The 72089-nt window shown below is 37.4% G+C and overlaps 2 protein-coding genes and 1 long non-coding RNA gene across 20 annotated transcripts; 2 read left to right on the top strand and 1 right to left on the bottom strand.

Moving 5' to 3' along the window:
* The first annotated feature begins 22565 nt into the window (after positions 1-22565).
* Positions 22566-30035, top strand: LOC132631585 (uncharacterized). The gene is made up of 7 exons (XM_060347197.1): positions 22566-22761; positions 22863-22950; positions 24112-24170; positions 24270-24409; positions 25101-25311; positions 27246-27417; positions 29531-30035. The coding sequence occupies exons 1-6, from the start codon at positions 22759-22761 to the stop codon at positions 27414-27416; spliced, it is 672 nt and encodes a 223-aa protein (XP_060203180.1). The 5' UTR covers positions 22566-22758; the 3' UTR covers position 27417; positions 29531-30035.
* Positions 30036-57474: 27439 nt separating this feature from the next.
* On the top strand, positions 57475-58286 carry LOC132631584 (uncharacterized). The gene is made up of 3 exons (XR_009578906.1): positions 57475-57695; positions 57764-57832; positions 57913-58286. It is a non-coding gene; the product is annotated as an uncharacterized LOC132631584 (long non-coding RNA).
* A 2418-nt stretch (positions 58287-60704) lies between these two features.
* Positions 60705-71800, bottom strand: LOC132631582 (uncharacterized). Of its 18 annotated transcripts, XM_060347177.1 has the most exons (17): positions 71484-71621; positions 70754-70812; positions 70159-70221; positions 65530-65685; positions 65105-65402; positions 64909-64999; positions 64336-64413; positions 64128-64251; positions 63895-64052; positions 63672-63795; positions 63269-63588; positions 63137-63183; positions 62793-62885; positions 62435-62519; positions 62101-62173; positions 61484-61563; positions 60705-60937 (listed from the first exon to the last, which is right to left on the bottom strand). In XM_060347177.1, the coding sequence occupies exons 1-11, from the start codon at positions 71488-71490 to the stop codon at positions 63307-63309; spliced, it is 1440 nt and encodes a 479-aa protein (XP_060203160.1). In that variant the 5' UTR covers positions 71491-71621; the 3' UTR covers positions 60705-60937; positions 61484-61563; positions 62101-62173; positions 62435-62519; positions 62793-62885; positions 63137-63183; positions 63269-63306. The 18 variants fall into 18 exon arrangements, with proteins under 18 accessions (XP_060203160.1, XP_060203167.1, XP_060203159.1 ...); XM_060347184.1 differs by lacking the exons at positions 62101-62173; positions 71484-71621 and adding an exon at positions 71696-71800 and having other exon boundaries at positions 70159-70583; XM_060347176.1 differs by lacking the exon at positions 62101-62173.
* Positions 71801-72089: the final 289 nt, after the last annotated feature.

Raw genomic sequence — 72089 nt, 5'->3', positions numbered from 1 at the left:
TAAGTTACTAGTTTGTCTTTCGTCATTTACCACTTTCACAACTACCCCCTCTTGACTTAGAATCACTAAAACTCTTGATACTCAACTTAAATAAAAAGGTAGAAATCATTTACATACCTTGAGGCGTCAAGAATCCCAAGAATCACTTCACTTTAACTCCCTAAGCTCCACAACTTGAAGAAACCCTAAAAGCAACCTTTCTTCTTTACCATCTCGGGTTTACGGGGTTCAGGTCTTGTCAAATCTTCACTAATGTGATGGAAAATATTAGGAGAGAATGTATTAGGGTTTTTCTGATTTTTGGAAGGAGGAAAATATGAAATGAAGTCGTGACCCACATATTTATACTTGGAGAATTAATTGCATCAGTGGTCCGGTTCGACGAGCGGGTCGACGACCCGTCGACGTGCTCATCAACCTGCGTCTATAGAATGCAGGACTGCGGAGCCCTGCCGACGCTGCACAACGACGGCCCGTCAACAAGTTCGACGACCCGTCGATTTTGACTGATGTCTGCAGACTTTTCCAATTTAGTTCAGATCGCGTCGATTCGATTCGTTCAACTTCTAATCCTGTAAATCACCAGGAATACCTGCTGGTACCATTGCACACGGGGTAGGATACTTTATATCTCCAAAACTCGGGCTCGGGTCTCAATTCCCAAGGCCTACCCATCTAGGAAATCATAAGTTCTACCACTACGAAAACGAGGGGTGTAACAGAATGTGGGTATTATTATCTTACGGCTTATGTGAGATATGAATCTCTCACCTTTTTTATTATGTGCTCTCATCACTCTAGATTCTCGTTTAAGGATGAAAAGGAGCTAAATTTAGCCCTAAATTTAGCCTTTACCTTTATAATAGTGTTGCTTATTATGTGTGCATATTATATTCATATTTTCATATGGTATCTCATGCATATTACACTTGAGGATACATATGGTGATGTCTAATGGGAATGGTTCCGGTGAGAATGGTTCCGGGCAGAGTGATGCAGATAATACCCGAAATTGGGCTAAGTACAGATATTGGCTGAGAACACAAGGGAAACGGTTCGGGGTGGTGTATCGACCTCGCGATTCCTCTAAGGGTCACGCATCCCTATTAAAGGAGCATGTGTATAAAACTTTCGGAATTTCAAATAAATTTCAAAAGATAAATCGTTTTAATCATTCCTTAGAAGCTGAATCTTTATTATTTGAAGAAGTATGAAATAGGTCAATCTCTCCTATTGAGTCACGTGAAGATGCGGAATCAAAAAAAACTCATTTATTCGTCTTATTATATATATATATTCAGGGGCAAACCCATGTACTAACTTTTTGTGCTCGAGCACCCATTATCCGTGGCGGATAATCTATGTAGACATTATAGAAAGAATTTAAATTTTAGTATAAAATAATAAATAGCACCCAAGAAACAATAAAAGATATTTGTGCTTTGGTTAAAATGTTGTAGGTTTTAGGTTAAGCCATGGAGGAGCCAAGTTCAAATCCCACTCAAAGCAAGAGTTCGGAACCTAAATGACCCAAAAAAAAGAGAAAAGTGAACCAAAATACCCCAAGAAAAAAAAAGTGATACCAAAGTACCCTTAACAATTACTGCGTTTTTTTTTTTTTTGGTTAATTACTTTTTTTCTTTTAAATTTTCATATTTTTCCCGTACTTTAGCCATAGATTAGTCATGCTTTGAGACTCCGCAACTTCATTATTTTATATAGAACCCATTTTTTTGTGCAATTAATAATGTAGACTCAGTACATCAAGGATACGTAAAACTTCGGGTCTTCGTTTTAGTGGTTGAAAAGTGCTCGAAGTAAGTTTTTGTTTGAAAACTTGTTATCATTAGCTTTAAGTTTTTTATTTTTAAGGGTTTAGAGTTAAGCTTGTTATTTTTTAGTTAATGCGTAACTTTATTCGAATATGTTGCGATTTTTTTATAATTAATTTAGGATGTCACACGAGTTAGTTATAAATAATAACAAAGAGTAAAATAAGATTTATCATTAAGAAATAGATACGCAAAAAATATAATATTTACTTAATTTATTTATTAATTGTTTATTCTATGCTAATTTGTTAATTAGAAAATTAATCTCTTATTATTTGTTAAATATGTAATTTCTAATTTATTTATTCAAATTGTTTATCATATGTTAATTGTTAATGTGCTAAGTATTTATCTAATTTATGTGTTAATTATTTAATTAATGATTAATTAGTTAGTTAATATTATTTCTCGGAAAATGAATTAGTTCGTTATTACTTTAATTGTAGTTAGAAGAATAATTAGTTAGCAATTGTTAATTATGAATTAGTTAGTTAATAAATAACATAATTTTTACAAGCATAAAATGAATAACGAATGATAAACTAAATCCCGTCGGTACACAGGTTTGATTTTTAACAAATGTTAATGTATTCAATATAATTATTTTTTTAATTATATTGATAGGACATCGCTCCAGCTTCAGCCTCTCAGCATCCCGTCCATGAGACTACTTCAGATTCTGCACCAGACCCACCTCAAGGGCTCTTTCAAGAGCCTACTCATGCACCCGTCGATACACAGGTTTGATTTTTAACAAACGTTAATGTATTCAATATAAATTAAAATTAGTACTAATTTTTATATGTTTTTTCACGTTCATCCTTCGTCGCCTGCAATCCCGTATCCCGATGAGGATGATTATGTTGCGGTCCCGTCTCCTGATGAGGATGAGCCCATCCAATCGAACGTTCTGAGCGTACCAGCAGTACGAGATCCAAAGAAAAAGCATTTTATTGTCAAGAGAGCAAAGAAGGGAACGGGGACGATGACGAGGGTGGTGGGGATCGTACATGTCTTAGGCCTCAAGGTATTCTAAAGTTTATTACATATGGGACCGATTGACGATTGTCTATATGTAATAAGTTGTATAGTTTAAGTAAACATTAAGTATATCTTTTGCGAATCTATTTCTTAATGATAAATCTTATTTTACTCTTTGTTATCGTATATAACTAACTCGTATGACATCCTAAATTAATTATAAAAAATCGCAACATATTCAAAATAAAGTTACGCATTAACTAAAAAAAACACGCTTAAATCTAAACCCTAAAAAATAAAAAACTTAAAGCTAATGATAACAAGTTTTCAAACAAAAACTTACTTTGAGCACTTTTCAACCACTAAAACGACGACCAGAAGTTTTGCGTATCCTTGATGTATTAAGCCTACATTATTAATCGCACAAAATAAATCGGGTTCTATATAAAATATTGAAGTTCTGGAGTCTCAAAGCATGATTAATCTATGGCCAAAGTACGGAAAAAGTACGAAAATTTAAAAGAAAGAGAGTAATTAACCCAAAAAAAAATAGAATAACGCAGTAAATTACTGCGTTAAGGGTACTTTGGCACACTTTTTTTTCTTGGGATATTTTGGTTCACTTGCTCTTTTTTTGGGTTATTTAGGTTCCGGACTCCTCAAAGCAATATATTTTTTGTTGATTTTAAGGTGAGCACCCAAGACTATTGAATCCTAGGTCCGCCACTGTATATATTAATATGTTAGACAACCAGTGATAAATGACCTTTGCATATCATATTATATCATTTCATTAATTCTCTGTTATTTGATTTAGTTGGAAGACTAGTTAAAATATGATTATCTGACTTGACTGATTACTTGGATATTGGTTGAACGATGTAGATTACTTATCTTTTACTTATCGGATAATGATTATGCCCTTTTGAGCTAATAGTTGCTAAGTGTGGGAGTAAGCATTCGAAAGACCGATCCTCATTACTGCTTTAGTTTAGGGTCGGTCAACGATGCTGCTGAGTACACGTTGTTTTTCCATACTCATTCTACACTTGCTGCACCATTTGTGTGTAGAGTCTGTCTCTAGTACCAGCAGAGTGATGTTTTAGCATGCCTTAATAATATATGTATCATATTAATTCATTCAAGGCATGCTCAATAATTACATTTAACAGTCAACTAATCACATAAGATTACAAATAATAACTCAAGTACCCTAACATGACACCAGTATTCGCAAAGGCGCTCATCACCTCGCATATACGGTACCCCTTACCCTTAATCCATTTCAAAAGTTACTTAATTGGGAAAACATTCCTCATTAGAAGTCAATGTCTTAACTTATCTTAATCTGACGCTTTTCAATCGCCTTAGACAACCTTCTCTTTCCTTAGAGCCTCCAAGAGCTCCCAATTTATTCAAAAATACACTCAATGGTGACCACATCCATATCTCAATATAAAAATACCGAGTCAAAAGACAATATAAAGTCAAATCCGAGCCTCGGGGTCAACATCGAAAATTGATTCCAAAACTAGGTTACCCATTACCTAAAGGTTACTAACCTAAAATTTCAACTCAATCTAATCCCACTTCGACCTTCAAATCGGCAATTAATAGCCTCTTAACTTAGGGCACGAAATCCACTTTAACCCATCGCGACATCAACAGGTATGCCTGCAATCGCGAAGTGTGGCCATGTGGGCACCTTGCGTGACCGCAAAGGCCTCCATGCGGTCGTGAAGCTCTAGAACTCAAGCTTGCGCGAACGCGAAGCACAAAACCTATTGCACCATGAAAAAAAAAATTGATGCAACTGAAATGGAAATTAGCACCTGAAACTCACCCGAGCCCGTCGGGTTGCAATCCGAACATGCATACAAGTCCAAACCACCTCCCAAATCTGTAGGAACTCTCATATCACCAATTTGAGCCCGCCTTATCACTTTTTTGACCATGATCAACTCTTATTTTTTGAAGTTACTAGTTTTAGTTTAATAGTTTTGAATCACTCCCAATCCCCTTAGAACTCAACCAAACTATCCAAATAAGTCCTAAATCATCATAGAAATATATAGGAACCTTCAAATTACGAGTGTGACTCTATTAACCCAATGTTGACTTTGATCAACTCTTAATTTTCCAACTCTAGTTTTGATTTTTGTTTCTCCGAAATGCACAACAGTTCTCCGAGACTCGTGCCACCTATATCCACAAGTCATAAAATGCAAAATGAACCTATGGGAATTATCATTTAGGGAAAAGGATTCTAGAACTCAAAACAACTAAATGAATCGTTATGTGTTGTCAGAAATAGTTTGCTGATATTATCATTAAATATGAGTCAATGTTGACAGTAAAGATAAAAAATAAAGGTGAAAATTATGTGGCAAGTGCAGGAAATTTTCGCTAAGTTTAGTACTATGTGAATAAGGAAATTATACTTTCCCGCATTGCGATAGAGAAGGTAATATTCCTATAGACTACTAGCTAATCTTGGAGATTCGAGGAGGGACATTATACTCTTCACACAAGCTATTCATTGTCTGTAAATGCAAAATCTTCTATGAAGAATGACAAAGAGGGTACCGGTTTTAGATTCAAGATAAAAAAACAAAACACTCAGATGAATATTTTATAGTATGTACATGTTATTATAAACTGTACTCAGTTTTCCAACACTTTCACAAAGACAATGATGAGTGCTTACACGTCCATGCTGCAGAAAACACTCAAATGTACTCCACCCTCATGACATCATTAACTCTTTTATCCCTATCTTTACAATGGAGGCCAAATTTTGCTGGCTTGAGTAATGTTATACTTTTGAAATATCGATCCTCTCAAGGAATTGGTTAATCCCCCAAATAAATCTTCATTCCCTCAAGGCCATGATTCATTTAGAGTGTGTCATAAATTCATGATTTGTCTGGGAACCATCTCCTAGCTTGTGAAATTTGGAGGTTCCATGAACAATTGATGCAATATTAATTTCAATAGTACCCACTAGTGTAGAATTTGCTTCAGTGATACTAAAAAACATCAAGGAATGATTTTAATATTTGTGCAATCGTAATATGTGTGCTGCCTTCAACAGTTGTAGCAGTGGTACATTCTTCAGGCACTTTCCATGCATCATTTGTTGTTTGTCTTCTTTAACAAGTTCAACAAAGATGAAATTTGGAGGAAACATGTTGAATTCTAATTTGCTATTGTTAAATTAGTCACTACACATATCAAAATCTTCATGTGTTTCACTATGACATCTCACTCTTGAGCAACCAACTAAACAAGAATTGCAATTAGGGCTGAACACAAAAAACCGAACCAAGCCGGAAAAAAAAATCGACATTTATTTGGTTTGGTTTTAAAATTTAAAAACCGACTATATTTGGTTTGGTTTTGGTTTCAAGTATAAAAAAACCGAAAAAACCGAACCAAACCGACTTTATATATACATATTTTAAAAATTATATTTGTATATATATGTGTGCGTATTTTAATTTTTTTATGGAAAAATTACAATTTATATTATGTTTTTATACTCTTCGACCATGCTTTTGAAAAAAAATTACTGGCATATTTCCATGTTTATAGCAAGCTCTGGAAAGGAGTATTATATTTATAGACCAGTGAGTCACTAGTACTGTTAGCTGCTTTAGCATGTTTCCATAGTAAAGATGTGGCAAGTTTTTATTTTTACAAAGGTAATAACTATTAAAGACGTGGCAAGCTTTTGTGGCAATATCTAGTTTTCTATTTCAGATGAGTTTGGTTTTAGATAGTGACTACATTGTATTTTAGAAACCCGACAAAAATCGGAAAAACAGATAAAAATGGACAAAAATCGAATAGTAAAAACCAATATAGTTTGGTTTGGTTTGATTTGACAATTTGAATAACCGACTTAATTGGTTTGGTTATTTTTTAAATAAAAACCGATCCAAACCGAATCGTGAGCACCCCTAATTGCAATGATACAAAAAGATGATTCTTAAAATTTTACCCCATAATTATGCCACTTATTTTCCATATTCCGCCAAATCATTTGAATTTCAGTTGTGTTGGTCTGGACATCCTCTAAAGAACCAGAAATACACTCACAACTTCATGACATCATAAATCTCTGGTATAGCAGAAAATCATCTTTCTCCGAGAAATAACAATTTTGTGAGGTATTTTTCAAACAATGTGACTGCATAGTGCATCTCTTTATATTCAGAGTAAACACCAAGCATCGAATTACTAAAGGTGATAGTAAGAACATTTGGACTACGATCAAATGGAAATCAATGCAAAATACTTAGATGTAGCATCATACAGATGTCGCACTCGCAGTGTAACACTCCGTGAATCCGGGTTAGGTGTGAATATATTAAATGAGAATTTTTGTGACATTTTAGGCATATAAAGTCCTATCATGATGAGTTTGGATGGAAATAGCTGATTTAAGATCAAGAACAAGTAGTGAAGCTCGTAAAGTTCTCAAACTCGTCTAAATTTCGGTAAGTCTGACTTCTAGGACAGTTTTGTGACAATCCGCTGAGAATTTGGAAAAACTTCCTCAATGAAAGTTGTAGCTCTTTGAAATATCTTTCCAATGATATATTATAGAGCTCAAATGGATATGTGAGTAAATATTTATTACCATTTTACTAAATTGCATTAGGCTGCAACGCAATCTGCGTTTCGCAGGTGTTGTATGCGGCGCAACCTACGTTTTGTAGGTTGCACCCCAAAAATTATGTTTTACTGTTAGCATTTGTATTCGGTCTGCGTCCAGCAGGTCACACCTGCATTTCGCAGGTCGTGTCGCAGGTCCTGTTCAGTTATAAAACAAATTGTGAAATTTTCAAAAATTATTCATCCCACTTCGTTTTGGACGACTTTTTGAGATGAAATAACCCTAAAGCTTCCCCAAAACATCTAAGGTAAGTTCTTGATAAATTTCCATCATTGCTACATCAATCTAACATCAAATCACAACTCATTGACACTAGTTCATCTTCCCAAACCCTAAATTCTTGAAAACTAAAGGAAAGAAGAAGAGAGGGACGTGTGGGATTCCATCAAAAGGTAAGACTTCTAAATTTTATGAGATTATTATTGAAGTTGAACTAGTATGGAGTAAACTAAGAGGTTAGAATCCACCAATGATTCCCATATAATTCAAGAACAAGATTTTGGGCTTAGAAAAACCCTAGTTTTAGAAATTCCAAGAAAACTTAAAGAAACGATTAAAGTTCTAACCTTTATCATCTAAACCTATTGTAGAGTGATGGTTGAACCTTGGAAATTCTATTGGTACCATTTTAGCAGGATTAGAGGTATGTCTTTTTTTTTAACATAATGTTTTTTCAAACGTTTAAGGTGTTGTTTGGCAAGGTTTGTGTGCGTGAGGGACAAGCCTGCATTAAGCCTTTAGGTGTATTTTATATATATATATATATATATATATATATATATATATATATATATATATATATATATATATATATATATATATATATATGAATACATGATTCTCCCTTATTGAAGGTTGATTGGAATTGAAATATAAAGCATTAATCTTTGAACATGGATTACCCCATAGGATGCTTAAACTTGGTTTCGGAAAGCTTGGATATTTCATGTGGTTTGCCCTATGAACGGGTTTCGTTGAATTGAAATTGAATAATGATTTGAACTTGATTTCTAAATTAGTTAATTATATTGGTATACCCTATTAACGGGATGATGAACACAATTCATAATGAACAATTCGTCTATCATGATATGATTTGAGACACGGCTTCTATGCCATTATTTATAATTCGGCTATTATGCCATGATTATATTGTTTGTGTTTCAACTAGCTACTCGGGAGGAAGGGTAGTCATTATGGATCCTAGTGGTGTTATCCTAGCCATTAGGGAGGAAGAGTGGTCATCGAGGGTTCGCAACCCCGGTGTGGTATTTGCCTAGCTATTCTGGAGGAAGAGTAGCCATTAGGGTTGATAACCCCGATGTGGTGCTTCTATGCAGTTTAGGGAACCTTAAATGGTCATCCCTTCGTTATATTTATCTGGGCATGTATTGGATTATGTTATAATTTGGTTGCCTATGAGTGGCTTATTGATGATGTTGAATCCATATTTGAAAAGGCTGAAATGTGATAAACGACATGGTGAGTTGAAGCTGATTTATTTCTTCTTAAATGATTTCTATTAATGGTTTCATTAAGTTGATGAGTTACTCTATCCTTGGGTTTCAAACTGCCTTTATTGACATTATTTTACCGATCCTTATTATATTATTTTGTTATATTAACTATTGTCTCGGAGACACTCACTGAGTACTCAGTACTCAGACATACCATTAATGTTTTTGCTGGTGTGTTAAGTAACATTGAGGAGCAGGTTCGTGATACGCATGCGGATTAGGAGAACTTGATGCCTTCCAGATTTATTGGTGAGCCCACATGTGTTACATCCGGCATTTTTGCATATTCAAAAAATTCGAGATAACTTGGCTTGTAATGAATGAGGCCATATTTGGACCTTACTTGGTATGAATGTGTCGGCTAAGAATACATTGGTGTGGAATTACGAAAGGCGGCCGAGGGCAAAATAGGAATTTTGGAAATTGGTTTCGAAAATTACAAAATTTAGCCAACAATTGGGCTCAAAAAAAATGAAAATAAGGCCCAATTTGAGATAGGGTGGCCGGCCAAGAGGCCTTTGGCCCAAGCCCACCAATTAGTCATGTGACTAATTATATTAAGAGATAAGGCTTCAAGAAACTTCAAGAAAATTCAAGCAAAAACAAGAACAAAAAAAGAGAGGGGCAATCGGCCAAAGAGGAAGAGAAAGAGAAAAAGAAAAGAAAAATTCTTGAAGCTAAATTCTTGGTTCAAAAATCCAATTTATTGTGGGATTATTACTAAGTGCAAGATTCTCTACAAAGTGATATAAGTATCTTGGCAAGAAAGTGACTTGGTGGCAAGTGAAGAACTTGAAGGAAAGGTAAGAATTTTATGCTTTTGTTATGTTATGGGAGGTGTATGTATGATGTAGTAAGTGGAAATGAATGAAAAGCATGAAAATTTTGTGTGTTGGGATTGTAGGCATGTTGGCTGTATGTATGTATACATATTGCATATCTATGATGACTTGAATTCATGTTGGAATCTAGTTGTAGTTATAGTAGAAATTGTATTGGAAGTGAAAGTTGAATGAATTAGTGAAAGTTGGAAATTTTAATGTATGGCCGTGTGGTGCTATGTGTAGGATGGAAGATGAATTAAATTTCTTTAGTATGTTAAGTGTGTTATTGTGAAGTGAATGAAAGGATAATGGTTCTTGTTGTTATGGAAAAATGGTTGTTAAGTTGTTGTAGGAAAACATGCAAGTTTATTGTAACTTATGTAAATATGGAAATGGAAATAGTAAGAGGCAAATTATGATTGTCATTGATGAAGTTGGAAGATAGAAATATGTCACGAACATATATGCTAAAGATTGGAAGTTGTGGGTAAAATATGACTTTGGTAGTAAGCTTGTATATTGTGTATACCTTGTGAATATTTTGTGAAAATGGTATGATATGCCTCCGAAGTATGTTGTAAGTGATGAATATGAAAATGGTAAGATTGATTTGGAAATGTAAGGTCGGGATGAAAGATGTCATGTTATGTCGGAAAGATGGCTAGTAATGCCATATTGCATATTTTGTAATACTTGTTGTTGTTATTGATGTTGTTGCTGGGTTGCTGTGTTGATATATTAAGCCGAGCTAAGTCTCGGGGATGTTATATATATAGGGGAAATGCTGCCGAAATTTCGGTAGGCAAGTATGTAATAAAATTTGGATTCTTAAAGGCTTGAATTTGACAATTGGTAAACATGACCATTTGTAGATTCTGGACGGAATTGAAAGTGAAGCTAAGCGAGCAGAAGGCGCAATTGAGGTATGTAAAGCCTTCCCCTTTATTCTTAGGCATGTTCTGAATGTAATAGGCTCGGCCGCGAGCCTTGAATACGACTCCGTTCCTCGGAATTCGAGATGGAAATCCGCTCCAATTCCTTCAGTACGATTGAAACCTTTTCCTTATAACATGCCTTTAAAGAGAACTTTTGTACGAAACTTTTCTAAACGGAGTCGGAATACTTCCAAATGATTATGGATGACCTCATAAGGTCTATTATCAGTAATTTACGTATGTCGCCTCGGGTTGGTCCGAGGTGGGCCCACGGAGTCCCGATACCTCTTGTATGACCTAAATTGCCTTATTCATGTCCGTTTTTTTTTCAAAAGTAACATCTGGACTATTATTCTGATCATGATATGACTATTTTTATATAAATCCTACGAAATGGTTTTGATATCTGGAAATCTGATTTCGACAATAATCTGTCGTGCCTTCCCAAGTAGGATATAGGCGCGTATTATGAACACTATCTGAATACTCTGATTTGACTCGCCATATGGCCTACCTCAATTTGATTGGGTCTGTATAATGATCTGTATGTATGTGGTTTCTCATTAATCAGTTCGTGCATGTGCTACGATTCCTTTCACCGGATCCCGGGCCGGTTTATATCGTGCGGATGGGCCGCCGAGTCCCTTTGTCGGGGGTCGGGTCCCATGTATGAATCCCGAAGTATGATGTGTCCGGTTCCGGGGTACTGTGGTATATGTCCGTCCCCGGTTACCGTGTATATGAATTACGAAGTATGATGTGTCCGGTTTCCCGGCGTGTGATCTGTCCCCGGGGTTACCGTGGTTATGATATGATGTGTTATGTAATGGAGATGTTCGAAGATATGAAATCTTCTGAAATACGATGTGCTGTGGCACCAAAGGCAGGAGTGGCGACCACGTTTCTGTACCCTATGTATGATACTGTTTGTCCGTCTGGATTCTGATTCTGTCTGTCCGTATGGATTCTGATTCTGTCTGTCTGTATGACTTATGATTCTGTTTGTCCGTTCGGATTATGATTCTGTCCGGTATACTTCCGTCTGTCTGTCTGAATTATGACTCTGTCCGGTATACCTCTGTCTATCTGTTGGATTATGATTATGTTCGCTATATTTCTGTGCTTCTAATTCAGACTATGATTATGTTGTTATATTTTCGCTTTACATACTCGGTACATTTTTCGTACTGACCCCCGGTTCTTCGGGGGCTGTGTTACATGCCCGCAGGTACAGACACACCCGGTGATACGCCGCCAGTCTAGGGCACCGATTCTGCTATTTTGGAGAGCTCCTTTGGTCCGGAGCGTGTACTTTTGGTATATATCTTCTGACATCTGTATATTCTGTACGTATGGTAATTCTGGGTACGGCAGGGCCCTGTCCCGTCATATGATTTTGTATGTCTGTTAGATGCCTATAGATATGTATGTGGGTTACGGGTTGCTATGATTCGGGTAGGTACGTACGTTTTCGTGACTCTGTCCGTTATGTTGGCCTCATCGGCTTATATGTAATTTCAGTATGTTCGGGTATGTGTATGTTATAGCGCGCGCGGCATTTGTATTGGCTTAAGTCTGTGTACGGCTAGTGTGAATTATCTGTCTGGTATGTCGATTCTGTCAGGTAGGTACGGATGGGTATCCAGTTAGGATACCAGTCGCGGCCCACGGGGTTGGGTCGTGACAACATGCTTGTTCGTGGGTCACCCTCTATCTTAGTTATTGCTTTTTTTTTTCCGAGCTGCGTCCTGAAGTTTAGACTATTCGAAGGGTGGCAAATGGGTGGGTTTGGTTGGATTTGATTTGGTTGAAAATGGTTTGAACAAAAACGAGTTGGGTTTCAAACTACTCATACTTCATGTGGGTAAATATGGGTTGGGTGATAAATGGGTGGATTGGTTAGGGGTTAACCCATATTATACAAGTGTAATATTATTTCAAGTGTAAAATTTGGAGGGAGGGACGGGGGGGGGGGCATGGAGGGGGTGGGGCGGAGGGTAAGAATTTTTTTCCATTTTTTATAAATTTGTATAAAAGTAAAAATATTTTTTGGGGAGGGGGGGCATGGCGGGGCGGGTGGTGGGGTAAGGGTTGGGGTGGGAGGTAAGAAAGAAATTTCTCATTTTTGAAACGAGTTGTTATTGGGTCTAGTGTGTTCTTATATAGATACTCATATTTTACCCATATTTGCCCATATTTTTATGGGTTAAAAAGAGACTTGAAGCCCATATTTACCCACATGAATTATGAGTGACCTAACTCACTAAAATGTGGGTAAAATGAGCTAATTTTCTAAATATGGGCTCAAATTGCCACCTTTAGACTATTCATTTATTGATCTTAGAAGCTCCATAGATAGACATTATCATTGTGGGTAGTGTTGAAGTCATTGTTTGACTCATTGAGTATTGCTACGTTCTTATGACGTTACATCTATATTAGACTTCTTGTTTGATTTCATAGTCGTGATCATGATTTTATTTAAGATATTTATAATTGTTTGGATTAATTAATAAAAGATTATTAAATAGGGACCTGTTGTTATCAATTCATAAGGTGCTTCCGGTGTTGTTTATAGCATCGGATGCCTGTTATATCCAGGGTCAGGTTTGGGCGCGTGACAAGTTTGGTATCAGAGCCTAGGTTTAGATGTGTCCTAGGAGATGTCTGTGTTTGTGGAGCTGTGTCTAGTGAAGTCTTCCTTGTGCAGCCTGGTCACCTGCATGATCGAAAGACTACCAGGGCATTTATAGGTGTTTCTCATTCTTCTTTATTCTAGATTGTGCTATAGAGCTTGAACTTCTCTTAGGATCGTTTTGCGTGTTCGTTATTTCGTGCCTCGCAGAAATGGCTTTAACTCGTGCGGGAGCTGCTAACCAAGGGAGTAATAGTGCTTCTGATTCATCATCTGGCGGACGAGCCGCTAGAATCATTAACCGTACCACTGCTGAGAATAATGGTGCTTTTTTTTATTTATTGCTCCCCCGATTCCAAAATAAGTGTTCACTTAGCCTCCCATTAAGAAAACACTAGCTTCTAGGATGATAGGTATTTTAACTAAACTATCCTTAATTAATAAAACTCTTGCATATTTATTGCCTTGAGTAAATAAAGATAAATCTAAAAAAAAAAAAATTAATTACTTCTTGATTATGTAAGTGAACACCTATTTTAACCAAAATAAATTAGCTACTCGGACACTTTTATTTTGAACGGGAGAGAGTATTTATTTTTTAAAGTAGTGTCATTTGGCCCGTGTCAAACCGATGTTAAAAATTTAATTTGTAGATATTTTTTAAAAAAATTCTGTTCTTGCTTCTTTATTTTTGTAACATTAATTTTGACACTTTCAAAAGATTTTAGAAAATATATTTTTTAGTTGTATTATATTTTTAAAAAAAATCAAACAATAGAAAACTCTTCTAATTAATATTTTACTTAAATCTTTTGAGATTAAAGTCTCCAATGATCTAAATTGAGCTTTCCTTATGTTATATCAATTTCATTTGGTTTTTTGAATTGAACCCATATCGGCTAACTTATTTTTTACCAAAAGATATTATAGTATTCAATTAATGTCAAAAATATTTAATGCGAAAATATTGTGGTATAAGAAATCAACAAAGTTAACTTATAATAATAAATATAAATAGTTAAAAGCCTTTATATTACAAGATATCTCTGTAGAACTTCTTTCAAATTAAATCACAAAAGGGAAATACTGAAAAGTCAATAAAATTAAATTGTTCTTACGTTAGGCTTTCTTTTTCCTTCCAAAAGATGCATGCTAAAAAATTATATATATATATATATATATATATTAATTTAATGACCCTTTTTATGAAATCATCAGTGTAATAACTTTTTCATGTTGAACTTAACTATTTTGTCCTAAATTATAGAAAATATTTATTATCCGGTATTTAAAAAAATATTTTAATATTAAAAATAAATAAAAAATATACTTTTTGCAATTGTCTAGTATTGTTACGAAGATCAAATTGTATTTTCTTTAACTACAGTATTTTTTCAAACATCTTTAGAATATAGATAAAAATAATATTTTATAGTTCCTCTTCTAATATAGTAAGCTAAAGTTAACTTATAATAGTAAATATAAATAGTTAAAAGCCTTTATATTACAAGATATTTCTGTAGAACTTCTTTCAAATTAAATCACAAAAGGGAAATATTGAAAAATCAATAAAATTAAATTGTTCTTACGTTAGGCTTTTTTTTTTCCTTCCAAAAGATGCATGCTAAAAAATTATATATATATATATATATATATATATTAATTTAATGACCCTTTTTATGAAATCATCATTGTAATAACTTTTTATGTTGAACTTAACTATTTTGTCCTAAATTATAGAAAATATTTATAATCCGGTATTTAAAAAAATATTTTAATATTAAAAATAAGTAAAAAATATACTTTTTGCAATTGTCTAGTATTGTTACGAAGATCAAATTGTATTTTCTTTAACTACAGTATTTTTTCAAACATCTTTAGAATATAGATAAAAATAATATTTTATAGTTCCTCTTCTAATATAGTAAGCTATTAGATATGTTTTATCTTAAAAGTGTGTGCATGTAATATTTGATTAATTAGTACCGTACTTTGAAGTTCATTTTTCGATTAAGACGTAAGGACTATAATTTACGTTATACATTTTTAAAGTATTTAACATTAATATAGTTTATATGTATTTATTCCTTTAATTTAAAACTAAATTCTACCTTAAGTGAAATCTTTGTTAATTACTTATTTTGCCAGCATGTACGACACAAAATTACAAGAGAAAATAAAACAGTTTTGCGTCTAACCAGACGAATAAAAATTGAATATAGCAAATGATAATTAGTAAACAACATCAACAAATACAAAATAGTATTTCTTGACTCTTGACTTTAAATTCTTGACTTTAAATTCTTGCCTTTATTCCTTTAGCTTATAGTGCTATCTTTCTTGTCATAGTAACCTGACTTGCATATAGTCTCTTGATAACTGTGCTTTAGTATTGATTCTTGTTTGTTTTAGATAGATCTTTGATTTGCTTTTATTCCCCTTAGTGGCTATAGTGAGTGATGGTAGGCTAGGGTCATGTTCTCGGTCGGGGGCTAGGGTTAAAGGGGGTAAGTGGGGTCAGGGAGCGTCTAGGTTGAGGGTAGGGTCCTGGAACATTGGGACTTTGACAGGGAAGTCTATAGAGCTAGTTAAGATTCTTAAGGAGAGGAAGATTAATATAGCTTGCATCCAGGAGACCAAATGGGTAAGATCTAAAGCTAAGGATGTGGATGGGTATAAGTTATGGTTCTCGGGTAAGTCAATGTATAGGAATGGGGTAGGTATTTTAGTAGATAGCGAGCTAAGGGATCAGGCCGTAGAGGTTAGGAGGGTAAATGACCGGATGATGGCGGTTTAGTTGTGGAAGGGTTTACCTTGAACATTATTAGTGCTTACGCGCCACAAGCGGGCTTGGACAAGGAGGAGAAGAGGCGCTTCTGGGAGGATTTGGATGAAGTGGTGGGAGGTATACCGCCCACCGAGAAGTTATTCATAGGGGGAGATTTCAATGGACACATCGGCTCAACCTCGGGGCGTTATGATGATGAACATGGAGGTTTCGGCCTCGGAGTCAGGAATGGAGGAGGAGTCTCACTTCTGGATTTCGCTAAAGCCTTTGGATTGGTAGTAGCCAACTCACATTTCCCGAAGAGGGAGCAGCACTTGGTAACCTTTCGTAGTTCGACGGCTGCGACGCAGATAGACTTTTTGCTCCTTAGAAAAGAGGATAAAGGTCTTTGTAAAGACTGTAAGTTCATTCCGGGTGAGAACCTTACGACCCAACATAAGCTTTTAGTGATGGATTTGGGGATTACGAGGAAGAAGAGGAAGAGGGTCACGGATGACCTGCCAAGGATCAGGTGGGGGAGTCTGACTTTGTCGAGTGCCCAGGCGATGGGGGAGAAGTTGATGGATATGGGGGCTTGGGAGAGTAGGGGGGACGCGAGCAGTATGTGGGATAGGACGGCGAGCTGCATTAGGGAAACGGCTAGAGATGTCCTGGGAGCCTCGAGAGGTCGCCGTGGTAGGCGACGTAGGGACTGGTGGTGGAATGGAGAAGTCTAGGGAAAGGTGGAAGCAAAGAAAGTGGCGTACGCGAGGTTGGTAGACAGCAAAGATGAGGAGGAGAAGCGGAAAAATAGGGAAACGTATAAGATTGCGAGAAAGGAAGCAAAGTTGGCAGTTTCGGCGGCAAAAACGGCAGCTTTCGAACGTCTATATGCAGAACTAGAGGACAAAGGTAGGGATAAGAAGTTGTTCAGGCTAGCCAAGGTGAGGGAGAGAAAGGCACGGGACTTGGATCGAGTAAAGTGCGTCAAGGACGAGGATGGCAAAGTATTGGTAGAAGGAGCTCTCATTAGACGGAGATGGCAGTCATACTTCTATAAACTCTTGAACGAGGAAGGTGAGAGAGACATTGTGTTGGGAGATTTGGAGTACTCTGAGAGGCGCCGCGACTTTGGGTATTGTAGGAGTATAAAGGTGGAGGAGGTTAAGGGTGATGTTTGCAGGATGCGCAGGGGAAGAGCTACCGGTCCTAACGAGATCCCTGGGGAGTTTTGGAAGAGTGCGGGCAGGGCAGGTTTGGAGTGGTTGACTGGATTGTTTAATGTTATTTTTAAGACGGCGAAGATGCCTGAGGAATGGAGGTGGAGTATGATGGTCCCTTTTTATAAGAACAAAGGTGATATTCAAAGTTGCAACAACTATAGAGGGATCAAGCTGATAAGCCACACTATGAAGGTGTGGGAAAGGGTGGTGGAGATGAGGGTGAGAAGAGGCGTGCCCATATCAGAGAACCAGTTCGGATTCATGCCGGGGCGCTCGACTACAGAAGCCATCCATCTTGTGAGGAGACTGGTGGAGCAGTATAGGGAGAGGAAGAAGGACCCGCACATGGTTTTCATCGACCTAGAAAAGGCTTACGACAAAGTGCCAAGAGAGGTTTTATGGAGATGCTTGGAGGCCAAAGGTGTACCTGTAGCGTACACTAGGGCGATCAAGGACATGTATGAGGGAGCCAAGTGTTATAGCCCGTATCTTGTACATTTGGAAATCCCAAAGTCGTCGTGGGAAGTTAAGGACGAGATCATTTTCAAAAGTTATTTTAATAGACGAGTTGGTTATAAATATTATTTATGAATATTATTGCATGGAAATATTGAGAAAGTTTAAGGGTAAAAAGGGGAATTCGCAAAGTGGTCAATGGAAATAATGTGGAAGCTTAGGGGCAAAATGGTAATTTTACAAAGTTCAAAGAAAACAATCCATGAAGGAGCCATGTTGGCCGTGCATTATATGCCTTTATTTTAAGTATTGGGGGCTATTTGTAAATTCTAAAAATGTGGGGGTCAAAGCTTCTTCAAGAAGACAATTAGTCTTCTTTGACTAAGCTTAAGGAAAAATCAAGAAAATGGGAGAAATTTCTAGAGAGGGGCATGTGCCCCTCACATGATTGGACACACTCACACACACATATATATATATATATATATATATATATATATATATATATATATATATATATATATATATATATATATATATATATATATATATATATATATATATATATATATGTTGTCTTCTAATTCAAGACAAGTTCATGAAACTTCAAGAAAGAAAAAGAAATGGAGAGCAAAGAGAAGGGCAAATTCGGCCAAGCCATGGAAATTCAAGCCATAGAAATATTGCTCCAAAAATTATTTTCTTGTGGTATCTCCACTAATTCAAGGGTCCTCTACAACGTGGCATAATTGTTTCGGAAGATAAGTCATCCGTTTCGTCGTTCCCGCATTCGAGGCAAGTTGAGAAGTTGAAGAAGAAAGGTGAGTTTTAACCTTGTTTTATGTGTTATGAAGGGTTTATATGTGTTGTAGTATGCTAAGATGGAAGAAAGTCATGATAGAAATCAAGTTGAAGTTGAGGCCGTGTAAGTGGTGTTGGGTCGTGTGTGTATGTTGTGATGAAAGTTTTGAATTAATGTTAATTAGTATGTTTTGAATATTGTAGTGTGAGGAAAAGAATGAAAATCATCCTTAGGTGTGTGTTGAAAAATGAACAAATTGTCGTTAGCATTTTAGTTGCCGTCGTTATGGATTCTATGATGAGAAGTGTAAGTTTAATGACTCAAAATAATGTTATGTTGGTTGTGGGATGATTTGGAAATTTATGTGAATTTTATGTAATTTTTGTATTTAGGAGAATTGTATTGTTAAGGTGTGGGGTAATGGTGTAAGTTATGAATTTGGAAGAGAAGAATGTGTTTGGTGCAGTTCTCGGGTTTGGAGGCAATTTCGGGTGAGTTGGAGCCTTGTTTGAGTTGTTTGAAATATTGTGTGAATTGAATTTGATATTGAAGTTGAAATATAAATGTTGGTATTGTTATTGATAATTTGGCCGGGTTGAATTCCCGGAATGTTGACAATTGGCCGAGTTGAATTCTCGGGTGTGTTGTTGTTGATTTGGGGCCGAGCCATATTCTCGGGGTTGGTATATTTACAGGGGAGGTGCTGCCAAAATTCCGGCAGAATATAAGTGAATGTGTTTGAAAGGTTAAGGCAAGTATATGATAATGAAACTAATGAATGGATGAATTCTCTTGCATGTAGACAAACAAGTTGGATGCATAAGCGTAGCTGGTAAGGTGCGGCACAGGTATGTAAGGCTTACCCTTTCTTTCTTTTGGCATGTCTTAGAGCCAAGTAAGGTGTGATATTGATATATGGGGGCTATTCCATTCTGTGATTCGAGTCTGTTTATGATTTGTATGTCCTCCCTAGTTTAAGTATCTAATAATCCTGATAGGCGGATTCTGACTTAGGTGTTCTGACATCCGTATTTTGACATAAGTATTCTGGTTTGAGAATTCTGACATAAACATTCTGATGTAAGTATATGGCATAAGCGTTCTGGTATGAAAAGTTCTGATACAAATAAGTACTCTGAAGTAAGTATTCTGACATAAATACGCTGAGATAAGTATTCTGACATAATCCTTCTGATATAAGTAATCTGTTACGAATATCCGGATAGTACGTTAGGTTAATCCCTTGAGTCTTGATTATGTGCATTTAGTTTCTCACTTTCTGCTCGTGCATAGAGTCTGTTTCCTTCACCGAGTCCCGGGTCGGTTTATATCGTGCGCGCGGTTTCCGAGTTCCTCGCTTGAGGGCCGGGCGCCGTATATGAATTCTGAAGTATGATGTGTTACGAAGTATGATGTGTTCTGGTTCGCTGAACCACATATGATCTGCTACTATGATATGATATGATGATTGTGTGTCGGAGATTAGAGCAATACTTCTGGAGTTAGATGTGTGTGGCGCCGAGAGCAGGGCGGCGCCACGTTTTCCCCGGGTCCTGCAAGGGACTGGATACCGTTCTTGGCATGCATGGTCTGTATTTCCAGTAAGTTGTTTCTATCACTTTGCATATCGTACATAAGTTCTGTACATCTGTATCTGATTATGACTCCATCTGTTATACTTCTGTACCTTTGATTCTGATTATGATTCTGCTTACTGTATTCTTGCCTTACATACTCAGTACATATTCCGTACTGACCCCCTTTCTTCGGGGGCTGCGTTTCATGCCACGCAGGTACACCCAGATGAGCGGAAGACTTGGCTAGGAGGTTTCAGCGGGATTGGCGAGCTCCACTTCCCATCGAAGTGTCGCCGAGTCTGAGTATGCATAAATTGTGCTTTCTGATTTGTGTTAGAGACTTTGCAGACAGAGTCGTGGGTACGAAGAGTCAGTTCGTAAGCAGCTCATATGTCCACATATTCTGTTTGGTTTGGTCCGAGATCTGTGTCTTAGGCGGCCCTGTTTGCTATGGTGGCCTAATGTGGCCTATATGTTCGTAAATGTACGTATGATCAGGCGATGTACATTCCGCCTGCTTACAGGATTTGATATGATATGTTTGATATGTTTGATACACGTGGCCGCTTAGGACGATGTCTGTCCTCTGTTTCTGTTGAAAGTCCTATTATATGCTTCATATGATTTGATCTGTAAATTGGAAATAATATGTATGAAATGAGAGTCTGAGGGTTCGCTCGGCTCCGTATGTGGGGTCGGGTGCCCATCACACCCTAGTAAATTCGGGGTGTGACACCAAGACCAGGGTAAGGATAGTGGGAGGAGACTCGGAGTACTTCCCAGTGGAGATGGGGTTGCACCAAGGATCAGCTCTTAGCCCATTTTTATTTGCTCTAGTGATGGATTGTCTGACGCGGCGAATTCAAGGTGAGGTGCCATGGTGTATGTTATTTGCGGATGACATAGTCTTGATCGACGAGACACGCAGCGGAGTGAACGCTAAGCTGGAGGTCTGGAGACAAACTCTGGAGTCTAAAGGGTTCAAGTTGAGTAAGACCAAGACAGAGTACATGAAATGCAAGTTCAGTGACGTGACACATGAGTCTGGCGTGGAAGTGAGGCTTGGTACTCAGGTCATCCCAAAGAAAAGAAGTTTCAAATATCTCGGGTCTATTATATAAGAAAATGGGGATATTGATGATGATGTCTCACATCGTATTGGCGCAGGGTGGATGAAATGGAGGCTTGCTCCAGGAGTGCTGTGTGATAAGAAGGTGCCACTAAAACTTAAAGGCAGGTTCTACAAAGTGGTTGTGAGACCGACCTTGTTGTACGGGGCAGAGTGTTGGGCAGTCAAGAGCTCTCATGTCCAAAAGATGAAAGTTGCGGAAATGAGAATGCTGCGATGGATGTGTGGGCACACCAGGCGAGATAGGATTAGGAATGAAGATATCCGGGATTAGGTTGGAGTAGCATCAGTGGAGGACAAGATGAGGGAAGCGAGACTGAGATGGTTTGGGCATGTGAGGAGGAGAGGCAGAGACGCTCCAGTGCGGAGGTGTGAGAGGTTAGCTATGGATGGTTTCAGAAAAGGTCGGGGTAGGCCGCAAAAGTATTGGGGAGAGGTGCTGAGACAGGACATGGTGCAGGTTAAGCTTATCTTAAGATAGAATTTGAATGACAGGATATTTCTTTATGTGTCTATAATAAATTTCTAAGGAAAAATATTTTTTAAAACAAGTTTAATAATAAAAACTCAAATATATATGAGTATGCTTTGTGGGGTTCACTATAACCTTTTCCATGATATCATTATTTCTAGTGGCATAAAAACAAAATTCCTAAAGTTCCCAAAATTTACCAAAATGTGTGAGGATTCACAAAGTCATAAAACCTTCAATTAGGGTAAAGATATAAAATAAATTCATGTGTGGACTACAAAAAGTTGGTATTATAAAATTCCATGTGGAGTTGTCTCAAAAAATTGAATGAGAGCAAAAAATGAAAAATGAAAATATGCAAAGAAAAGTCAATTGGAGAAGCCACATGTAAGCATCTTATTAGAGTTTGAGGATGTAAGGACTATAAAAAATCACTATCTAGTACTCCCTCTGTTTCAATTTATATGAATCTATTTCCTTTTTAGTTCGTACCAAAATGAATGACTTCTTTCCTAATTTGAAAACAAATTCACTTTATGAAATGATTTATAGCCACACAAAATATTCAAGACTTTTTTGAACCACAAGTTTAAAAAATTTTCATTCTTTTTTAAATGTCGTGTCCAGTCAAATGAGTTCACATAAATTGAACGGAGAGAGTAGTAATTTTGGGTTTTTAAGTCGAAAATTGGGGCAATCTAGATTATCGAGCTTCATTTAACAAGTTGTAATCGTGGCCCTTAGATTTGAGTCGGTTATTTCCCTTTGCCCTTTTATTCATTTCAGCTGAACGAATCCTCACATATCTCACTCTACAAGTACTAAAAGTAGAAACAACCAAAAGTATTGCTCCATCCAGACCTTCATTTCGAACTTTCTTTAAGGCGGGACAATCGAAAAATCCTTCAATTTGAGGAATTCAGAAGAATGGTGCTATTTTTGCTCTGTGGTGTTTTTTAAACGTCTTCAATAGGGTGTTAATTTCTTAGGGTTTATGAATTTTGATGTTGTTTTTGTTTCAAATTTGGCAGGATAAATCTAATGAAGAACTGGAACCTCTATTTGATTACAGACGTGTTCAGCCCTTCAATACTCCCTTTAATCTTGTCTGCCTTGACGGTCAGCTCAGCTCCCTTTTGTTTTTAATTATAACACACGCACATACATTTATGAATATGTATATATACTCTCTCTGTCCCAATTGATGTGGCACAGTTCGGATTTCGAGCGTCAAATAGTTTAATTTTGACTGTGAATTCGGGCATAGAATCTTCAAGTTTTTTTTTTTAAAAAAAATTACATATTTGGAAACTACTTAAAAAGTATTATAAGTCACAATGATCGACAAATCAAAATATTTAAAGCATATATGAAAACATTACGGTCAAAGGAAAACTTGTTTGAATCTCGAAATCCGAAAGTTGCCACGGAGGGAGTATGTGTTATGTATATACCAATGTGTGTCAGATGTAATTGCTGTTTTATGTGCATATATAGTAGGCTTAATTTATAGGTAGCCCCTTAAACGTGCCGGCAGATTTCATTTTAGACACTCAAACTACAACCTGTTCCAATTGAGTACCTGAACACATGATAAGTTGTTCCAATTAGACGCTTTTGGAAAAAAAATTGTGTTCGTTATTATTAGTCTATTAGGTAGTTAAGTTAACCACATAATATATGTCATCTCCTTTAATTATATGTATCAACCTCAATTAGAAAATGTATGTGGTTTTACAGCTTATTGAGGCGAATCATATAACTTAAGGAGATGACATATTTTATGTGATTAACTCAACTACCTAATAGACTCTTGAGTCTTGAGAACACGCGCAAAAAAAAAAAAAAAAGAAAAAAAAAATATATATATAATATTGAACCGAAAGTGTTTCATTGGAACACTTTATCATGTGTTTAGGTGCTCAATTGGAACAGCTCGTAGTTCGAGTGTCTAATTGAAATTTGCCTGCAAGTTTAAAGAGCTGCCTATGTATTAAGCCTATATAGTATAAACCTTGGCTTAGCTTTAACATTGGCAATTTTTCCCCGTGCTTTGTTATAACATGCTGTGGTCCCAATGACCTTAGGAGGTTGTCTTTTTTTTTTTTTTTTTTTTGTCATGGATAAGTTCTCCCTCGCTGTCCTATTCATAAGATATGCTGATTTAAGATAGTTTGATTCATGAAAGTCGGGTGAGAGAGCATTATTAATGTATGTATGTATCTGCTTGATATTGTTCCTTCTTAAGAATTTTGTCATATTTCTTTTGATCGTCAACAGATGATAGTCCAGACTCGTCTCCAGTCATCTCAAAGAAACGGAAAATGACCGATACTGCTGTAAACTTCTCTTCTTTAATGTTTTGTAAAATGTAAATTGTCGTTTTCTCAATTTGTTAATTTGATCTTACTTTATATCGTTATTGGACTTGGAAATAGGTCGAAAAGAAAGAAGACAAAAAGGTAGCAGTTCAAATAGTTGACTGTGAAGAAAAAGAAGAGGATTGGCTGCCACCTTCCCCAAATATTTCTGCTCATACTAGTAACCTTGTTGAAGATTCAACTATAAAGGAAATTAGGTATATTCGTAGTACCTTATTTGATCTCTGTGTTTTTTTTTGTATCCATTGATTTAAGATATGCATTACATGTTTCGTAACAAGAACTTAATGGCTGTGGGTTCGCTTGCTGAAGTGTTTTCAGCTCAATTTTTAAATTAATTTAATTTGGTGTCTGATTTGATTATGGTGGTTTTCTTGCTACTTTATATGAATGAAATGAGTTTTGTGATCTTATGAATTGTCACTTTTCGAAGTTGGATTCTCCAGTATCATTTAATAAAGTTGATGTAAATATTAATACCCTTTTGGTGAATCTAACTTTGATGTCTGCTTTCTTTAGGTGACAACTGATTAGATAATTCTTTTTGCTTTGGTATATCCAATCTTTAATGAGTTAAGTTCCTAAATGAGATATTGAATTCAAATAAATAGATTATGTTCAAATAGCGAAAGCATAGAATTGACCATCCATTATTAGATTTGAATAGCATCGTTATTCATCAATTAAATCCCTTCTGGTTCCATGACAGCTTACCCCAACCTATGCTCGATTTCTTCTGTTTAGGGTTTAGTGAATGGGAGGTCCCTCTCTCTTTTTTCTTAAACATCAGGCTTCTGTAGTCTTTGAGAAGATTTGTATTACTAATTGAGTTGCACTTGCTCTTGTTCTTCTCTTTTTCTCTTTACTATTATGAGTGGCTGTTTGTAGGTTGAAAAAGAAAGAGCTGGCATCATTTGCCCAATCAGCTAAGGATGAGCTGCGAGATGTTGAAGAATCTGTAAAAAGAGATCTTAGTGCTTCGCTCCATTCACTTCAAGATAGTGTGGCTGAGCCGCCATCAAAACCCTCAACTGAAAGAGCTAAGATAGTCATTTCTATCCAAGACAAGGATGGAGCGAAACAATTTCGGGTTTACATGGTATTCCCTGGGGGTGCAGTTCATATTTACATATATAAAGTTTGCATATCTGTCGTGTAATTATGTCACCTGCACCATAATGTTTAAAAGAGGTGTAATATCATCTTTCCTTCATTCTTGAATGGAGTATATACTTGTATATTATCCTAAACAAATGCTAGTATACAAACACAAAGAAGTTATCCTAAAGAATAAATGTATAGTGCACCTGATAAAAAACAGATGAATGTATAGTGCTTTCTACAAAAATACTTGGTAATTAATGATTTAGAGGTATTAATAAGGTTCGTTTATATAGGAGAAACTAAATCACTTTTTGTTTCATTAATGCATAAGTAGCTTACAATTATCAGCCATATTGTGTTACATAAATGTAGCTCAAATGCTCAATGATGCTTTCAGTGTACTACTTCTTGAAGTTGACTTCTCCCTACTTTAATCTTTTTCCCCATTTATATATTACAAAAGTAAACTGAGTCTAAGTGATAGGGGAAGTTTATAATCTGTTGTCTGCCAAGTGTTGTTTGTGAAGTGATGTTGTAGGATGATCTGATTTTCCTTGGAAGCCAAGATCATAGGAGGCTTTAATTGTATAACTGTATAGAAAGTTCTTTGAAGTATTTCTCTTGTCATCTTTAAATGCAATATGGATAAAACTCTACTTCACCTTTATCTTCATTTGTGTTAAAGCATTTTCAAACAAATATGACTGCAGTGTAAGTGCTTTTTAACAACAATGCAAAATACAGTAAAAGACCTACATACACGTGTAAGTGTACATAGATCTACTGTACTAGTTTTTGAGTTCATGTAACATATGCAGAAATAAATGAGTTGAGGTTAGCATAGGATAAGGTAATTACTCCTATAAGGGAGATGAGTCTATGCTTTGAGCATGGGAAAGAAATTAGTTAGGATGGTTCCTTTTTTTTTTGATGAAGTAAAAGATTTCATTCAAAAGGCATCAAGTAGATGCATAGCAAAAATTACAATATAAAGATGTATCTGCTCATCTACAACAGCTTACACTAACACTAGAGAGCAGATACAGTCCAAAAAAGTTCACAACTAGTTACATGTGCTTGGTTTGAAACTCTTGGTTTTGAGGACATGAATAGGAGTTGTGATACCATCTAAACATCTTCTGCTCGTTTCTTTCCAGATGCACCAAAAAATACAATAAATTAGTTAGGATGGTTTCAGCATCTCTTATGGCCCTTCAAAGACTTGAGAGCTTGATGGCTGGTGGTACAACATATTTTTAATCATGTAAGACAACATTTAAAAGGTGCATTAGAAAATGACTAAATTGTAAAATGTCCTATTTAAAAAAGTGGATATCACTTCAGGATCTAATCAATTCTGTTGTACCTTGACTTTTATGATGGAACAAATATGTACCGATAGCGCTTATTAAAAAAAAAACAAATATGTACCGATAGCGGCAGGATTTATTTTCCTACCATTTGTCCATTATATTTAAATTGGTTATTTTGGTAGATGAACTTAATAATTCCCGACTTTTCTCTTTTATAATAACAACTGCTTTATTTACCATCTGGAAAATCGACACATCATATCTCAATAAGCCTTATTTGACAATTAACCATTAGTAAAGATGACAGTCATCCAGGCTAGGCTCATCAAACATTTTAGCAGTGATGCCTTGAAGTGATCAGCACTAACATTGACATGCCATTAATCTTGAAGATATTTTTTTGTTCTCTCTTTTGTTTTGGCCTTGAACTATTTCATTTTAAAGCTGTTTCTACATCATGTTAAACTTGTCATGGTTCATATTTCTCTATGCTGTTTGTCTCTGTTATTTTGTTCTCTGTTGTTTGTCTAGTTCTTGAAAAGGATATGCTTTAGTCATACTCCATAGCCAGGAATGAAATGTTATTATGACTCATTCCTATTGCATATTCACGTAGGATGATAAATTTGAGAGGCTGTTCAAATCGTACGCTGATAAAGTCAAGCTTGACCTGCAAAATCTGGTTTTCTGCTTTGACGGGGATAAAATTAATCCGACTGCAACTCCCAGTAGTCTCGAGATGGAGGACGATGACATCATTGAAGTGCATGTAAAACCAAGTTGTTGAGGTAAAGTTGTTATTTTTTAAATTATTGCAATGTTCTTCTGCTTCTCCTCCCTCTTCCCCCCTCCCGGGTACTTTTTCCTTGGTTTGCATATATCTCCTTTTTCTGTTGTCTACACTTTACAAGCTATGTATAAGGGAATTGAGAGCTGCATTTACCATGAATGAATAACGTTTTAGAATATTACCTCTTTATTCTATGACATCTGAGTTGTATTTTTGTCATTTTACTAGCTTCAATTGATGGACTCCTTTAAAATGATTAGAATTAAGTACAAGCAGATACTATCCGGATACACCTCTTCCTTTTCGCTTGCTTCTCGTTTCCACGATAAATGAAACTCGACTCCTGCAGAAAATTCTAAACTTTCTTTGGAAGGTGGTGAAAGATAGCTAGGATTGATCAGTTCATGATCCCTTTTTCTTGATACTCGATCATTTTGTCTCCACTTTCTTGATGTAAATTATAAGACTCAATGCAGCTTTTGATAATTTCATTTATTTCTGAGGAAGCCATGAACATATAAATGAATTCAACTTATAATCTTTGGTTTCTGTGATGTTCATGTGTTCTCTATTTCCGTATGACATTTAACTCATGCACATATTGCTCATGTCATCCATTATAAATGTATGTCATTGTTCTTCGAATGAGTATCATTGTTGGATTAAACTTTACTCAGGATTAAGGGGTTCTGGAGATGGTAAGAACAAGGAAGGACACCAGGGAAACGCATGCTATTTATAAGCAAGGCTATACTTTCCCTATTTGAGTAAAAACCATAATTTGTAGTGTTAATTGGTCAATTTTGTCAATAAAAGATTGAATTTACCATAATGAAGACAGATGACAGATTGTCATAAAAAAATAAATAAAATGAAAACAGATGATAGATGTAGGAAAATACAGATGAAAGATTTTGGAAAAAGGAGGTTAAGCATCTGTCTGAAATAGGTATGTATTCCATCTGAGCCACCCCTGGGGATGCTTTCTTTGGCTTAACTGGATTAACCCCGAACTAGAGCTTGGCCAAGCATTCCAAGTTTTTAGCTTAACCGAGGTCAATTGAGATGGGTTATCAAGCTCAACATGGTTTGACTACTATCAAGGTGGGGAGGGCTTTTTTATTTTCTTCGTCTTGACATATGAGGGTAGAGATAGGCAGCAGAGGTGAACGTTGTGTAAGATGCAGCTGGGGCTGGCGGTATATTTCAAATACAGTTTTGGATCCTTTATATCCTTGAGACAATCTATTTACTCACAAGTTGACAGACATGAGTAAATTCAGAATGCGTGTATGAAACACCTTGGAGGCTTAAGAAGCATGTTAGCCAGGTATGAGGCTTAAGCTCAGCTATAAAGTTACTCGACCTCTGCTCTAAATGGATAATATTGACTAGGGCCTGAAGATAGCTCAATTGTTTCCTCGCTAACCGTATTCTGCGAAAGGTAGACTTCAAGCCTGTGAGTCAGGAATTTTGAGGCTAAGCTTAGATATTTACACGTCCTCTGTTCAGAAGCATAAAATTGAATAGGCCTGAAGGTTTCCAAGCTGAAATAGTCCTCAAGCCAGCCGTAGTGTGCAAGGGTAGTCTCATGGTTCCCGTTTTAATTTTTTTTTTTTGACTTAAAAGCAGTTGATCATGTTTATATTGAGCCCGTTTGGATTGGCTTATAAGTTGCTTATAAGCTGTTTTCAGTTTTTTTGAGTGTTTGGCTGGCCAGCTTAAAGTCATTTTGTGCTTAAAATAAGCTCAAAAAAATAATTGGGCTCATTTGACTTAGCTTATCTAAAACAGCTTATAAGCCAAAAAAAAAAAAAGTTAGACTACCCCAACTTATTTTTTTTAGCCTATAAGCTGCAAACAACTTATAGGCATAAGCCCATCCAAACAGGCTCATTGTCAATTTAAGGTAAGTTAACGAAATAGTGCTTAAGACACTGTGTGCTAGACTGCTAGTACGAGGCAAAACCTAATGATCTTTCTTTTGCACTTTAAGCTGCCATATAGCTGTTTCTTTATGTGTTCTGTGGCTGGAAAAGACATTTTCTTATTTTGTCACACTCTTCACTTTATATTTCGTCAGCCTTCTTGTTTTTGCTAATCTGTTTCAGGTTGAGTTCATCCTGCGGCTGAAGGTGACTTCTCAATTTGTGAAGTTAATGTTCCAGACTTTTTGCTATGCTTTTTTGGTCAGACTTTGGTCCTGCAACTGTACAGTAGAGGCTCTTCTAAAAAAAAAAAAAATTGGTGGGGGGAGGGAGGCTGAATTTAACATAGTAGGGGTGTGTTAGAGAAGTTCTTGGATGTTGGAAGATAGATTTTGGAGTTTGGCGTTCATCTGGTGCTTTTGTCCTCTAATTGCATTTTGTTTTTGTTCGAGGGGAGAAACCAGAAACGAGGTCTCCCCTCTGCGACGCATAAGTGATTGCCTGTGCGGTATGTCAAAGGCTTAACCGGCTTTCATCATGTAGATAATAGCAAAAAGTATAATCGTTGTTTAACGTCTTAAGGTTTGAATTTAAATTGTTTAACATTCACACCACATGTGCACCCATGGGTGCACATGCACGTACATGTGCATCTGAGCTCAATCATTTCTTCTTTTTTCCAATTCCATATTTATGGTCTTTAGCGTTACGGTTTTCCCCTTTCTGTTGCGACAAACCCTCCATTGTTAACTAGGTTGTGCAGTCATTTGAGACAGAACTTAGGAGTTGACTTGGATCAGAAGTTGTTGCGCTGGTTTATTATGTGAGACGAGATTTGGTCTATGAATGGATGCAAAAAAAAAAAAAAAAGGTCCAAATACATACGTTGATTCCTAAACTTGTTCGATTTGTTCATTTAGACGCTTAAACTAGTGCTAATACCTATTGAACACCTAAATTCTTTAAAAACTGTATCAATTAGGCACATTTTTGTGAGACAGCCACAATGAAAAATGCTTGCATCTCCCACACAGTAGACGCGGCACGCCTTGGATAAGAAATCAAAATAGTCCCTGGTTACCTAGGTGGACCAGGAATCAAATTTGGTGTTATACCCCAGTTGATCGCCCCTCATTAGTGATTTTCTCCCCGAAAAACCTCAAGTCACTTTCGCTTACCAGCTCCTGGGGAATTTGGCCACCATTGAAATTTGAAGGCCATTCTAGTGTGGATACATTGGAGTGATCCCAACCTGAATTACATTGGTCAACCACAATCCAACCAAATAAGGAAAAATTATCAAGTAGATTATTCTTTGTCACCTTTTTATTCTTTTGATGAATGATCATGATTAGAGGCGGATTTAGGATTTGGAGGTTGAGTGCCACTATTTTATATATATGAAATGCCTACCACTCTCCACAAAGCTTGAATAGGAAGGACGGGTCGGGTCAATTCGATTAGGTCTTTTGGTCGTAAATAGACAAATAAATTTGGTTTAATTTAATTTTTTTCGAACACTTGATTTAAATATTTAGATTTTAGTCTAGACAAAAGTTGCAAAAAAAGAAAAAAAATCAATAACACTTGAAAAAGTATATCCAATTAGTCAATTTGCAAAAAACGTAAGCTTAATTTCTACATATTCTTTGTTTACTAGATTAGTTTACCTTCAATATTCTTGAGTAAGTTTTTTCCGTCTTAATTATAAAATTTTATGACAACTATTTGAAACAAAAGCTTCAAAATTTAATCTATGAGAATCAGATATCTAGTAAACAAACCATTTTGTTATTTCAAAACTCAATAAAATAATGCTCAAATTATATTCAATGTAAATCAATTTCCGGTCATCAAAAAACAAAAACTATATGTTAAATAAAATAAAGTCAAATTACTTATCAGCAAGTTGTTTCTTATGAAGAAGCTTTAATTAATTGTAGAAACAAAATGATGGTTTTTGTAAATAAATTGCAAAAGAAAGACGATGAAGAGATTTGGGAAAATAACTATTTTCGTCCCCGTGTTATTGCCTTATTATGATTTTGATCCCTATGATATTTGACTCCTCATATTTAACCTTTAATTAATCAAAGTGATTAATTTTAGTCCTTCTGCTAACGGTGGTTACAAATACAAACAGACCCGTCACTACTGTCAAGGGCAATTTCGGCATTACAACAAGGAATACTTTTATACAAACAAAAAAAACTAAACATACGAATACGTTTACATATCGTTACAGGGTGAAAATCATTTACACCCCGCAACTATGCTTTAAAAATCAAACTCCCCTCAACTTTGAACAATAGACATCCCCCCCCCCCCCCCCCCCCTCCCTCTATCCTAATTGACTTTTTAAAATGTCTATTTTACGCTTACATTATCAACTTTTGTCCTTTGTTTTTTTTTTTTTTTACTTCTTTAAAATCATGATATTTCTCATTTTTTTAGTTTATGTAACAAATTTCTTACAAAAAATAAATATTATCTTCTAGATGAAGAAAAAGGTGAGAAATATTAATTGAGTATATAAGTTAATGATGTTTTCTAATAAAATAAATTAGCAGAATAAACAAAAAATTAATTTTATTAAAAATAATCAAAACTTTAATAGTTATTTTATACAGATGAAAAATAACAGGTCATAATAACTTTATAAATATATTTCTATGTAGGTAATGCAAAAACAATTAAAAAATATAAGCAAATTTTTAAAAATGATTTATTTTATACTGTAAATGAATTTTATTATAATTTAAAAAATATTCCATTAATGACAAACAAAACTTGTTTATTTATATAGACAATAAAGAATAAGAGAGAAGTGAAACTTAAATATACACACATGCATGTACATATATATATATATATATATATATATATATATATATACACACACACACACACTTCATATAATATTGATATAACAATCATAAAAAATAGCATTCGATTTTGTTACAAATTCATAAAAATATTATTCTACTTATAATGTTAATAAACTTAAATAAGAATCTATAAATACCTAGATTAATATATATATATATATATATATATATATATATGTATTATGGGGATTTAAAAAGCAAGGGTGAAATAGTCATTGCAAAGGATAAAAGGGGGATAATGTCTGTTGTTCAAAGTTGAGGGTGAAATAGTCATTGCAAAGTCCAGTTGAGAGACCAGGTCCCTGGAGCATTGAAAAGTAAACTCCACAGCTGTAAAGTTGCCGACACTGTAGCAGTACAGCAGTGCAACAGTGCAGCAGCAATACAATAGCAGAGGACCAATATGGGCTGTCACCTTCTCACCCCCTTCCCTCTACATATAAAACACCATGCTCAAATGAAGAAGTATTCTTGCACAAATCAAATTGCTCCATCCTAAGTGCAAGTCTCCACTCTCAAGGTGTTCCCCAAGAATAAAGCCTCAACAAGCCGAAGGACCAGATCCAGAACTGAAGATGCTTTAGGTCCTTAGGTTGTTGAGTCTTTATTCTTTTGTGCTAAATTGTAAACCTACTCTTCGCTAAATGGAAGCTAGTTGTAGGTTTTCTAAATTCTCAAAGTATCTTCCACAAGCTCTAGAGTACTAGGCTAGAGTTAGTCTAGGTGTATTAGTATGTGGGTGGCTAGAGTTAGTGTCACGACCCGACTAGGGGGCCACGACGAGCACCCGGTGCTACCCCACCCGGGCACCCCCTTATCATGCATATCATAACATCTAGGTGAACCATAATTCATTTCATGCATTTTAAATCATTAATCAAGCTAGTCCCATTGGACGACCATCATCAATTAACATATCATGGGCATCTATGCCATGTCAAATATACAAGGCCGACGAGGCCAACAAAAGATATACAAAACATAGACCGACATGGCCAAACATCTCTACCCACATACACATGACTACGAGCCTCTAAGAGTATGGCATATCATGAGCGGGACAGGACCCCGCCATGCCCATAATTATATACACAAAAGAATGAGTACCCAAAAGATATGGCTCCGAAGGAAATGGAGCTCTCTATGAAATCTTCAAATAGGCAGCTATGGGTCAAGTCTGTCTCCCTGTGCACCTGCGGGCATGACGCAGCGTCCACAAACAAAAGGACGTCAGTACGAAGAATGTACTGAGTATGTAAAGCATGATTAACATTGATATACAACATAATGAACGATATATGGAATAGCATAGGAGGGGAGACAATAATATCATCATCATCATGTCGCTTACTTACTCACATCGTCATTCGTGCCCCATAATAAAACACGTACCATACTTGTGCTCGTATTAGTATACATGTCCTTATTCGTATTCTTATACATAGTCTCATCACATTCTTTTACATAATATATACATACATAGTCATTTCGTATACATGGCATTTACATAGCGTACCCGACCTCATTGGATCAGTATTTCATATACATACTTGGCCAACCAAGGCTCAATGTTACTCATACCTGGCCCTACCAAGGCTTCAGGGTTATCCGTATCATCTGCAGATGTGTGCGCGCGTTTCGTAATCGTATACATATTCTATACATATTCATACACATATATTCTACCCGGCGTTATAAGCTCGGGGTTTCATTATAGCCCTTCATAGGCACGTATGAGTATAACAGCCCGTAGGCACCTTTAGCATCATTATTATCACCATCATCATTACTATCATTATCGTTATTGTTACTTCTATATCGTAGTCTTACTCGTCACCTGAGGTGCGTAGCGCATTCGTAGTACCAATCAAGGATAGTGAGCTTATGAGCTCGGAATGTGAAACATTTGTAGTCAACATGCTCATATAGAGGGATTAGGAGTTTGGCCAAAGAACCATGCCTTATGAAAGAAGGGTTAGCCTTACATACCTCTTTGTCGACTTATTCTACACTTGCACGTACTCCTTCGATGCTCACGTTTCTACCTTCATTAAGGCCATACTATCATTAGTATCGATAACTAGTGCACGTGGCTAGAACTAGAGAAAATTGGACAGCATCTCCTTTATCTATACAACATTTGTCCATATCATAATTCAACCCCCAAACGTCAACAACACATTTATAATATCATTTCCATGGCATTTAATCATCTACATTATCCACATTCTCAATTCACTTCCATTTGTCCCTATTTATGGTCACAACACCCAACTTTGTTCATCCATATACAATGTCTATTTCATGATCTTAACGTCATTTATAACACACTCATATCACAATACACAACAATCATGATTCAATTCAAACTATGTCTCAAAAACGTCACTATTCATCATTCATGCCCTAGTGGACCATGTTTTCTACAATCCATGCATTTTAATTCTCCAATACCGTAAACATCATATAAAAATCATGAATATTACCTTAGAAGTTGTAGGGACAAGCTTTTGTTGATAATACTCCACTTTGAGTAAAACCCTAGTTTTTCTCCATTTGGGTTTCTTGACTTTAGATGATCCTTGATGGGTTTCTACCTTGGATTTACTTGTTTAATGTGGTTGATGGATTAATACCCTTGAAAACTTGTACAAAAGTTGTAGAGAGATGTTTTAGAGAGAGAGAGGAAATGTGGAAATGATTTTCATGAACTTGGTCTTTATTTATTAAATCATCACTGAACTGTCGGGTTCCATTATACGGTCCGTATAATGGTTATACGGTCCGTATAATAGACCGTGAAATGGGTCTGCCCAGCACCCCTTCACTGTGACTACTTGACGGTCCTTTTTACGGTCCGTAAAACAGTTTTACGGTCCGTATAACTGACCGTAAAACGTTACCAGTGAGCAACCTTTCACTGTGACCATTCGACGGTTCGTTATACGGTCCGTATAAATTTTATACGGTCCGTATAACTGACCGTAAAATTCCACCAGCAAACAACCTTCACTGTGATGGTTTTACGGTCCACTATACGGTCCGTATAACATTATACGGTCCGTATAATGAGCCGTAGAACTCATCAGTCACTGAACTTAGTTTCGCCACTTCGTTTGATCTCCGATCCTCATGGAACCTTCTTAACACTTGTTTAACACTTCAATACCAATCTAAGGGACGTTATAACTCTTTCCCAACATGCCCTTAAGTCATCCTTAACCCGATACTCGTATTTCGCTAGTTCATTCACTTGCGTACCAACGGAAGATTTTTCCGAGGTGTAACATTCTCCCCCCCTTAAGAACATTCGTCCTCGAATGTTGAGAACACCCGGGATTTTATAAAACTTTCGCCAGAGTTTCCACTATAACATGGCACTAACAACCTGTCACAACAACCCATAATATCGATGCCACACAGGGCCACATCATAACAACATGAAAATTTTGGCCACACACGACCCAGAAGCATAAAAGGAAAACATCCATACCTTATGATTTTGACGTCTCATCTTGGACTTCTCCCAAGGGCTGAAATAAATGCGAGTACTTGGATTGCATATTTTCTTCCGCTTCCCATGTCATTTCCTCTCGATTATTATTTTTCCACAAAACTTTAACTGAGGCCACTTCTTTGTTTCTAAGCCTCCGTACTTGCCTATCTAATATGGCAATGGGTATTTCATCATAAGTTAACTTTTCTATCACTTGAATATCATTCACTGGGACGACCCTCGTAGGATCTCCAACACACTTCCGAAGCATCGAGACATGGAAAATCGGGTGAACTGACTCCAAGTCTAGAGGTAAGTCTAATTCATAGGCCACTTTGCCTATCTTTCGCACAATTTCATAAGGCCCTATATACCGGGGACTAAGCTTCCCCTTTTTGCCAAATCTCATAACGCCCTTCATCAGCGACACTTTCAAAAACACCCAATCCTTAACTTGAAACTCTAAGTCCCTTCGACGATTATCCGCATAAGACTTTTGGCGACTTTGAGCCGCCAACAACCGATCTTGTATGAGCTTGACTTTCTCTATGGCTTGTTGGACCAAATCGAGCCCCATTAACTTGGCCTCTCCCGTTTCAAACCACCCAATCGGGGATCTACACTTTCGCCCATATAAAGCTTCATATGGTGCCATTAGGATGCTGGAGTGATAACTATTATTGTAAGAAAACTCAATGAGTGGCAAATGGTCATCCCAATTTCCCCCAAAATCTATCATGCATGCCCGTAACATATCTTCAAGAGTCTGGATGGTGCGTTCAGCTTGCCCATCGGTCTGTGGGTGAAATGCCGTGCTAAGGCGCACTTGGGTCCCTAGACCCTCTTGAAAGGACTCCCAAAATTTGGCCGTAAACTGAGTTCCTCTATCGGAGATAATAGACACTAGGACACCATGGAGTCTCACTATTTCTTTAACATAAAGCCTTGCATAATCTTCTGCCACATAGGTCGTCCTGACCGGTAAGAAATGAGCTGATTTAGTGAGTCTATCCACAATCACCCATATGGAATCATACTTGCGTCGAGAACGAGGTAGCCCTGTAATGAAATCCATATTAATCACTTCCCACTTCCAAGTTGGGATTTCTATATCTTGCAATAAGCCACCCGGCTTTTGGTGTTCTATTTTTACTTGTTGGGAATTGGGACATTGGGCTACAAACTCCGCTACATCTTTCTTCATCCCATTCCACCAATATATAGACTTAAGATCATGATACATCTTCGTCGTTCCAGGGTGAACGGAGTAACGGGAACAATGAGCCTCTCTCAAAATCTGGTGGCGTAAGTCTGCCACATCGGGGACACATAGCCTGCCTCGGCATCGGAGGGCTCCGTCTCCCGAAATATCAAATGGTGACCCCTCTTTCTGAGCGAGCGTATCTCTGTACTGCATTAGCCTGGAATCCTCACCTTGCCACTCTTTTACTTCCGCTACTAGCGACGAAACTGCCGAATTCTGAATGGTAGCTCTGTTGCTACCTGAGTCCACTACTCGGACCCCTAGGCTGGCTAGCTGCTGAAGCTCACGGGTCATTTCTCTCTTTTCTTGTCGCACATCGCATAAGCTTCCCATAGACCTGCGGCTAAGAGCATCGGCCACAACATTTGCCTTTCCGGGGTGGTACAGGATTTCGACGTCATAGTCTTTTAGCAACTCTAGCCATCGTCGTTGCCGCAAATTTAACTCTTTCTGCTTGAAGATGTACTGGAGACTCTTATGATCCGTATAAATATCCACGTGGACACCATATAAGTAATGTCTCCATATCTTTAAAGCATGGACCACCGCGGCCAATTCTAAGTCATGGGTAGGATAATTCTGTTCATGTTTCCGTAATTGTCTAGAAGCATACGCGATCACCTTACCATTTTGCATCAATACACAGCCTAGCCCGACGCCTGAAGCATCACAATAAACAACATACCCTTCCACTCCCTCTGGAAGTGTCAAGACTGGGGCAGAAGTCAATCTGTCTTTCAACTTTTGGAAACTACGTTCACAAGCATCTGTCCATTGAAACTTAGCTGACTTCTGAGTCAACTTTGTGAGCGGTGCAGAAATAGAAGAGAAACCCTCAACAAATCTTCTGTAATACCCGGCTAAGCCCAAAAAGCTACGAACCTCTGTAGGGGTTGTGGGCCTTGGCCAAGTTTTCACTGCCTCGATCTTTTGACTATCCACTCGAATACCATCCGCCGCAACAATATGGCCCAGAAATGATACCGAGTTCAACCAAAACTCACATTTGGAGAATTTTGCAAACAACTCTCGAGCTCGAAGAACTCCAAGGACGGTTCGCAAATGCTCCGCATGCTCAGCCTCGGATCTAGAGTAGACTAGGATATCGTCGATGAATATAATCACGAATAGGTCCAGGAAAGGCCTGAATACATTGTTCATTAAGTCCATAAACACTGCCGGTGCATTAGTTAGCCCAAACGACATTACTCGGAACTCGAAATGGCCATATCTTGTTCTGAAAGCTGTCTTAGGGATATCTTTCTCCCTAACTCTTACTTGGTGATACCCGGACCTCAAATCAATATTTGAAAACCATTTGGCACCATGCAATTGATCAAATAAATCATCAATCCTCGGGAGGGGATACTTGTTCTTAATTGTCACTTTATTCAATTGCCGATAATCAATGCACATTCTCAAGGAGCCATCCTTCTTCCGGACGAACAATACGGGTGCTCCCCACGGGGATGAACTAGGCCGAATGAAGCCTTTTTCAAGCAAGTCTTTCAATTGATCCTTCAACTCTTTCAACTCTGCGGGTGCCATCCTATAGGGAGGAATAGATATGGGATTAGTGTCTGGCAACACATCAATCGCAAAATCTATCTCTCGCTCGGGAGGAAGGCCTGGAAGCTCTTCCGGGAACACATCCGGAAATTCGTTCACTACCGGAACTGATTGAAGAGTCGGCGACTCAACTTCTACATCTTGAACTCGCACTAGGTGATAAATACACCCTTTAGTGATCATCTTCCTCGCTTTTAGATAGGAAATAAACCTACCCTTTGGTGACGCCGTATTCCCTTTCCATTCTAAGACTGGTTCGCCCGGGAACTGGAAACGAACCACCTTCGTTGTACAATCAACATTGGCGTAGCAAGAAGCCAACCAATCCATGCCCATAATAACATCAAAATCTACCATTTTTAGTTCATGCAAATCAGCTACTGTACGGCGGTCACATATCACAACTACGCAATCTCTATACACTCGGCTAGCTATCACCGATTCGCCAACGGGCGTAGACACCTCAAAAGGCTTAATAGACTCCGGCTCAATTATAAATCGACCCGCAATATATGGAGTAACATAAGACAATGTGGAGCCCGGATCAATCAAAGCATATACATCATGAGAGAATACCGATAATATACCTGTGACCACATCAGGAGAAGACTCAAGATCTTGGCGTCCAGCCAAAGCATAAATACGGTGCTGAGGACCGCTGGAACTGGGAGCTCTGCCTCTACCTCTACCATGGCCAACCGGCGCATGTGAACCTGGCCCCATAGGGCGTGCAGATGCTGAAGACCCGGCTATCGACCCTGATGGCTGGGCCCTACCTCTACCCTGTACTGAGGGGCAATCACGCATAATGTGGCCTGGTCGACCACAAGAATAGCAAGCATCTGAACCTGATCGGCACTGACCCCAATGCAACTTCCCACACTGGGAACATCGTGGCACGGGTGGTCTAGACTGGCCTAAATCATCTCTATACTGAGGCCCTGAATAACTCGGGCTCGGCCCTGAATGAGCAGATCTATCCAATCTCTGGCCTGAAAACCGTGGGGGCGCACTGGTCATAGAGTAGCCTGCATGCCTAGGGGGCTGCTGCCGGTGCCCACCTCTGGACTCACTCATCGGCCCCGAAGATCTAGCCCTCTTGCTATGTCCCCTATCCTGTTCACGTTCATTCCTCCGCTGCTGTAGGTGTTCCTCCAATTCCTGAGCATGCGCCTGAATACGTGCAATATCCATGCCATCCTGAAGAGATACAGTCAAGCATTTATCCATCAAATGTGGCCCTAGGCCCTTCACAAATCGGTGCACCCGATCGCCCATATCCGCTACCATGGCCGAAGCATACCTAGCCAAGGAATTGAAGCGGAGACTATACTCTGTAGCACTCATGCTACCTAGCCTCAAATTCAAGAATTTATCGGCCCTAGCTCGCCGAACTTCTGGAGGCATGTAATGACGGAGAAAAGCATCGACAAACTCTTGCCATACCGGCGGAGGTGCATTGGCTCCCCGCGAAGCCATCCAAACTGTGTACCACTGGATTGAGACATCCCTCAATCTGTATGACGCTAGCTCCACCGATTCGGTGTCTGAAGCATGTATCAATCGGAGCGTCCTTAGCATACCATCAACAAAGTCCTGGGGATCCTCATCCAGTTTCGACCCAAAGAATTCCTGGGGTTTCAAAGCAATGAAGTCACGGGCCCTTGCGCTAACAGTCCTGTCACCTTGCCCTGCGCTTGGCCTCTGAGTCTGGGCCGCAATCAACTGAGTAAACAAATTAATGGCCTCTCTAACGTCTTGGCCTGAAGCATTCGGCGGAGGAGCTGGAGCTGGGGCTGAGGCTCCCACGTGCTCCTCAGTAATAGGCACTGTCTGGGAGGACTGAGATTGAGCCGCACTCTGGGACTCATCTTCCTCTACTACCGGTGGCGGTGCTCTTTCAGCCCGCTTTTCTGCCACCGTCTTGCCCCTTTGGGCTGCTGTAGCCTTTTTCTTTTTAGGCATCTCTGAAATACACAACACACGATTTAAGAACAAGAATCTCTTACATCATAACTTTATCGCACGATTCTTAGGAAGAAAGAAGGTCATATATTCCTAAGATGTCCGCAGCTTCTCGCTTATAAGTGTGGCGCGCAACACACCCATAACCAAGACTCTACTAGACACGGCTCGTAGACACATCCTAGGACTGAACTGCTCTGATACCACTTTTGTCACGACCCGACTAGGGGGCCACGACGAGCACCCGGTGCTACCCCACCCGGGCACCCCCTTATCATGCATATCATAACATCTAGGTGAACCATAATTCATTTCATGCATTTTAAATCATTAATCAAGCTAGTCCCATTGGACGACCATCATCAATTAACATATCATGGGCATCTATGCCATGTCAAATATACAAGGCCGACGAGGCCAACAAAAGATATACAAAACATAGACCGACATGGCCAAACATCTCTACCCACATACACATGACTACGAGCCTCTAAGAGTATGACATATCATGAGCGGGACAGGACCCCGCCATGCCCATAATTATATACACAAAAGAATGAGTACCCAAAAGATATGGCTCCGAAGGAAATGGAGCTCTCTATGAAATCTTCAAATAGGCAGCTATGGGTCAAGTCTGTCTCCCTGTGCACCTGCGGGCATGACGCAGCGTCCACAAACAAAAGGACGTCAGTACGAAGAATGTACTGAGTATGTAAAGCATGATTAACATTGATATACAACATAATGAACGATATATGGAATAGCATAGGAGAGGAGACAATAATATCATCATCATCATGTCGCTTACTTACTCACATCGTCATTCGTGCCCCATAATAAAACACGTACCATACTTGTGCTCGTATTAGTATACATGTCCTTATTCGTATTCTTATACATAGTCTCATCACATTCTTTTACATAATATATACATACATAGTCATTTCGTATACATGGCATTTACATAGCGTACCCGACCTCATTGGATCAGTATTTCATATACATACTTGGCCAACCAAGGCTCAATGTTACTCATACCTGGCTCTACCAAGGCTTCAGGGTTATCCGTACCATCTGCAGATGTGTGCGCGCGTTTCGTAATCGTATACATATTCTATACATATTCATACACATATATTCTACCCGGCGTTATAAGCTCGGGGTTTCATTATAGCCCTTCATAGGCACGTATGAGTATAACAGCCCGTAGGCACCTTTAGCATCATTATTATCACCATCATCATTACTATCATTATCGTTATTGTTACTTCTATATCGTAGTCTTACTCGTCACCTGAGGTGCGTAGCGCATTCGTAGTACCAATCAAGGATAGTGAGCTTATGAGCTCGGAATGTGAAACATTTGTAGTCAACATGCTCATATAGAGGGATTAGGAGTTTGGCCAAAGAACCATGCCTTATGAAAGAAGGGTTAGCCTTACATACCTCTTTGTCGACTTATTCTACACTTGCACGTACTCCTTCGATGCTCACGTTTCTACCTTCATTAAGGCCATACTATCATTAGTATTGATAACTAGTGCACGTGGCTAGAACTAGAGAAAATTGGACAGCATCTCCTTTATCTATACAACATTTGTCCATATCATAATTCAACCCCCAAACGTCAACAACACATTTATAATATCATTTCCATGGCATTTAATCATCTACATTATCCACATTCTCAATTCACTTCCATTTGTCCCTATTTATGGTCACAACACCCAACTTCGTTCATCCATATACAATGTCTATTTCATGATCTTAACGTCATTTATAACACACTCATATCACAATACACAACAATCATGATTCAATTCAAACTATGTCTCAAAAACATCACTATTCATCATTCATGCCCTAGTGGACCATGTTTTCTACAATCCATGCATTTTAATTCTCCAATACCGTAAACATCATATAAAAATCATGAATCTTACCTTAGAAGTTGTAGGGACAAGCTTTTGTTGATAATACTCCACTTTGAGTAAAACCCTAGTTTTTCTCCATTTGGGTTTCTTGACTTTAGATGATCCTTGATGGGTTTCTACCTTGGATTTACTTGTTTAATGTGGTTGATGGATTAATACCCTTGAAAACTTGTACAAAAGTTGTAGAGAGATGTTTTAGAGAGAGAGAGGAAATGTGGAAATGATTTTCATGAACTTGGTCTTTATTTATTAAATCATCACTGAACTGTCGGGTTCCATTATACGGTCCGTATAATGGTTATACGGTCCGTATAATAGACCGTGAAATGGGTCTGCCCAGCACCCCTTCACTGTGACTACTTGACGGTCCGTTTTACGGTCCGTAAAACAGTTTTACGGTCCGTATAACTGACCGTAAAACGTTACCAGTGAGCAACCTTTCACTGTGACCATTCGACGGTTCGTTATACGGTCCGTATAACTGACCGTAAAATTCCACCAGCAACCAACCTTCACTGTGATGGTTTTACGGTCCACTATACGGTCCGTATAACATTATACGGTCCGTATAATGAGCCGTAGAACTCATCAGTCACTGAACTTAGTTTCGCCACTTCGTTTGATCTCCGATCCTCATGGAACCTTCTTAACACTTGTTTAACACTTCAATACCAATCTAAGGGACGTTATAACTCTTTCCCAACATGCCCTTAAGTCATCCTTAACCCGATACTCGTATTTTGCTAGTTCATTCAATTGCGTACCAACGGAAGATTTTTCCGAGGTGTAACAGTTAGTGTCACGACCTGACTAGGGGCTAAGACAGGTACCCGGGGCTAACCACTGAACACCGCTCATACCATTACCCATCGTACTCATCAAGCGTTCATTCGTTAATCTTATACTCAAATCATAGAAAAACCATTTTTCATTTGGAAACATAATTACCTTATATACATAAGCCCTCCGGCTATCAAAAAAAAATAATATATATACATATGAGGACATCGTGAGACCATACTACCCACACATACGTATCTACGAGCCTTCTACTAGAGTGCTAGACATAGGGACGGGACAGGACCCTATCGTGCCCAAAATACATATACATATATACACAAAAGAATAAGTCAATGGCACCTCCGGAACAATAGAGTGCCCTCAAGTCAGCTAATAGCTCCTACGAGTCTGGATGACCTCCCTGTCTACCTGTGGGCATAAATACAGCGTCCAAAGAAAACGGACGTCAGTACGAATATTGTACTGAGTATGTAAGGCATGAATGAAATGAACAAAATAGAGAAATCATAAGACATAAGATGAAGATGTAACATGCATAACTTTTAAGGAGGGATACATTTCATACATATATAATATATAATATATAATCGTAGTACATGTATCATCATAGCGCATACATCATCGTATCATATATATATCATCGTCGTTAACCCGCGTCCGGGTAACCATCATATGCCGGCCACTAGTGGTGATCATGTCCGGCCTTCTAGGCGCGGTGGAATCATAAGCAGCCTGCCTTGCCGGTGACATGTCCGGCCATTTGGGCACGGTGGAATCACAAGCAGCCCGCCTTTGCGGTGACATGTCTGACCATTTAGGCACGGTGGAATTGTATCATCGTGAGCACATCATAGACTTAACATTATTGTACATCTCATAGGCATATCACGACCTTATCATAACTTAGCATCGTTATACATTTATCATCAAAACATACATTAGAACTTGAAGGCAATTATGGCTATGTCGGGGTGACATAAGGTTGTGAACCCCCGATTACATTATGAAGTGGTCATAATCATTATGTCTCACCTTGAAGGGACTATCATTTTAAGGTGAGTGTACATAAGAAAAGCATCAATAGAATCATATTTAGGATCATTAACCTCATAGACATCGTATGTTACTCTAGGATTCTTTATACTTAAATTCATCATCATCATTATCATGCTCGTATCGTATCTCTTTTCTTTATCTTATACATATATAGCTCGTTACAGTCATGGACTCATAGTTCCTCTATTTAGGAAGATTATGGAAAATTAGGAAGATTCATGTCATAGGAGTCATGCCTTAGAAAAAAAAGGGACTAGCCTTACATACTTTTTCGTTTAGCTACTCTGTCGCTTGAACGTTCCTCTTCCAATATTCACGTTTCTACCTTCAAGAGAGTTCATACTCATATTAGATAATCGATAACATAAGCGTGTTTGAACTAAAGCTAGAGAAAATTGGGCAGTATCTCCTTTGTTTCTACTACTTTGTCCATATCATATATCAACTCCCAAACGTCAATAATAACATTCATAATATCATCATCAATAACTTTTGTCAAATTCATCATTATCCAATCCCCACAATTTCCTCTCTTGGTCATCCATAATCATGATCATAATACAACATTACATTCATTCTCATCTATTGTTTCTCTCACTCTCTTAACATCATTCATAACGTAATTACAATCACAACATATCAAGAATCATGATTCATTCCAAGCTACTACTCAAAATAACACTATTCTTACATTCATAACCCATTTTCTATCTCCTTCTACAATCCAAGCGTTTCAACTTTTCAATACCTTAAACAACATGGAATAATCATAAAAATCACCTTTGAATGTGTAGGAACGGGTTTTGGTTGGCAATACTTCACTTGAAGAAAACCCTAGCTTCAACTTCCAAGGGATTTCTTGACTCTAGCAACCCCAAAGAGCTTCCTTGCACTCGATTCACTTGAATTTATGATATGAACCTTTGATTTCCCTTGTAGTCTTGAAAATGGAATGTTCTAGAGGCGTAGAGAGAAGTGGAGAAGTGGAAAGAATGAGAAAATAAAAGTGGGAACATGTATTTATACTTGCAACATAATCAGCCCGTCGGGCATTATACGGATCACTTATACGGTCCGTATAACATTGTACGGTCCGTATAAGTGTCTGTAGTTCACCACCATGGAAGAAATTCTTCCTGTTGGGTTATACGGTCCGTATAAAGTTCCACGGTGCGTGTAAGGTGGTCGTGTAACTCACAGTTTTTCCGAAGTTGTCCTCGTCGTTTCGTTTGATCTCCAATCCTCATACAACCTTCTTAACACTTGTTTAATACTTCATTAAGTTTCTAAACATCCCTATAACTCGTCCTCAAGGCGTTATTGAACAATTCTTGACGCAATAATTTACAAAACCTTTCCTAAACCCCACTTGTCCTTATCAATCCTTATTTCATCAATTCATATGACTTCAAAATCTTAACGTATGCATTCTAAAACTACTAAATATCCGTCTTATAGTCTTAAGAACTTCCTGTTATCCTTAAGCTCACATTGGTTCATTCACTACACGATGACATGAAATTTCCAAGGTGTAACACTTTTCCCCCCTTTTTGGAACATTCGTCCTCGAATGTTAAGCACTTGGGAATTCTACGAAAATTTCGCCATAATTTCCCCTGTAATCTGGCGCTACCATCCTGTCACAACAGTCCACAATAATATTGCCTCACAGGGCCATAACACAATAGCAATATAAGCTGGCCACACACGACCCATATGCATAAAAAGAAAACTTACATACCTCATAATCTTTGTGTTGCATCTTGGCTCTCTTCCGGGGGATGAAATAAGTGCGGGTATTTGGATTTCATATTCTCTTCTGCTTCCCAAGTCATTTCTTCTCGGTTGTTATTTCGCCATAAGACTTTAACTGAGGCTACTTCCTTATTTCGAAGTCTTCGTACTTGCATGTCTAATATGGCAATGGGCACTTCTTCATAGACTAGTTTTTCTGTCACTTGAACATCATCTATTGGGACAATCCTCATAGGATATCCAACACACTTGCGGAGCATTGAGATATGGAAAACTGGATGGAATGATTCAAGTTCTGGAGGCAAGTCCAATTCATAAGCTACTTGACCTACCTTGCGGATAATCTTATAAGGTCCAATGTATTGAGGACTTAACTTTCATTTCTTACCAAATCTCATCACTCCTTTCATTGGTGACACCTTTTAGAATACCCAATTATCAACTTGAAATTCTAAGTCTCGCCGGCAGTTGTCCGCATAAGATTTTTGGCGACTTTGGGCTGTCAACAATCGATCTCGGATCACCTTGACTTTTTCTACTGCTTGTTGAATCAACTCAGGGCATATTAGTTGTACTTCTCCTATTTCAAACCATCCAATTGGAGACCTACACTTCCTTCCATATAAAGCTTCATATGGAGCCATTTGAATACTGGAATGGTAGTTGTTATTATATGCAAACTCAATAAGGGGTAAGTGGTCATCCCAACTACCACCAAAATCTAGAACACATGCTCGTAGAATATCTTCCAAGGTCTGAATGGTACGTTCGGCCTGCCCATCAGTTTGCGGATGAAACGTCGTGCTAAGCTTTACTTGAGTACCTAGACCTTCTTGGAAGGATTTCCAGAACTTAGCTGTAAATTGCGCTCCTCTATCTGTGATAATGGATATCGGAATACCATAGAGTCACACAATCTCCTTGAGATACAACCTTGCATAATCTTCTGCTGAGTACGTAGTTCTAACAGGAAGAAAATGAGCTGCTTTCGTGAGTCTGTCCACGATCACCCATATGGAATCATACTTGCCTCGGGAACGAAGTAACCCCACAATAAAATCCATGTTGATCACTTCCCATTTCCAAGTAGGGATTTCTATTGCTTGCAATAATCCTCCTGGCTTTTGATGTTTGATTTTCACTTGCTGGCAATTTGGACATTGGGCTACAAATTCTGCTATGTCTCTCTTCATGCCATCCCACCAATAAATTAACTTAAGATCATGATACATCTTTGTTGCTCCTGGATGAATAGAAAACTGAGAATAATGAGCTTTTTCTAGAATTCGACGGCACAATTTCGCAACATTCAGAACACATAGCCTGCCTCGGTATCTAAGAATTCCATCCATAGAAGTTTCAAATGGAGACTTCTCTTTTTCATGAAATGTGTCTCTATAACGGCTCAACTGAGGATCTTCATATTGACGCTCTTTCACTTCCATATTCAGGGACGAAACAGTGGGATTATTAATACCAATGCCTGCACTACCTGAATCAATTAGGCGTACTCCAAGATTAGCTAGTTGGTGGAGCTCATGAATTAATTCTCTCTTCTCCGGAGGAACTTCATATAGGCTGCCCATCGATCGGTGGCTAAGCGCATCAGCTACTACATTTGCCTTCCCGGAGTGGTATAAAATACTCACATCATAATCTTTCAATAATTCTAACCACCGCCGCTGCCGCAGATTCAACTCCTTCTGTTTGAAAATATATTGAAGGCTCTTGTGAACTATATAGATATCAACATGTACGCCATACAAGTAATGTCTCCACATCTTTAATGCATGAATAACTACAGCCAATTCGAGATCATGAGTTGGGTAGTTCTTTTCATGTTTCCGTAGCTGTCTCGAAGCATAAGCAATGACTTTACCGTGCTGCATCAATACGCATCCTAACCAAACACCGAAAGCATCACAATATACAACGTAACCATCTGGCCCTTCTGGGAGTGTCAAGACTGGGGCTGAGGTTAATTTGTCCTTCAACTCTTGGAAACTGCGTTCACAAGCACCATTCCACTGAAATTTATCTGACTTTTGGGTTAGCTTCGTCAATGGGGCTGAAATAGAGGAAAACCCCTCTACGAACCTTCTATAGTAACCTGCCAATCCCAGAAAATGACGGACTTCTGTAGGCGTCGTAGGCCTTGGCCAAGTCTTCACAGCTTCAATTTTATGAGTATCAACTCGAATGCTATCATCTGAAATAACATGACCTAGAAATATCACAGAATTCAGCCAAAACTCTCACTTTGAAAATTTTGCATACAATTCTCGAGTTCAAAGAATGCCAAGAACAATACGTAAATGATCAACATGTTCTGATTCTGTACGAGAGTATACCAGAATGTTGTCAATGAACACTATTACGAATAAATCCAAGAGAGGCCTGAATACGTTATTCATCAAATTCATGAACACTGTCGGAGCATTAGTTAACCCAAATGACATCACCCGGAATTCATAATGGCCATATCTCGTTCTGAAAGCTGTTTTGGGAATATCTTCTTCTTTAACTCTCACTTGATGATAACCTGACCTCAAGTCTATTTTGGAAAACCACTTGGCACCCTGTAGTTGATCAAACAAATCATCAATCCTTGGGAGAGGATATTTGTTCTTTATCGTCACCTTATTCAACTGCCTATAATCTATGCACATTCGTAGGGAGCCATCTTTATTTCTTACAAATAGGACAGGTGCTCCCCACGTGATGAACTGGGTCTAATAAACCCCTTCTCAAGCAAATCTTTCAACTGTGCCTCTAGCTCTTTCAATTCTGCCGGAGCCATCCGGTAAGGAGGAATAGAAATGGGCTTGGTGTCCAGCAACACATCAATAGCGAAATCAATCTCTCTCTCCGGAGGAAGGCCTGGAAGTTCGTCTGGAAATACATCCGGAAATTCATTCAATACCGGAACGGATTGGAAAGTTGGCGACTTTGCTTCGGTATCATGAACTCAGACTAAGTGATAAATATATCCCTTAGCTATCATCTTTCTTGCCTTAAGGTAGAAAATAAAACTACCTCTTGGAGAGGCTGTATTACCCTTCCATTCAAGCACGGGCTCTCCCGGAAATTGAAATCGAACTACTTTCATTCGGCAATCAATACCGGAACGGATTGGAAAGTTGGCGACTTTGCTTCGGTATCATGAACTCAGACTAAGTGATAAATATATCCCTTAGCTATCATCTTTCTTGCCTTAAGGTAGAAAATAAAACTACCTCTTGGAGAGGCTGTATTACCCTTCCATTCAAGCACGGGCTCTCCCGGAAATTGAAATCGAACTACTTTCATTCGGCAATCAACATTAGCATAGGATGAGGCTAGCCAATCCATACCCATAATCACATCGAAATCTAACATCTCCAGCTCAACTAAATCAGCTTTAGTCTGCCGGTTGCATATCACAATTACATAATTTTTATACACTTGTCTAGCTATCACGGGATCACCAACCGGAGTGGATACCTCAAAAGGTTTTATTGGCTCAGGTTTCACCCCAATACGACCAGCAACATACAGAGTAATATAAGATAGGGTAGAACCCGGATCTATCAATGCATACACATCATGGGAAAATACGGATAATATACCTGTAACCACATCCGGGGAGGACTCAAGATCCTGTCATCCGGCTAAAGCATACATACGGGGCTGAGTGGCACCTGAAGTAGATTCTCCCCCTCTGCCTCTACCTCAACCTGCTGGAATCTGGGGAGTCTGCGTTACCGGGCGCACTGAAGAAGAGGAACCAGTCGCTAATCCTGTGGGCTGAACCCCACCTCTACCATACCTCAAGGGACAATCACGCATCAAGTGCCTGGTCTGTCCACAAACATAGCAAGCATATGTGCCCTGGCGACATGGCCCGAGTGTAATTTTCTGCACTGGCTACATCGTGGGACTGGTGGTCTCCTCTGGCTGTAATCACCCCTAAACTAGGAACCTGAAGCTCTCAAACTCTGACCCTGTCTTGAAGGAATGGAGCGGTTAAATCGTAGAGGTGCACTAGTCGCCGACTGTCCTGAGTGTCTAGGATATGTCTGCCTTGATCCCCCTCTACAATCACTACCTGCCCTCATGGATCTGGCCCTCTTGCTTTGCCGTCTATCAATATCACGATCGCCCTTTTGTGGATGTTGTTGTCCTTCTAAATTCTGGGCATGGGCTTGAATGCGGGAAATATCCATCCCATCTTGCAACGAAGCCATCAAACAATCCTTAAATAAATGTGGCCCTAAGCCACTCACAAACCTGTGCACCCTATCTCCCATGTCGGCCACCATAGTCGGAGCATATCTAGCCAATGAATTGAACTGAAGGCTATACTCCCGAGCACTCATATTTTCTTGTTTCAAATTTAAAAATCTATCCGCTCTAGCTCGGCGGACCTCGGGTGGCAAATAGTGGCAGATGAAGGCATCTACAAATTCTTGCCAAACGGGAGGAGGAACATTCTCTTTTCTTGACGATATCCAATTATTGTACCATAATACCGCCACATCTCGGAGTTTATAAGATGCCAACTCCACAAATTCAGTTTCGGAGGCATGAATAATCTTCAATGTTCTCAACATATCATCAATAAAACTTTGCGAGTCTTCATTCGGCTTTGACCCGAAAAACTCCAGAGGATTCAAACTCATGAAACCACGGGCTCTGGTACTAGCTGCCCGATCACTTGGACCCGCATTCTGCCGCTGTGCCTGGGCGGCAACTAACTGCGTCAATAGGTGAATAGCCTCGGTCACTTGTTGACCCGAAGTAGCCGGTGGAGGAACTGGAGGCATAGGAACTGGAGCTGAAGCCCCTTCTTGTTCTTCTATAATAGGGGGAGTGGGAGAAGTATTAGATGGAGCCTCATTATGTGATTCGCTCTCTTCTATATTCATTGGCGGCTCTCTTTCTACCCGCCTTTTCATCGTAGTCTTGCCCTTCTGGGTGGCTGTAGCTTTTCCCTTTGGCGGCATTTCTGAAATCATAGTACACTATTAAGGAGGAGAAAATCTTATAACACCGCTCTATTGCACGATCTCTTAAGATGAAAGATGGTCATTTTTCCTAAATGTCTTGTAGCCTCCTGTTTATTAGTGTGGCGCGCAACACACCATAAACAAGACTCTACTAGACACGGCTCGTAGACACTTCCTAGGACCGAACTGCTCTGATACCACTTTTGTCACGACCCGACTAGGGGCCATGACGGGTACCCGGGGCTAACCACCGAGCACCGCTCATACCATTACCCATCGTACTCATCGAGCGTTCATTCGTTAATCTTATACTCAAATCATAGGAAAACCATTTTTCATTTGGAAACATAATGCTACACCTCGGAAAAATCCTCCATTGTTGTCCAAGTGAATGGACCCGCGAGGAGTACGAGTATCCGATGTTTTCATGAGTAAGAAATAACATTTGACGGCCCTAAGTAAGATTCCGAAGGCAATTGCAATAAGAGATAGGTTATGCTCCATAATGAATAATTATAGGTTCTAAAAATGTGGAAAGTTGCAGATCTGCATTTTGGCCAATTGCACGTAAAATGAAATACGGACCGTAAAGTGGTATACGGCCCGTAAACTGCCATGTCGTATTTTGGCTTCCAAAACTTCGACTTTCTGCCAAATGATCAAATGGTTAAATACGACCTGAAATATGAACCGTAAAGTGGTTTACGACCCGTAAACTGTGTCCGTAAATCACCACGTCTCAGCCTGAGTTTCTGGTTCTGTTATGATTAAACATGACCACGAAGGACTGTCCGTAAACCAAGTTTACGACCACTGTGTTGTTCACTCCAGACCAGATTTTAAGTCATGAAATAAGGGATCCAAGTTTATTATTTCATTTCCACATTTCATCCCTTCTCTCTAAAACATCTCTCTACATTTATTCCACAAGATTTCAAGGATTATTAGTCATCAACAACACAAATCAAGTGAATCAAGTGTAAGGAAACCCATTAAGATTATTCAAGTCAAGAAAATCTTATTGAAGGAAAACTAGGGTTTTTGCTCAAGTGAAGTATTTCGACCAAGGCTCGTTCCTACAACATCTAAGGTAAGATTTATGGTATTTATATGTTGTTCAAGGTAGTTGAGAGTTAAAATGCTTGGACATTAGATGAGTATAGAAAAATGGGTCATGAATGATGAATATTGTTGTGTTGTGATATGAATGTGTTATAAATGATGTTAAGATCATGAAAATGGGCATTGTATATGAATGGACGAAGTCGGGTGATATGACCATGAATATGGGTGAATTGGGAGCGAATTGAGAAATCTAGATAATGTGGTTAATGTAAATGATTAATGGCCATTGTTATGGTATTGTGAATGTATTGTTGACGTTTGGGAGTTGAATTACGATATGGAGGAATGTTGTATAAATAAAGGAGATGCTGTCCGATTTTCTCTAGCTTTAGCCATGTGTGCTAGTTGTCGATTCTAACAATAGTATGACTTTAATGAAGGTATAAACGCAACCGTTGAAAGAGAACGTGCAAGTGGTAAATAGTCGAACGAAAAGGTATGTAAGGCTAACCCTTCTTTCATAAGGCATGGTTCTTTGGCCAAACGTATAAACCTTCTATAAGACTATGATTTCTTCAAATGATTTGATCTTACGAGCTAGTAAGCTCACGATGCTTGATACGTTACGGCTGTACCAAGTTCCTCATATGACGAGTAGGCCTATAAGATAAATACAATGATAACAACGAAGATAGTGATAATGATAGTAATGATGATGAGAATAATATGATGTTAAAGATGCCTACGGGCTATTGTATGTATGTGTGCCTATGAAGGGCTATAATAAGACCTCGAGCTTATGATGCAGGGTAGGATATATGTATATGAATATGTATAGAGTATGTATATGATTACGTAACGCGCGCACACTTCTACAGAAGGTACGGATAACCCTGAAGCCTTGGTAGGGCCAGGTATGTATGACCTTGAGCCTTGGTTGGCCAAGTATGTATGAAACACCGATCCCTTATGGTCGGGTATGCTATACAAAAGCTATATATATATATACATATGACATCAATATGAGTACGAATATGCTAAGGATATGTAAATGTTGTGCAAAGGCTATGTATAAGCAATGTATATGAGATGTAGACGCTAGGAATATGAATATGAATGGGAACATGAATATGAATACGAAAATGAATGTGAAGGTAAATAAGTACGGATATGGATGTATGTACACAGATACGCAATAGAATTGGGTTGTCCTTGTGGGAAAGCAAGAAAGTGCCATGACGACGATATTATTATATCCCATCCTATGTTGTCTCATATGTTGTATATTTTGCTTCTATATTGTTGTTGATCATGTTTTACATACTCAGTACATTCTTCGTACTGACGTCCTTTTGTTTGTGGACGTTGCGTCATGCCCGCAGGTGTGCTGCACAGGGAGACAGGCTCGATCCATAGCTACATTCTCAGAGACTACATAGCAAAGCTCCATTTCCTTCGGAGTCATAGCTTTTGGGTACTTATTCTTTTGTGTACATAATTATGGGCATATCGGGGTCCTGTCCTGCTTATGTGATATGTTATACTCTTCTTAGAGGCTCGTAGACATGTGTATGTGGTTAGATGTGTTTGGCCTTGTCGGCCTATATTTTGTATACCATTTTGTTGGCCTCGTCGGCCCATGTATATTGATGTGGCATAGATGCCTATGATGATATAAAGAGGTTGTTATCCAAAGGGGACTAGTATGATTGATGTATAGAAATGTAAATTTTTACTATGTGGCTCACCTAGATGTTATGTGAAAGTATGTCAAGGGGTGCCCGGGTGGGATAGAACCAGGTGCTCGTCGCGGCCCCCTAGTCGGGTCGTGACACATAATTACCTTATATACATAAGCCCTCCGGCTATAAAAAATAATAATATATATACATATGAGGACGTCGTGAGACCATACTACCCACACATACATATCTACGAGCCTCTACTAGAGTGCTAGACATAGGGACGGGACAGGACCCCGTCGTGCCCAAAATACATATACATATATACATAAAAGAATAAGTCAATGGCACCTCCAGAACAATGGAGTGCCCTCAAGTCAGCTAATAGCTCCTACGAGTCTGGATCACCTCCCTGTCTACCTGTGGGGATGAACACAGCGTCCAAAGAAAACGGACGTCAGTACGAATATTGTACTGAGTATGTAAGGCATGAATGAAATGAAAAAAATAGAGAAATCATAAGACATAAGATGAAGATGTAACCTGCGTAACTTTTAAGGAGGGATACGTTTCATACATATATAATATATAATCGTAGTACATGTATCATCATAGCGCATACATCATCGTATCATATATATATCATCATTGTTAACCCGCGTCCGGGTAACCATCATATGCGGCCCACTAGTGGTGATCATGTCCGGCCTTCTAGGCGCGGTGGAATCATAAGCAGCCTGCCTTAGCGGTGACATGTCCGGCCATTTGGGCACGGTGGAATCACAAGCAGCCCGCCTTTGCGGTGACATGTCTGACCATTTAGGCACGGTGGAATTGTATCATCGTGAGCACATCATAGACTTAACATTATTGTACATCTCATAGGCATATCATGACCTTATCATAACTTAGCATCGTTATACATTTATCATCAAAACATACATTAAAACATGAAGGCAATTATGGCTATGTCGGGGTGACATAAGGTTGTGAACCCCCGATTACATTATGGAGTGGTCATAATCATTATGTCTCACCTTGAAGGAACTATCATTTTAAGGTGAGTGTACATAAGAAAAGCATCAATGGAATCATATTTAGGATCATTAAACTCATGGACATCGTATGTTACTCTAGGATTCTTTATACTTAAATTCATCATTATCATTATCATGCTCGTATTGTATCTCTTTTCTTTATCTTATACATATATAGCTCGTTACAATCATGGACTCATAGTTCCTTTATTTAGGAAAATTATGGAAAATTAGGAAGATTCATGTCATAGGAGTCATGCCTTAGAAAAAAAAAAGGGACTAGCCTTACATACCTTTTCGTTTAGCTACTCTGTCGCTTGAACGTTCCTCTTCCAATATTCACGTTTCTACCTTCAAGAGAGTTCATACTCATATTAGATAATCGATAACATAAGCGTATTTGAACTAAAGCTAGAGAAAATTGGGCAGTATCTCCTTTGTTTCTACTACTTTCTCCATATCATATATCAACTCCCAAACGTCAATAATAACATTCATAATATCATCATCAATAACTTTTGTCAAATTCATCATTATCCAATCCCCACAATTTCCTCTCTTGGTCATCCATAATCATGATCATAATACAACATTACATTCATTCTCATCTATTGTTTCTCTCATGCTCTTAACATCATTCATAACGTAATTACAATCACAACATATCAAGAATCATGATTCATTCCAAGCTACTACTCAAAATAACACTATTCTTACATTCATAACCCATTTTCTATCTCCTTCTACAATCTAAGCGTTTCAACTTTTCAATACCTTAAACAACATGGAATAATCATAAAAATCACCTTTGAATGTGTAGGAACGGGTTTTGGTTGGCAATACTTCACTTGAAGAAAACCCTAGCTTCAACTTCCAAGGGATTTCTTGACTCTAGCAACCCCAAAGAGCTTCCTTGCACTCGATTCACTTGAATTTATGATATGAACCTTTGATTTCCCTTGTAGTCTTGAAAATGGAATGTTCTAGAGGCGTAGAGAGAAGTGGAGAAGTGGAAAGAATGAGAAAATAAAAGTGGGAACATGTATTTATACTTGCAACTTAATCAGCCCGTCGGGCATTATACGGATCACTTATACGGTCCGTATAACATTGTACGGTCCGTATAAGTGTCCGTGGTTCACCACCATGGAAGACATTCTTCCTGTTGGGTTATACGGTCCGTATAAAGTTCCACGGTGCGTGTAAGGTGGTCGTGTAACTCACAGTTTTTCCGAAGTTGTCCTCGTCGTTTCGTTTGATCTCCAATCCTCATACAACCTTCTTAACACTTGTTTAATACTTCATTAAGTTTCTAAACATCCCTATAACTCGTCCTCAAGGCCTTACCGAACAATTCTTGACGCAATAATTTACGAAACCTTTCCTAAACCCCACTTGTACTCCCCTTGTCCTTATCAATCCTTATTTCATCAATTCATATGACTTCAAAATCTTAACGTATTCATTCTAAAACTACAAAATATCCATCTTATAGTCTTAAGAACTTCCTTTTATCCTTAAGCTCGCATTGGTTCATTCACTACACGACGACATGAAATTTCCAAGGTATAACAGTTAGTCACGGTGTTGAATTCTCAAAGGGTGCCTTTGAGTGGTATACTTGGCTAGAGTTTGTCTAGGTGTATTAGTTTGCTTGGCTTGGGGTAGTCAAGTGTGAAGGCTACGATTGGGCTATTGTAAGAGTGAGGGATTATGGGAGTTAATTCCTATCTTACAATCGGTTGTAATCTAAAGTTGCTCGGTTAGTGGAGTTGAAATCCTACTGGGGTAGGTCGTAATTTTTAATCCCTTGAGAAAGGAGTTTTCCACGTAAAAAATCTTGTGTTATTCTTTTACGACACTGTCTGAGAGAACTGGAAGCAACCAGGTCTCTCTATATACTTTGTTTGCTAGACGCGTAGCCTCTAACACTTTTGGATGTGAATTAACTGTCTAATCCATGAATGATTGAGTAACTTTGTATGTTTGTTGGTTAATGAACAATTATTCTCTTTAGTTGCTTCCCTGCTTATGTGAGAACACAATTTAGCAACTCCTCCTAGGTCATATAAAGCAACTCACTACAGCTGCAAGAGAAACAAAATATTATGTTTGATAATGAAACTCCGTTACAAGAGCGGGCTGCAATTCACGCCGACATGTAACTACTCAGTCAATTTATATAGTCTAAATCTTTAATATTGACTGATGAAGAAAAGACCAAAATCTTTGAAGAAAAGACCAGAAGCTAGAGCAAAATAAGGATAAAGCTGCTGAATGTATTGCCACTAAATCTGACCAATTCCACTACTAGGTTGAGGATATCTATCTTAGACTATTCTCTGTTGATCTTAAGGAGAAGACATGGTCTTGTAGGAGATGGAAATTAACAGGAATACCTTGTAATCATGCTATAACAGCTATATGGGTTAAGAAGGATGAGGTCGAAATGTATGTTCATGAATGCTACAGTGTTGAAAAGTACATGAAGAGTTATAGTCCATCCATCTTGCCAATTGTCAGCTCTGAGCAATGGCCTAAGATAGGGATTGAACCACCACTGCCACCCATATACAAAACACAACCAGGTAGACTAAAAAAATTAAGGAAGAAAAGGGTTGCTGCGACAACTCAAAAAGAATCGGATTCTGGAAAGCTTACCTTGTTAAAAGCATCAAGAAAAGGCAGAAAAAAGAAGTGCGGATTATGTGGAAGATTAGGGAATAATAGTAGAATATGCCTTATTCTTATGGGAAGCAGCCACTCTGAAGTTCAACAACAACAATTCCATCAGCGATTCGAAAGGGAAGGCCCTTCTCCACCTAGTAATGCAACAGAAGTAACAGAAGTAAGTAGTCAAATAAGTTGGTTTTCTTCATCAAGGGTAACAATACTAAAAATGTTATTTCGTTGTAGGTTTCAAGCACCATTATTGAGAGTGCAACATCAATGTAGTCCAGTTCCTCTTTTGTAACTGAACAAATTGTAATTGCCTTTCTTCTTGTCTACTCATGTTATCTGTATCAAATTGTACTAGCTGGCTTATTCTCTTCGGTATATTGCAGGTCAATCAACTTAACTAGCCCAGGGTACCTCAACAACAATTGAAGAGTTCTGCATTCATTTTAGAAGAAATGGGTGAGCATTCCAGAGAAGATACAAGGCCACTCTTCCTCGAGAGAATCGGAAAACAATACGTACCACAGTCAAGATTACAAGAAGATCTTTCTCAAAGTAGCAAGAGAGTTGGAAGTGTCCCACGGGCCAAAAGGAATAATTATCCTTAAATAAAGTTAAAGACAAAGACAATCAATGACAATACGTACATGATTTTAGATCTAGTTCTTTCCTGATGACTTTGAAGTTAATCATGTTCTAGTGACATGTAAATGATTGTGTTTTCTCTTTTAAAACAATATGCAGCTTAAATAGTTATCTTTATCCCTGATCTTAACTTAATCGCCTTCATTCTGCACTTTGACTACAGTAGATCATAAGAACTATTGTTATCTACAGCAAAAATGTAGCCAATTTTTAAAAGTACGTTTTGATTGATGTTGATTTTCTCTGTTAAAATTCTTCCAAGATTGCAACTTTTCAAGTTTGGATTCATCACTTTCATCCAATTCAGCTGAATTTGCAAGTACATGAGATCTCATGTGGCCCCCCAATGACTTCCCACAAGGGTACTTTTTGTTACACAAATTGCAAACAAACTTCAAATCTTGATCTTCTTCCATTTCAGCTAAATTTTTGGGAGTATATGACAACAAATCAAACTTGAAAAGAGAAATCAAGAAGTATAAAAGCAAAGAAACAAGTGAACAATTTTGCAAGCTCAAATCATACAACAATGCCACATTTTCAAGAACACCAAAACATTCTCTTAGCCAAGAAGCAAAACTCCATATCAAAAGAAAGAAAGAAAACTAAACTTGGCCTATGGGGTTGATACACCGATCACAAAGTGTTGCTCAAGCAATAGGAATTATAAAAAATAATAAACTAAGTCAGTTGTGGCACTTTTTTGGAAGTAAAAATCAGACTCACAACAAAAAGAATGACTATTTGAATTCCATATATGTGTAATCTCCGTAAGATATATATACCCTTTTGATATCAGTATTTTAAGAATCCCAAATGAAAAAAAAGTCATTATTCTAATTTTTCAGTAAATTGTTCTCTTCCTGTGACGAAGATATAGAAGCGATGGTAGATTAGTGTTGTAGAGAAAAATACAAACTAACATATTTATAATCTTGATCTTCAGAGTCTGATAAGTCTAAGCATAATAAAAAAGGGCAACTGCTATAGCTTTCCTGCTTTCCTCCAATATTGATTCCAAAGTTATAGTCTTTTTCTTTCTTTCTTTTTGTCCCTACGATTGCTACAACACACATAATCATAGCCTTCTAAAAATCGAAAGAGAAAAGATATTATCCAAGAATAAGATGTCATAATTATCATTTAAAATTATTCAGGTGAGAAAATATTTACTCGACTGCTAGAGATTTAATAAATTAGCAGGCCCCTCAAGACACAATCACAATTTCTAAAGTGTAAGTTCAATGCTAAATATCTTAAGTATTGGACCTATCAAGCTTAATTGCTGCATCCGCCTCCATTTACAATATAGTCCATATCACATATATCAACTTGTTTTCACCATATTTACAATACTATTGTGGCATTAGTTGAAGCAGACATGTCCTAAAGAAGAGAAACAATTGATTTTTACCAGAATTTGTCATTTACTGTAGTGATAATAGAGAAAGAACCCCGGGCTTGATTTTGCGCTCCTTCTTCTCAAGTTTCAAACTTTTCTACAACATATTAACTCAGAAATTGTTGTTTAGACTCCCACTGATCGGCTCCCTGAAAAGCTCCTTCTCTCTATTATTAAAGCCAAGTACTCACCCTCCCCAAATGGGCAGTAGATTTCAAAGCCGTACAGCAAGTATCCACATTGATTTATACACTTCTATAGATAATCAAGAAATCAGCAAGCCCACAGGATTATGAATTATCAATGATCCAAATCAAATAGGTGTATTCCAATCCCAATAAAGTGAGAAACTATAGCAAATCTCTAAGCAGCCAAAAAAAAATTAAAATACATAAAGAAAATATCACTAATTAAAAAGAAATGGTCAGTTACCCATATTCAATAGCATGTTTGAAAATTTAACACAGAATTCCCACCCTGAAATTTCAGAGCTCAAATTTTTTCGCTTCCTGAAATTGATAGCTTATTGGTTTCCAAATCCGGTAAGATCTCGTAAGAGCATAGAAGGGAGAGTCAGTGCAATTTTTTAAAGGGATACATACAAAGTTAGGCAAAACACTCCCAACAAACACATTCTCCATAGCCAAACCCATCACCTACTAAACTTGAGCTACCATGCACGTATTGTTTGTAAGAAAAAGCTTCAGCTATGCAATTTATATAACACGATAATCATAGAGCTTAATCGAAAAAGAAGATAAAAAATAGAATCCAAGAACCAAATCAGCTTGACCAGAGCATGTAAAAAAGATCGAAGAGGGATGGAAGAATCGTATATCTCTAGTTGAACTGAATAATGGAGAAGAGAACTCGAACTTTGACATGATTTGAGCAAAAATTACTACGATAATGAGCTCCACCTTGAATTTCCTCTTGAAATTTGGTTGAATTATGCCATTTGAAGAGACCAAAAGCTTAACAAAGAAGGAACAGAGAAAGAGAACTCCATTGCTGAGATAGGAAAGTGAAATGTTCATTGTAAAATGTGTCACGTGAATGAGGTCCTGATACTTCTAGATATACTAGATGGTTTGTGCCCGTGCTAGGCACGGGCGTTAGTTAGTACTGAGATGCAAATAAAGGAGAGATGATTAAACTAAATATTAACATAACATGGTTCATAGTATATTACATTCATTTGTGGAACAAAGTTACAGAAGTAGTTTGCAGGAAAGACAAAAGTACAAAGATTGTAGGTGCTCCAACATTTGTATGAGGTTGGGCTGAAATCTGAATTCTGGCAGTTGAGCATAAGTATGCTCTTGAAAGATAAAACTCTTTCATGACCTGGGAACTTTCATGACCTGCGAAGAAATTGAAGGAATAAACTTACATAATCCAGTAGATAGTAAAGTAATACTGTAAACATAAAGAAAGTTTAATGACTCTTACTTTGCTTACTGGTACAAAGGATAGAACAAATGTTGATAGAGAAGAAAGTTAAAATCAGTTAAGAACTTGGCAGAAAAATTGGGATGTCTCTTTTCTCTTCACCCTTTGCTTTAAAAAATTGAGGTTGGGGGTTGTGGTGGTGGGTGGGTGCCATTGCCTTTCACATAAAGAACAGCAAGGACTATGAACTCATATTTCTGCCAATTCCTTTACAGTCTAGAACTTGATAATATGAGAAGAAAGTTAAAATCAGTTAAGAACTTGGCAGAAAAATTGGGATGTCCCTTTCCTTTCCACCCTCTACTCTAAAAAATTGAGGGTGGGGGTTGTGGTGGTGGGTGTGTGCCATTGCCTTTCACATAAAGAACAGCAAGGACTATGAACTCATATTTCTACCAATTCCTTTACAGTCTAGAACTTGATAATATGATCGAAGAATACAGAAATTCCGTACTTACCACAAAATACTGTGTGCATACTGGGCATTCATGTGGCCTGTCCTTCTCTAGCTAGAACCAAACGACGTGATGCTCATCTTCTGTTAAATTAGAAAACAACTTAGAAGATTAAGTGAACTGGCTAAAGGAAAATATCTGTAACAGAGATAGACTTACTGTCTTCACTTCCTGGACATCCTACAATTCTTTTGTCATAGTAGGATTTAAAACATATTCAAATACTTGATCATGTTCCCACACATTTAATTGGAAAGATAACTTATATTTTTAGTAGCTATCAATGTAAACAATCTCTTCATACATAATCCTTTGTTTTTCGTGGATAAATGTGTCTGAAGACTCATAAGCACACAATGTAATTCATTAGCAGATTTCATTACTGATAGCAATATAATAATTACATTTCAGTGTGTTAAAATGTGAAAAAAAGGAAAAATCAAAAGAATTTTTTTAGTCACAACTGATTGGACATTGGAGTTTGACAAGTTTCTAGTGATTTTTGATAGGGTAAATGGTATTTCATTGATGGTATCAATGTTAATTGTGCACAATTGGAAGAAAGGTGCATAGTTGGATGGACTAAGGGTCAATCTCATTTTTTCAATAAAGGCTCATACCCATAATTTTACAGCAACAAGGTCTTAATATGTTTCCACTTCGCAAAGATGATCCTCATAATAACACCATTCCCTAGAAACAGGAAATTAAAAAGACAATGAAAAACAACAGTAATAGTCTAAATCATGAAACCCTGATATATGTTACCTAGTGGAACCCAAATAACCTAATCAAGGAACTCAAGATGTTCTATTTTATTTTTTGTTCCAATAATATTGATCTTAGCAGCACAATTACAAATAAGAAGCACAAAGGAAGTACAAAATTTTACCAAATAACTTTGAAATAAAACAGAAAGAAAAAGAAAAAAAAACAATAACAAACAGATTGAACCTTTTATATTCTTTAAGCAAGTTAACCAGATGTGCAATCACCAGAAACAAGAAACCTTGAACAACCGCAACCCATAAGCATTCCACTGTAACATTGAAAAAAAAAATCAAGTTATTTACACTTCACACCCTATTAAAGTACAAAAATAAACCAATCCAGTTTCAACAAATGGTCCAATTTGAGATCTAATAAACCTACATGCAAAAAGAAAATCTAACAGAGTGGGTAATTTGTATACTCCACAGTTAAATCAGGAGGGCAAAAAAAATGGTAGATCTGTAGCTAACAGATTAATTTACAAACAGATATGATGTTAGAACCTGAAAATTGGGAAGAAAGCAACATAGCAGAGACTGACCTTTATTCCATGACTATAGAAGTCACTGGAAATCTATGTACAAGCCAAAAATTGAGCAAGTTATAGTCAAAACTTCATTTTCCTGCAAAACAACTGTTGATATGTATTTAAAAAAATTTAGTGAGTAGTAGTTGTTGGGAAGAGGGGAAAATTAAGCAATCAGCTAAATATAAAGGATCACCAATATCAGTGTCTAGATGCTGAGCATAAATTAAGGGAAGTAAATGAAAAAGTAAATTTCCTAAAGATTACCAAACAAAGATCGCAACTTTAAACCAAAATACTTGAGATGAAGTAGGTGAAACATCTAAGTGATAAATGATAAGAACTTTCGTTGTAATTACCTTTGTTCCATGAAAGCCAAAAGTGGTTGCAAAATTAGTTGGTTAACCTGTGTAAAAGGAAGATGATAGTTGTTAATGAAAGCTGTGATATATATTTATAGAAAGATTGAGAAGAAGAAATGTGTTGTTGACCTTCATTTCCTTTTCACTGGAGTTGTTGGCTCCAGTTTCTAATTCATCTTGACTGATTCGCCTTGTTCGGTTGGCAGGTTTGTTTTTGTATCATGGGAAGATACATGTTCTTTTTTCCTTTTACTGTTTTTGCTGATATTGATTGATGCTGTGGTTGGTGCTGGGAGAGAATGAATAATGCTTTCCTTTTCAATGCATGACTGGATATACAATTTTGAAGATGATGTGGATGAAGCACGGCCAAATGGCTTCTTCACTTGAATTCTGAACAGCTTCTGGTCAAATTTGCTTTGGAAATCTTCCACAGGCAGGTTGTCATTCTAGGGGGAAAAAAATTCGTTTAATTTTTTGAAAGTTTATTTAGGAGGTGATTATGTATAAATTGTTTTTTTACAAATTGTACCTCAGCTGAAGCTCTTTCGTAAATCTCTGCTGCAGTAAGAGATAATAGTTTTTTTCCTTCTTTGTCCATAATCATCCCAGTTGCTGACCCAGAGGCATCTTTGAGATTCACATCAAATCGACACCTATAGTATTATATGTATAAAAAAATTATTATTTGTTGTTGAGAGTAAAAAGATTTTTGCAGACTGTAAAAATGTCTCCGAAAATAGATCCAAAAGTACCTGGGAACCAACATACTCTGCTTATTACAATTCATGCAGTGAATTTTTCTCTTGGTCGTACTGCGTACTTCTTGTCCACAGCTTGAACAATTCAAAACACAGAAAGACCTGAGGCTATTTGGGAAGGATATTTTTGCTTCAATGTAGAATGCCTTTCCCTGTATTAGGAGATGAGACTAATGATTGTCAGAATAGACTCTAATATGAAACTATGAATAAAACAATGTACTAACGTCTTCCTGGGATTGAATGTTTGCAATTGGCACTACTTCATTCATTAAAACAAAGATGAGAGATCCAGATCTGGATGTACTCCGCATAGTGAAAGAGGTAAGGGTTTCTTTGTTTTGTGCGACCCTGTGCAAAACAAAAAGCTTAACTATTTAGAATATTAATTCTAATAGAAAAATAGGTAGAATATAGGGAGAAGTAATGTAATACCATTCTTGTAGTTGTTGACACTGTGAATAAGGTGGATCAATTTGTATTGTTGTGCTAACTTTGTTGTCAATGATATACCTACATCAATTACATTACATGTCGATGAAGTTAATTCTATTTGTAGTCAATTATATTGTTGTAGACATTATTAATTAAAATGTCAATATCTATTAAAGCAAAACTTCAATACCACATAGACCACATATGCATACTCTAATAAATTTCAAGGAAGATGAATGAGAGAGATACATTCGATTAATTAAAAGTTGAAGGTTAAATGTAATCAATAGATATGGAAAATTTTAAAAAGTGAGGAAAAATAATTGCTAAAAATTCATATTAAATCAAGAATCAACTATTGGTAGTTGAAATATTAAAAAATATAGGAAGTGTTGTTTATTATAGCTCACCTTCAAATTTGGATGCCCCAATACGTGTTGCAAGAATTATAGGATATTCTTTGGTTACTGTTCATGACAAAATGGGCAGTATTTGTAGTGTCTCTTTTGTAGCGTAAAATAGTAAGAATAAAAGAAACTATGAAAAAGCCTAAAGTTAGATGAAAACACTTACAGGGTATCAATAACAATGAGCTCTTGCAATCTTTTGTCGACACTCGCAACATATCTTGGTGGGGAACAGTTGACAATAATTGCAAGTATGTCTGTTGACAAGAGGTTTTAAAGTCAGTAAATGAAGATTTGAAGTGATAAATTGGTAGTTTATATTAGAGTAAAATTTAGTGAGTAAAAGAATAAAACAGTCGTACTGAATTCTTTTTTAGTCAGAGTATTATTGATATCTTGGAAGGCCTGATCCTTAATATCTAAGAAGGAGGTAACATTAAGCTTTGTAGGAGGCGGCAACGCATCTTCAGCATTCTTTTCAATTGGATCAATGATGGTCTTTTTATCGAGAACCCATTCAAATGCATGTAATGGACTTTCATATTTCAGATTTGGTAGTTGTATGCGTGCACCCGTTATCCAGTAGGTATGATAAAGTTTCATCAGACTCTGATAAATGGGGATGTCATCTCCATAAACAATTGCTTTTATTTGATCTTCCTGTAGAAATTTGTGCAAGACATATGTGTTCAAAGTGTAAGTATATAGTTGAAAGATGTAAGACAAAACATATTCATTAGTTGGTACAGTAACAAAATGTAAATTATTTGGAAAAGTAAAGATGCACCTGCTCATCTTGAACAATCATGTTCAGATATTTTATCTTTTTTACATTACTTTCACCTGGTCCACATATATCTACAACTTGTATCTTACAAGTCCAGTCAGCTGTGTCCGTAGTTATTACATGTATACCCAGTTTTTGTGCCATTTTTTGCTGAAGCTGAAAAATAATGAAGGAACAGTGTTTCAGTAAGTTAGCGGGATAAATGGAGGAATACTAAATAGAAAACATAAAATCAGACTGATAACTTACAGATTCTTAAGCTGTTATTAGATATATAGTCAATCAAACAGTTTAAGAGAAAGCTTTTTTGATAATTTCACTATATACTATATTGTAAGTCGAATGATCATCGAGGTTGTCTGTTGTTGCGGGGCGAATTAACAGCTTTACACAATCAGAACTTTTTGCTCGTGACAAAGCAACGTAAAGTTGACCGTGTGAAAATACAGGTTCACGTAAATAAATTCCAACAAAGTCTAATGTTTGACCTTGAGCTTTATTTATAGTCATAGCAAAACATAGTCTAATCGGAAATTGTGTTCTTTTAAATGGAATAGGTAATTTTTCATCTTGTGATGATAATAATGGTATGCGAGGAATAAAAACATGTTTGCCTTTAAAGTCACCGCTTGCAATTTTGGCACTAATAACGTGAGTTTTGAAATTAGTACAAATTAGGCGGGTGCCGTTACATAAACCTTCAGAAGGGTTCAAATTGCGCAGTAGGATAACAGGGCAATTTTGTTTTAGAACTAACTTATATGGAGGTAAACCAGAAGGATTTAAAGTATGCAAAAAATCTTCATATTGGCTTTGATCTTTTGGCTCTACAGTTTCGTCAATTCCGACAAAAGTCACAATAGTGTTTGGAAATTGATCTATGAACATTTGATTAATTTCATCTACAAAATCATTTTTGGTTGTTAGGATAACGCGAGATGTCACAGAGGATGTATCGTGGATGAGTGTGTTTACATTGGGATGAATAGTTTTGAACAAGATGTTCAATGATTCTTTTTCGTTTGTAAATGGAATGAGAAAAGATTCTGGAATTTCAATTTTATTATGTTCATTAACCTTTTCCCTGCCATCTCCAATTCTCAGTAAATACTCACAGAATGTAGGATCAATTCTAGCACGCATATTTTTTGACAGTCGGTATTTTTCTAGAAGATCCCAGATGTTTGAGTTCAATAGACATTCATGAATAAAGTCCTCTCTTTTCCCGCTCTGTACAACTGGCAAAGTTTGTCTAAAGTCACCACCAAAAACAACTACCTTTCCACCAAAGAGTGTATTTGAGTCCATAATATCTCTCAAAAGTAAGTCAAAAGTCTCAACAAGCTTTTTTTTTGCCATAGATACTTCGTCCCATACTATTAGCTTTGCATCTCGAATTAAAGATGCAAGTGAACTTTGTTTACTAATATTGCAGCTATGACTTTTATTTGTGTCAATAGGCAGTTTAAAACGTGAGTGAGCAGTTCGTCCTCCTGGGAGGACGGAAGCTGCAACACCAGAAGTTGCTGTTGCTAATGCTATAAATCCTTTAGATCGTACAGTAGCTAGTAAAGCACGATATAAAAAAGTTTTTCCAGTTCCTCCAGGACCATCGATAAAAAAAGCACCCGTTCCATTTGAAAATATCCTATTAAGGATTGCATGATATGCTGTTTGTTGCTCTTTATTCAATTTTTTGTATAGCAATAAATCCTCCTCAGTCACAACTATGTTTCTTTCCAAGTGGATGTCTCTAGCCTCTTGAATTCCAGTAAAAGAGGTGGAAGGTGAGATTTTTTCTGATATAAGTTTAAATTCATTAATATCACGTCCCATTGAATGTAAAAAATCGTTAATCTGATTTAGCACTAAATAACGAATGTTGTTTGTTTGTATGTTTGGTGTAGCTGTAAAATCTTCAGACATAGAAGATTCAAATCTTTCCCATAATCCTTTCGGATTAGCAGGGTTACAATAAACTAATAGTGTTGCAAATAAACGTCTCAAACTGTATGGCATTTGGTAATTAGTAGCTTCTGACATACATTCAATTAAGTTGTTGTCACAAGCTAGCAAGCCTCTTTTTTCAGCAGCTTCTCGGAATGTGCTACAACATCTTCCATTAACAGTTCTAAGATCTTCGTAGGATTTTGGTCCTCTTATGTTCATCAACAATAGTCGAAGATAGTATCTTTCTCCTTCTGTTGGATGACAAGTGACAATACGACCAATAACATTACCTTGTATTCTTCGTGTCCACATTCTATCGCTTGTTGACCAGACAAAGTATTGGGGGAATTCTTTGTATAGTAAGTTAAGTTCATTTGCAACTGCATTTGTTGCATTCATTGAAAAGAATTCTGTTAACATTGTTTTTGTAGTTGTAGGATTATTTAAGACTGAGTTTAGAGTTGCAGTTGTCTTAAAGGAAACATATTGTTGTTCCTTAAGATGAAGCTGAAGATGGTAGACTGCTGGATTCATTTCACTAATAGGAAAGGCGAACAAACGCCACATAGCTTATGGCGGTGAAACCCATCTAGCTGATCGATAGTCTCTTATTTCGTCTATTTCTACATCAGAATCATTACTATGTACATGCAAAGCAATTTTATCATGCCCCTTACAAATGTATTTATAGATATATTTGACAACTTTAACATCCGAGCAAATTTCAACATTTATGTGACAATTGAACTTGCTTAATAGATATGGATTGTAAGGAACAACCCATGAATTGTCGAGATATTGAGTTCTAACCTTGAAAAAATTTCCGGTATCTTGCCTTCTATAAATTGGGTAAGAATTCTTACCTTTACATGTTTCAGGGGCATAACTTTTGGGATATTTAAATTTACAGTGTCCCGTCTTTATCATGCATGGGCTTTTAGGATTTAAACTTCCGCAAGGTCCATGCATCATATGCTTAATAACCAATGAATGTAAATAATGATTTGTGTCAGGGTTTGGTATTTCAGCACAAATAACTTTATCATAAGCTTCAGGTGTTAATAATTTGTATTCATCAGCAAGTATGATAAGGAAATGAGCATGTGGGAGACCTCGTTTTTGGAATTCTATAGTGTACATAAAAGCTGCTACTTTTCCAAATATACCTTTTTTAATGATGGCTGACTTTAGTTCTTCTACCTTTGCTTTAAATGTACGACTTATTAAATCTGGTCTGTTTTGGACTTCATCAGTAGGTAGTAAGAGAACTATTTCTGGCCATGAAGGATTGCATGTCATTGTTAGGAAGATATCAGGTTTACCAAAGTGTTGCACTAATGCAATAGCGTCCATATATCGACGCCGCATGTCTCTTGGACCTCCAGTAAAGCTAGCAGGAAGGAATGTTTTTATGCCAATTTTTGAAGTGCCTCTTTCTCCTTGCCTTAGAAGATCCCTAAGACCTGCCAATACTTCAAGCCTAAACAAATCTTGATTGAATAACAAAAAGTCCAATCTTTGTGTTTCCACTTTTATAAATTCATCTACAGAATATTGCTGGAATAACCTTCCAGAATGTAAAGTTCCATTATCTTCATTGTCTCTAATCTGAAGTTTATAGCAGTAATATTCACGACATGACACATTGTTTTTATTACGTCTCCCTTTTTGTAAGATTTCTTCTTCGATGTTAAGAAGTCCATCAATTGAGCACCAGTTAGAGACAGAAGGAAGTTGCTCTTGATTGTGGGAAGAATGATTCCTGGAAGAGCTACGTTTTTCTACAATTTTTTGGATGCCGGAGTGCCACCCATTTTCTCCGTAGGGAAACAATAAAGGGTATTGTAATGGATCATAACAACCATAATGATAGCGTACCAACTGGCTACTATCACAGTGGGTGTAAATTCGAATATGCGGTGATGAGATAGCATTGTTAGAGTCATCATCAACCCATATAGCTGCAACTTCTGAGACACTGGGTAAATTATATGTTCGTTGGTCCAAGGCAGAATCACATTTAAGTGCAATATAGAAATTGGACAGGTTTGGAATGCCCGTTAAAGATTTCAGAAACATAGAGTATGGATTAACTTTTAGAATGTCTATCAATTTTGCAATAACTGATCTGTTCAGATTCTCTGAAAAGGCCATTTTATTAACTATATCGTCCTCATTGTCATAAAAATAAAGCTGTAGGTTTCTTGGTTCATTATTGTAGGGAATGAGGTTGTTTATAAAATGGTACATTTGTCCTTGAACTTTAAAGGTATAGATACCTTGAGTTCTGGTTGCTAACTCCTTATTGTACTTTACTCCTAGTGAAGTAAATGCAAACATGTTATTATATGTTCTTACATAAGTACGGAAATGATTGGATTCATCAGTGACACCTAAGTAAAGGCTTTTTAACTTGGAAGGCAACTGGTGAGAAACTAATTTCACTGAACCTTTACTGCAGCAGAAGCTAGGAGGTTCATATTGAAATCTCCTGGCTTTACAAAATTTGCAGTTTGGAACTTTCTTTAAAATGGAAGGACTACAAGGTAGTTCTTTGATATTCCAACAACCCATCAGTGTTGACCTATGTCCTGCAGAATTCTAGTGTAGTTTAGTAAGAGCCAAACCTAGGAAAATGGGATAAGTAATGTAACAATATGATCATGATTAAAAAAAGACCTCTAACAGTTGGTAGTGATTGGCGTAAGCTAGAACGGTCATTACATGTTCCGGATGTCGATCCTGCAAGGATTAACATATCAACTATAGTGAATAACTATGTAGCTGCAGCTTTAAATTCTTAAAGTTAATTTACGCTAACCTATTTCATACACACTAGCACATTGAGTTGGTTGTTCCTTGGCAGGAGGAGTAGAAAGTCCGTCTCTAATGAAGGTAGTAGTCGGCAACGGAATCAAGTTTGGAGGTTCAGGGGAAGAATCAATCTGCATGGAGTGGCTAGTAGAAGAATTTTCAGAAAGACGACGCCTTCTTGTAGAATAGGCTGCACGACGGCGTTCCAGCAGAGCTTCCTTTTGTTCAGCTGGCATTGCTCAATAAGCAATACGGCGTCTAAGGTTTCTTTCACTATTTTTGTCGGACATCTGATGTCAAGTGTTTAATAGAGTTCTTTTGTTAAAACTGGAATTTTCGCAATCCTAATGTTTAATTTGATGTTAAAGCACAGATGTCAATTTATCATAATATAGACTGAAAAGCGCAAGCATTGAGCATTATAACTAAACATATAGGACAGAAGAAATCGAGAATTTACCCTATCAGTCAGAGTATTTTCTTGCTTTCTTCGCTTGAGGAAATTTGACTTTGAAAATCCTGCGAAAGCCAAAGTGGTCGATAATTAATTTTCCAGAACAAACATTCTACTGAAACCAAACCATTAGAAACTCCGATAATTGTCACTACCACCGGAAAATAGAAGTGCAATAAAAGGAAAACAATGTCAAATGCCTAAAATCCACAACCAAACAGAGCAGCAAGAATAAAATAAATACCAAAGAAATCATACAGAAATAAACAAAATGACACCCCAAAACAGCAAAACCAAAAAAGAAAAAAATGAAAGCACAAAGAGACTCTCTGTTTCAATTTCTTGGCAGAGATATGAGAAAGAATAGTACAGAAACAATAACAAAAGAGAAACAATAGAAATCCTTACCAAATGGTAGTTAAGTTGTTTCAGGTATACCACCGAACACATTGGGTTCATTAGTCTTTGTAGCTTAAAATTTCATCATAGTAAAGAATGAAGATAAGAAAAAAGTAGAAATAGAGAAAAAGCCATCAAAATGGAATTAGTCACAAACCGTAAAATATAAAGAAAGAACACCATGAATAGCTAAAAAATATTAAGTACCAAAGACCCAATCTTCCAACATCAAGTTTAATATTACAGAATTTGCACAAACGATTCAATTTGCAGTAATTAATTAATGCGAATATTCGAAAAGACACAGTAATCCAAAATAATACACAATTACATGTACCAGTCATCTATTTCAACCATGCATGTGTGGATTAGATAGAATTACAAAAGTTGAACAAAAAAGGAACAAATTTCAAGGGAATCCAAAAGTGATGGGCAGAAATGCTTCAAGAAAGGGAACGAACAGGAGAAAACTTATCGAATGTAGTGAAAGAAGTAGAAGCTAGAAAATCAAAAGAAAAATCAAAAACCCTAGAGGGAAGAAGAACTCACTAGAAAGTAACCTTGGAGGAAGAAAAAGGACGGAGAGAGAGAAAATAAGTCAAATGAAGTCGCTGAAAAGATACAGGTGGGTCTCTTAGCAACACATATGTACATATATTTTGGGAAGAAGAAAGAACCTCATTTAGGTTATTATTAACAGAAATGCCATTCGTCGTACATATAGGCTCACACTTATTATAAAGTTAAAGTTAAAAGTTAAAAAATAAGAAAAGATTTTATTAGTATTTGTATATAATATTATGTAAAATACCATTAGTGTCCTTGATAGTAGTGACGGGTCTGTTTGCATTGGTAACCACCGTTAGTACAAGGACAAAAATCAATCACTTTATTAATTAAAGGTTAAATGTGGGGAGTCAAATATCACAAGAATCAAAACCAT

Source organism: Lycium barbarum, chromosome 3 (assembly GCF_019175385.1).
Source record: "Lycium barbarum isolate Lr01 chromosome 3, ASM1917538v2, whole genome shotgun sequence".
Taxonomy (NCBI): domain Eukaryota; kingdom Viridiplantae; phylum Streptophyta; class Magnoliopsida; order Solanales; family Solanaceae; genus Lycium; species Lycium barbarum.
Note: the sequence above shows the minus strand (reverse complement) of the source record. Positions and strands in the feature narration are given on the sequence as shown.

What these genes read in the sequence shown, in the direction of transcription:
- LOC132631582 (XM_060347177.1), bottom strand. An exon ending in ATCACTACCAACTGTTAGAG is followed by an intron (nt 65,686 to 70,158) that starts GTCTTTTTTTAA and finishes ATTATTTTTCAG; the next exon opens with CTTCAGCAAAAAATGGCACA. An exon ending in TGATTGTTCAAGATGAGCAG is followed by an intron (nt 65,403 to 65,529) that starts GTGCATCTTTAC and finishes AAATTTCTACAG; the next exon opens with GAAGATCAAATAAAAGCAAT.
- LOC132631585 (XM_060347197.1), top strand. An exon ending in TAATCTTGTCTGCCTTGACG is followed by an intron (nt 22,951 to 24,111) that starts GTCAGCTCAGCT and finishes GATCGTCAACAG; the next exon opens with ATGATAGTCCAGACTCGTCT. An exon ending in AACAATTTCGGGTTTACATG is followed by an intron (nt 25,312 to 27,245) that starts GTATTCCCTGGG and finishes ATATTCACGTAG; the next exon opens with GATGATAAATTTGAGAGGCT.